General features: G+C 35.9%; 5 protein-coding genes across 11 annotated transcripts in view; 4 read left to right on the top strand and 1 right to left on the bottom strand.

The window, feature by feature from the left end:
- Nucleotides 1–6,010: 6,010 nt before the first annotated feature.
- On the bottom strand, nt 6,011–13,820 carry LOC115994332 (lysosomal Pro-X carboxypeptidase). Of its 2 annotated transcripts, XR_004093193.1 has the most exons (11): nt 13,158–13,820; nt 12,798–12,984; nt 12,431–12,564; nt 12,217–12,329; nt 11,973–12,096; nt 11,365–11,517; nt 11,075–11,230; nt 10,669–10,748; nt 10,532–10,581; nt 7,218–7,339; nt 6,424–6,508 (listed from the first exon to the last, which is right to left on the bottom strand). XR_004093193.1 is itself a non-coding variant. In XM_031118424.1 (10 exons), the coding sequence occupies exons 1-10, from the start codon at nt 13,578–13,580 to the stop codon at nt 6,369–6,371; spliced, it is 1,560 nt and encodes a 519-aa protein (XP_030974284.1). In that variant the 5' UTR covers nt 13,581–13,820; the 3' UTR covers nt 6,011–6,368. The 2 variants fall into 2 exon arrangements, 1 of the variants encoding a protein (XP_030974284.1); XM_031118424.1 differs by lacking the exon at nt 7,218–7,339 and having other exon boundaries at nt 6,011–6,508.
- Nucleotides 7,376–8,766, top strand: LOC115994333 (Werner Syndrome-like exonuclease). Its single transcript, XM_031118425.1, has one exon. It carries the CDS (start codon nt 8,096–8,098, stop codon nt 8,549–8,551), a length of 456 nt encoding a protein of 151 aa, XP_030974285.1. The 5' UTR covers nt 7,376–8,095; the 3' UTR covers nt 8,552–8,766.
- An 18,956-nt stretch (nt 13,821–32,776) lies between the features above and the next one.
- LOC115950987 (homeobox-leucine zipper protein HAT22) lies at nt 32,777–34,475 on the top strand. 2 transcript variants are annotated; one of them, XM_031068280.1, is made up of 3 exons: nt 32,777–33,510; nt 33,620–33,699; nt 33,946–34,475. In XM_031068280.1, the coding sequence occupies exons 1-3, from the start codon at nt 33,049–33,051 to the stop codon at nt 34,223–34,225; spliced, it is 822 nt and encodes a 273-aa protein (XP_030924140.1). In that variant the 5' UTR covers nt 32,777–33,048; the 3' UTR covers nt 34,226–34,475. The 2 variants fall into 2 exon arrangements, with proteins under 2 accessions (XP_030924140.1, XP_030924139.1); XM_031068279.1 differs by having other exon boundaries at nt 32,793–33,510; nt 33,617–33,699.
- Nucleotides 34,476–51,647: 17,172 nt separating this feature from the next.
- Nucleotides 51,648–52,454, top strand: LOC115950246. Its single transcript, XM_031067476.1, has 2 exons — nt 51,648–51,800; nt 51,921–52,454. The coding sequence occupies exons 1-2, from the start codon at nt 51,648–51,650 to the stop codon at nt 52,452–52,454; spliced, it is 687 nt and encodes a 228-aa protein (XP_030923336.1).
- Nucleotides 52,455–61,146: 8,692 nt separating this feature from the next.
- The window catches only part of LOC115951016 (E3 ubiquitin-protein ligase FANCL), a 6,432-nt gene continuing 2,801 nt past the window's right edge, over nt 61,147–64,777 (top strand). For 4 of the 5 annotated variants that reach the window (XM_031068328.1, XM_031068326.1, XM_031068327.1 and 1 more), the window contains exons 1-6: nt 61,147–61,423; nt 62,154–62,225; nt 63,336–63,406; nt 64,439–64,517; nt 64,595–64,669; nt 64,752–64,777. The exon at nt 64,752–64,777 is cut by the window's right edge and continues 89 nt beyond it. In XM_031068328.1, the coding sequence (XP_030924188.1) occupies nt 61,172–61,423; nt 62,154–62,225; nt 63,336–63,406; nt 64,439–64,517; nt 64,595–64,669; nt 64,752–64,777 (575 nt within the window). In that variant the 5' untranslated portion in view covers nt 61,147–61,171. The other variant, XM_031068329.1, reaches the window with a different exon arrangement.

Raw genomic sequence — 64,777 nt, 5'->3', positions numbered from 1 at the left:
TGGGGCATCTTTTTCTTCTTTTGATCCCACCCCCTCTTCTGTTCAGTTCTGTGATGAGCAAGCCCGAAAGGACTTCTCAGAGAACTTTTCTAGACGAGGTGTTCATTCGGAATGCCAAGTCATTTTGTCGGACTTCTCTGACATTGACCTACCCACTGTCATTCATAGTCGGGGTTAGGAGTCACTGTGTGACATCCCGGTCACCTGTCCATCCGTGCTGATCCAGGAGTTTTACTTCAACATACATGGATATGATTATTCAGTATCTCTTTTTGTTACTTGCGTTCGAGATATGCGCATAGTTGTCACACCGGATATTGTATTCGATGTGCTCCATGTTTCGAGGGTAGAGTATCCTTACTACCCCAATTGTGAGCATCTAAGGACTGTGTTCAAAGACGAGCTTATTTCTGCTTTCTATGAGCGCCCTTCTAATTGGGGTGAACGTCAGTTCACTTACTGTTTGGCCTTTACTAAAGGCCCTCGGTTTTTTAACATAGTTATGACTTTTGTTCTTCATCCCCTTTCTCATTATAACTCTATTACCGAGTCTCGTACTCAATTTTTGCTTTCTTTGTTAGAGCATTTTACTATAGATTTTCCTTCTCATTTCATTCTTTCTATCATAGATGTCTATAGGGATTCGGCGTCCTATGATAAGCTCATCTTCGCTTCGGCTATCACGAGGATCTTACGCCATTTTTAAGTTCCCTTTCCCGTTTCCGACCACTTTCACGTTATGTGTGCCATTGATGTTGCTACCGTTAAACAAAGCAAGGCACAGTTTCGTTTGAGGCGGTTCGGTACGGCAGCTCCTCCCACTCCTTTTGCTCCATCCACTTTCGCTCCCTCTACTTCAGCAGGAGGTGTGACTCTGGATGCAATCATGGCATAGCTTCAGAGCATGGATGCTCGCCTTGATACACTCTCTACTGAGTTGTATTAAGTGAACACCCGTGTCGGCTGTATTGCTAGACAGCAGGCTCACCTTGTGGCTTTGTGGAGTCTCCTGCTCCTCCTCCCGAGGCATCTGAGACATTCGAGGACAACTCTGACTCTGACGACGATGATGATAATGAGGATGGAGATGCTAGCTCTTCCAGCACTAACGAGATGTCTACTTGACACTCTTACCCTTTGTCATTCGTGACAAAAAAGAGTAGTAGTTTTGGATATGAAAGTAGTCATAGTTAGGGGGGAGAGTTAGTATAGGAGATTTTAGTTAGGGGGAGAGTGCACATTAAGGGATGTAGTGAGGACTTGATGTATCTTTTTTCTTTCTATTTGAGATACATTATTCTTGTACATGGGTCTTGTGACCATTATTGACATACATTGTTCTTATATTCCTTATATGGTGATGTATGTTTTTCTTTTCACCTATCTCTTCATGTGTTATTTCTTTTATTTCTTTATATACATGTTTCTTATATTATGTAAGCAATTTATTATTTCTGTTTCACACTAAGATGCCGTGATGAGTTTTGTTTAAAGTGTTTCAGAAATACAGGTTGTCAAAGTCTTTATTGCCATAGACTCTCTTCTTGCAAAATTTTTCAAGATTTTGTGTTAGGGTAGATTTTATTGTATTCAACAAGTGAATATGAGTTGAGTGATTTATGACTTCTCTCATATCTCATTTGTTAGTTGTGGTTTTGTCACAGATTGCCAAAGGGGGAGATTGTTAGGACATATGTGATTCACTTGTTAGGAACATATGTGATTATTTTATGTAATTGGCTAATCTTTTAACAAAATGCATTTTACTTGTATTTTGGTAGATTTATGATGTGTTAAGTTCAAGTATTAAAACCATGCAAATCTGTTCAAGATTCAAGTGTGAAAAGTGTTATTCATTAAAGTAAGACAGCTAGCTCAACAGCTAGCATCTATCGAGACTTGAAGAGCTGTTCCAGCCCGTGGCTCGACAACTGCTCGATAGACAGGTATTTGTTAAGGTTTATGAAACTCAGAATTTCTAGTCTGTTTTTCATCTAGTTCGTGATTGTATATTTGGGCTTTCTTTTCTCACAACCCTAAACATATAAAATGATTATTTTAAGGGCCATCAAAGGTGATATAAGTTGCATAAGAATCGAGCAAAATTTGTTTAAGCAAATTGTGACCGGAGATAGAATTTGTCCTAGTTCATCTTTCTTGTGCAAAAGCTGCTGTGTTTGTGCACCGTAGGGTTTTGTAACTAAGGAGCTTCTTGATCTTCATCATGTGATGAACTAAAGAACTTTGCAGCCAACAACCTTCTCTAGTTGGTGATTGAAGTCGCATACTGGGATTCGTGCAATTGGTTAGTCACGTACTGGTAGCCATGCATTGAAAATGAGAAATTGTCACTACAGAATAAGTCCAATAGGGTATTGGGGTAAGGGTTTAATTATAAGTTGGTATAAAGTATTGAGATTCTTTTTTATTTGTAACCGCTTGTTATGATAATAGTGGATTCTCGGGAATGGTGATTTTAAAATCACCGGGTGGGGTTTTTGCCGTGTAGGTTTTCTCCATTCGTAAACAAATCACCGTGTCAATTTAATTTCCGTTGCATACTTAGTTTAATTGGTGATTTGTTTGTGCTATCACGTACATTGCATGTTAATTTGATTAATTAATAAATTTGGCTAATTAATCAATTAATTTATCACAAGGGTTTAATATGTTTTTGGCCTATCAATATATAATTATTTTTTTATAGAAAACTTTAGGATTAAGGGCGTATAATTTGAGGTTTGTAGCAAATCACAAAATTGTTCCGTAGTGAGTTGGGACACGTAATATTTGATCTTGAGTAATGATTATCACACGTTGGCTATTGCATACTCATCGTACACATACTGCCACATGAGCCATGTTTTCAAAACATGATTTTACAGGGAGTGTGTACCGAGTGTATAGCAAGATTTAGCCTTTGATCTTTTAGTCTACATTAGTCATAGATAGTGCTGGCCCAAGTGATTCGGAGGCCTAAGGTGAAATTTTCAAATGGGGCATTTATGTTATCACTTAAATAATATTTAATTAGTATTTTATATAATAATTTTTTTTAAATTCATTCTTTTTACTCTTTAATATGATTTTTTTTTTTTTAGAAAATGTTAAAGTTATAACAAATTTTACTATAAATTGGTGTTGTAATGAATGTGATCAATGATATGAGGCTTACAAAAATACTAGAAATATTATAAAATTTACAACATGAGAATTACAAAAATATATCACCAATCACAAATATTCATTCAAAAATGCATTCAATAGTTTGTTGAAATTTACCTATCATATTCATTGTCATATCAAATTATAAAAGTTATGGAGACCACCACGCACCCTTGGTGCAATTATCACTCCACAAGTATAAGTTCTTGTGGGATGTGGGGGGCAATGGCCAAGATTTAAGTCTCTAGAAGAGAGTTTCGCATACATATACACTTAGATTAGGTTAGAGTATAATTTTTATATTTTATAAAAATAATTAAATAAATAAAAATTATGTAGTAAAATTTATAGTATTTTTAATATTTTCCTATTTGAATTACTTGTGATTAGTAACACGTCTATTTGTAAGACCTATTTATTTAAATTGGTCTTATCTGTATCTCTAGTATTACTTAATTCTTTGAGCCTTCTTGATAGTAAAAAAAATATTAAACTAAAATGTTTTAATATCTCCCAAAAATATTTATATAAAAAAAAAAAATTGCCCCCAAATCTGGGGCCTTCTCTAGTAAGGGGGCCCTAGGCAATGTCCTAATTGGCCTAAGCCTAGGGCCGGCCTTGGTCATAGATCTGCACAATATGCAGAAAAATTTTAACGATTTTTTTTTTTTTTTGTCAAGTGAAAAAATAAAATATTAAATTATGCTTTTAAGTGTTAATTCTAAACTCTTTTTAAAATGATGTGATTATTTTCTAATAAAATATAGTTGATACAATTATTAAGAAAGTGTTTTAAATTTTGTAATTTTTTGTAAAAAGGAAATATAATGTATTTTACCTTTGATTATTATGTGAGGCAAGATATTTTATGAATAATGTAAAGTATGTTTGAAATTTATTTTTACTTTTATGTCTCACAATTATGCTAGTTTAGAAACTAAGGAGAAGGTTGGGCTCGCTAGGAGGCAAGATATTTTATGAATAATGTAAAGTATGTTTGAAATTTATTTTTCCTTTTATGTCTCACAATTATGCTAGTTTAGAAACTAAGGAGGAGGTTGGGCTCGCTAGGTCAAACAAGTGATAACCAAAAAATATCCTACCTGGTAGGATATTTTGTGATAGATGTAGATTGTGAAGTCAAATCACATTAATTACTTCTGTGTTTTCTCTTTCTTCTAATCCTAACTTTCAACAAAGTATATGAGCCATGTCTCTCATTTTCTAACATGTTTCTAGAGCCACCACCTTCGGTATACACCAGCTAGTTATTTTTGTTTTGTTGTACATCGAGGTGCATCACCTTATCATTCCCATGTAATCTAATGCATCCTAAAGCATCACCTTCTCTACAACTCTGGAGACGCATTCCATGTGTCTCATCCACAACTACAAGCTTTTACATGTAGGTTTTATCTCGGTACTCGATAGTGTGCATCCACATCAGTAGAACTAAAAATTTTAGCATTCAATATTTCAAATAATAACTTTATTTATTTTAATACACAATTTCACAATGCACCTGTATCAATACTCTTATTCTTGCCATTAGTTAACACAATATTCATTTTTTTAAATTAATTTCTTTATTTCTTCCGCTCTGCCACAAAACCCAATAAGTCATAAAATAATAAATTTTTATGCCTTCCTTGTTACAATGAACAGCTAGTCTTGGTAGTTCATGGCAGCAAAAAGGCAAAAGATTTGCCTTTGGCTCTACCAATATTGAGCACTAATTGGAGTTTGAGGTGGTAAAATAGCTTTTTAGCTATTTTACCACCACCAATAGTGATGCTCTTACTCATCTACCTTGTGTTTTTATGCAACTCATTTTGTCACATGTTGGGGACACACTGGCATGTTTTATGCTCTTTTCCTTTCTTGGTCGTACACCTTCACTCAATTTAGTGTTGGTCAGCTCATTATGCATTTCCACACACCTCATGAGATTTCCCAATTATCTTGCCATTTGGAAGAATTTCCTTTCAAACTCAACTTGTCATCCAGCTTCCGTCTTGAGTTTAAGAGGGATGTTAGAGAATTAAAGTTGGACCAACCCTTCGTAAATCTAAGGTTAGCCAGATGATGATTAGCTACAATTAATCTATTATATAGACCCATCATTATAAACATAGATTTTTTTTTTTTTGGATGTAAACATAGATGTTATTGAGCAAAGATACATGTCTCGGTTTTTTTTTTTTTTTTGGATGTAAGCCGATCAAGGCCATTAATTGATCTTATGCGTGCTCTCCCAACAACAATTTCAAGTTTTCAACATGGCAAAAAGGAGCCGCATGTGCAAAACCAAATCAGATGCACGTAAGTTTTAAACAGTGAAAGAAAAATTTAGAAATAGCCATAAAGGCCACCATTTGAGCCATCTTCATTATTCTCTTTAAATTGTCAACAATATTATAGTTCATCAACGTAGGAAAAGTAATTGAGATGACACTGCTGGGCAGGAAGCCGGAAACTTCATGAACCATGATCCACATTTCAAATCTTTGCATGCTTCCCATTTGCCAACCCAATACGCAACTTTTTAAACCAATATTTCAAGGTACTGCTATCCATTGCGATCTCCAATCATCAGCTCTCCCTGAGCTTGCTTTCTGACGAGGAAAAGACAGTTAACGGACAGGAAAATCACGAAGTACTAATTGGCATCTCTTTCGAGTTTGGTGCACTAAAAATTCAGTTTCAATTTAACTGCCATCTCGTAATGAGCATTTATTTACAACATTTTGTTTTTTACATTGTTGAAATGAATAGTTGAAATAAATAAAAAAAATATATATATTGTAGGAGATGCGGAGACAACAAAAGAAAGAAAGAAATATAAAACACAAAGGGAATTACATGATTTGTTCACAGGATAAAGTCCTTATTGGCTACATCTTTGATATTAACAATATATTAAATTACAATGACCCTACTAGGTTTATATAATAACTGTAGGGTCTAGGGTTAGGTTTGTATGGACTGAGTAATACATTTAGGCCTCTTGGGCCAATTCATAACCTTTTACATACATAATTATTGCAGACAAGGTTTATAAGTGGTAAGGATGAACATGATGGCCTTGACATTAGAAAAAGATAAGTCTTACACTGTTCATCTGGTGATGGCTGCAGGGTTAACACAGACAACAAGATTAAAGAAGTATCTAGCAGAAAGATCTGCATCCACCAAGCTTTCCTCTACATATTGAAAATCACTTTCCTTTCCTGATGGTAGTTATTTATCCAGCCTTCAATCAACTTGATTTCAGTTGCCCTCTGCTCTACCAACCAATCAGGATCCTCTGCAGTTGCAGCACGTAAATCTACGTGATGGGCACCTGACATAGAGATAGTAAAAGGAACCGATTACATTTAGCCAAATAACATGTAGCTATGTTTCAGCTATTCCCCTTACTCTCCTCTTCTTTCCCTTCCCTCCCTCCAACCAACCATAGAGTTAATGGCTCCATATAATAAAATAGATCAATCAAATTATTTGGATGTAGTGTCTTTTAGCTGATAGTAGCATCACATAGCAGGTTAAATAGTCCTCTCTCCCCCTCATACACACACAAACAGAGAGAGATATAATGAATTTGCCAGATAGCAACAGCATATAGCAAGGGATGTCATGAAACAAGGTTTAACATTATAGAGATCACTTCTTTAAAATTTCTAGACATTGAAGCATGGAGATTCTATCGAATTTCAAAAAAGAACTAACAGGCGTTGAGATTATATGATGTCCACCCACATCAAATTGTTTAGCCCACTTGCTAGGCCATAACAATGCATAGAATCATAATTTTAAATCTAATACAACAATGCAGTTGGAAAGCTGGTTTAACACTAAACTGCTACTGTTTTCTAGGATTTGGATTCATGTCATACAGTTATGGCAGCTATAATTTAGCACCATACCAAAACTTTGGTGTAGTAAAACAATAAAAGTAATCTCTGGAGGGTCAAAACCAATATTCTTAATCAAGGATGAGTTCACAAAATGCAATATATAATAATACAAAGGGATAATTACAGCAAACCCACCTGAGGTTTGGCCCGTTTGCGCTTTACCTACCCGTGGTTCAAAACTTATCACTTTACCCACCTGTACTTCAATTCGTTACCCATCCGTTACCCACCTCACCCTCAGACGTTAGAAAAACACCCTTTTATTAAAAATAGAACATAACACAGATCAAACACGAACCATCAAATCTTTTCCTCGCAAACACAAGAACACAACATTTGTAAATATAGTTCAAAATTTTCAGTTACACACATCCAAAACCAATTAAATCCTCTGAATCCATACCAAAATCCCTCACATTTTTCAAACCCAAACTGTAATAAAAAAAGTTTTAGAACCCAATCATAGATTAAACAGAAAATAGAAACAAACCAAAGAGAGAAAAACAGCACCATTGTTCATCTCTCCTCTAAAAACAAAAAATAACAGAGAAAACTCAAACAAACAAGATCAAAGAGGGGGTTTTGTAGCTTGGGTTCAAGAACACACTTGCTCTTGGTATGAACAGTCTTGAGCCAATCAATCCGAATAAAATTTTCATATTCGCACAAATCTTAAAAAATATTTACAAAAATCCTACACTTGAAAGTGTTGTACTCTAATTTCACAAAAATCCTTTCAGTCATTCACAAAAATCATACACAACTTCGTTCTCTCTCAAATCTCAAACCAAAACCAAAGCAAACCCCTCTTCAAAACCCAGACCCACTACACCCACAGCAAAGAAAATAAGATAGCAGAGAGAGAGAGGCGGATCGAAGTCACAGTCGCTGGAGAGGGAACCGTCTGAGCCGATGCAGTCGTTGGAGATGAAGTGAACCAAGACACCCATGACCTCTTCGAAGTCACTCTCAAGTCCAACCATATCTAGACCCTCGTCACCCATACTCCCCAAATGGTCGACTCCTGGCTCTTCGACATCTACCGCATCCACCACCGCCGTCTCCACCGCCTCATCGTCGGCCTCGACGTCGAGTGGCGACCCAGTTTCAACCACAACATCGAAAACCCAGTTGCCACTCTCCAACTTTGCGTGGGTCGACGCTGCCTCATCTTCCAACTCATCTACGCCACTCACTTCCCCAACTCGCTCATCGAGTTTCTCAGCGATGAGGATTTCACTTTTGTTAGAGTTGGGGTTGAGGGTGATGTGGAGAAACTGTTGGATGATTATGATTTGAAAGTTGGGAATGTGGTTGACCTTCGCGGACTCGCTGTGGACTGGTTGGGGAACAGGGATTTGAAGAACGCTGGGTTGAACGGTTTGGCTCGAGCTGTGCTGGGACTCAAGGTACATAAGTCGAGGCATGTAACTTTGAGTAGTTGGAGGTCCACGGAGGTTGAGAGATGAGAGAGAGAGAGATGACACGGTTGTTGTTGCATAGAGACACAAAACCCCATATTCCAAGCTCTTTAGAAAAAATTCAAACCCTAACTCTTTGATTCATGTTATGTTGTGTTTTGGTTGTAAAAGTTGTTTTCTAACGGAAAAGCCAAAGGTGGGTAACGGATGGGTAACGAATTGAAGTACAGGTGGGTAAAGTGATAAGTTTTGAACCACGGGTAGGTAAAGCGCAAACAGGCCAAACCTCAAGTGGGTTTGCTGTAATTATCCCTAATACAAATGATAAGTTAATGTGTAAAAGAACACAGTCCAACCAATCTGAACAAACCTTCATTATCACTATGGTTCATTAGGAGGGCTGATTGGCTCAATTAATCAAGGACAATAGGCTGCAGATAATTTACAAACTGATGTGTAAAACAATGGTGGCCAACTAAAGCTGAACAAGCGTACGAAATGAGGTAGGTATGATTTGATATTTTATTTGATTTTATGTATCAAGGGCAATTATGTAAGTTCTTAATATTCTAGAATGGGCTGTGCTTATAGTCCATTGGGTTTTACTTTAGTCTTATTTCAAGTTTGGTTATTTAGTTGGGCTTAGTAGTAAAAGCCTAAGGAGTCCAAATCCAAGTCTTATTAGGGTATTAAGAAATCCTAGTTCAACTAGGATTAGGTATTAGTCTTCTATTTAAAGAGTTGTAGTACTTTCTATTAAGTTGGCTATTGATTAATGTTTTCAAAATTTAAGAGCTATGAAGCTTTCTTTTATGGTTTGTGTGATGCAACCTTCTCCGAGGTGTGATGCTAAGGAACTTTAGGTGTGATACTCACACCTTAGGAAGTCTAGGTGTGATTCTTAGAATTTATCTATTTTCTTTTATTTTACTATTCACAGTTACTATTTACATCACTGTTCACAGCAACCCAAATCATGATTTTCACCTTTGTTTTCATTCCCAAACTCTATTAATCCTTGTACCCTTTGGAAACCCTATAACCCCTATTATTTTCTATCCTTTCCCCACCAAAACCTAACCCTAATTCTTCAAAACCCAAGCTACACCAGATCTGCCCTGGTGTTCTAAATCATATTTTGTTGTTCCCTGGCCTACATCAGTATGATTTTTCAGTAAGGGTAGCAGGTTCCATTGGATTAGCGGGCTGACTTTTGAAGATAGCAACCAAGTATTAGCTGAATATGTTCAGCAATCTCTCTTACAAAGTTCTATAATGTGTACTTAAGATGAATTTCCTTGAAATGAGAATATTAAAACAGAAATAAAAAACAAATATAAATTTAGAATCAATTATATGAAATATATAAGGAAACAATGCATGGGGAACAATTGAGAGAAGTCTTTAAAAAATTTTCATAACATGACACCATTTATATAACTCAGATTGAAGGGGCTACAAGAAAAAGAAAAATTTGAGCCAAAAAGACATGATGTATCCTACAAAAACAAAAATGACCAATTTAGTTAAATACAATTAGTGGGAAAAGTGGCTTTGTTGGTTGATTTGAGAATCCACAATATTTTTAAATGCAACAGAACAAGCCAATTGAATTAAATTGTTGCTATTGAGACTGAGCCACATGCCAGAACTCATAAACATTAGGATTGCCAGTACATTGTTCTTAAATTATCTTAACAATCAAAAAAATTGTTCTTAAATTATCTATATTGTCATATCTTTCGTCATTTGACACCCACAAGTTGAATGGGAGCAACTAACGATAATATTTTTCTAAAATGTGACCAGATTGGTTTTCAGAAAAATTCTTATCAATCCAAAATTTGTAGATTTAAAGTAATAAGATGGGTGGCTAAAGGCTCTCATGCTCTGAAAACAATTATTATGCTGGATATTATTAAAAATAAAAAGTCAATGTCAACCCACCAAATAGTCCCTCTCATAGATGCAAGTGAAGCCTATCATGGTTGATTTAAGAACAGAAGATGCGATCAGTCAAAGCATTACCTTCTTCAGTATTAAGAGCAACAATAGTTTCAGATATATTCTGCAGAACACTGCAACAGATGTCACATACAAAGATCAAATTCAGATAGTGAATCTTTAACAACACTAGCCATAATACAAGCCGAATGAGAGGTCACCTGCTACCACTCCATGGATCTAATAAGCCATTTGCGAAAATGATGTTGCTTCCAAAGTCTTTCAGGGTGGCCTTGATGTCCTTCAAAATAAAATCCCAAAGACCAGAAATCATAATGTAGCATTTGAGAAGCAAGCATTCTTCATATTATGTATGTGATGACTCAAAGGAATCAATCAGTAGCATAGACCATGCTTTTACAAAAATGTTAATGGTTTCTGAAAATTTCTACATTTGATTTTAATATATGAAAACTCTCATAAGATCCACTTAGAAAAATAGGTTATTTAACTCCCCAAGCAAATACATACTGCCAACCAAAAGAAACAGTAGTAGGCAAGAGCAAAGATTACTATACAATTTGAGTTAAATGGAAGTTATAAATTTGAAAAGCACCATTCACTTACATGTCCACCAAATTCTGTTGTTATCCATCTAGGCCTGGGTTTCACCCTGAAGTCCCTCCAGCATTCCTCTTGAAAGGAAGAGTAATTATAATCAAATGTTGGAAACATGCTCACATCCCGGCTACTAGACATTGGCATAACCATCTCAGTGCAAGCCTATATTTTGAAAAGGAAGCAGAAAAGGCACTTGCATTAATAATAAATATTTTGATGAAGTTATTTGTGAGAATTCTTATCCAACCAGTATTTTTTATTGTTTTTTTTTTTTTAAATACAACAGAACTCTAGACCTGCCAGTTCCAACCATCCAAGCCATGAGGATCCTCAGCATCCACTTCAAAGCAGTCAACTCCTCCAGTATAATTGTAATAGATGCTTACTCCTTCAAATATGCGCTTTAGAATACTAGTACCGTCAGGAAGACTGTCAATCTTTCTACAAACCTGCAAGAAACAATTAAATGATATTTTAATTCATAACAAAATGCAAAGCTTTTGAAGCATACCCTGACAGTACAGAATTCAAATGACTTTTCAATAAGCAGTGATAAGGCCATAGACAAATAGACTTAGAGCTACATCAAAATTAGAACGCTTAAAAGCATACAGGTTCAAATTTATACAGAAAGAAGTATGATAGAAATTCTATATTCATCGAAACTTGAAAGAATGATGGACAGGAAGAGATTCTCACTTAGAAAATAGCTGGTCCTAGAGAAATTTAAACAATATTACAGAACAGTGACATACTATGTATTGCAGAGTGGCGTCTAGCCTTTTAGCATAGGGTGTGGCAAATAATAGGTATGGAAGGACTTTAAGTAGAGTATGAAAACCTCCATATATGTGTGTACAGCCCATTAGATATTTTACAAATTGTATCATAACTCCCAACTAACCTCCCTTATGGGATGACCAGGCAAAGGCATCATAAAATTGGCGCTATAAGGGTAGTTCACCATTGCCAAATAACTATAAGCAGAATCTAACCAGTCTGCCAGATCTTGTGTCTTGTTTAATTTCCTGTCAACTGCCTCTGATCAGTTAAGACACAACATACCAAAAAAAAAAAAAATGTATATATTCTATCATCATTAGCTAATAAACCAATAGGGCATACATTTGTTTCCTTCTTTTCCTTACCGACACAAGTGGAAAGTTTCTGTCAATTTCAGGAGTCCATCATTTTTTTGACCCTCGGATACTAACGCATCCCAGGACTCCTTTATTGTGTTAAAACAGCTTGTACTTTCACGCTGTTGAAATAAAGCAAGTAACATAGTTATAATGCAGCACATATATATAAACAAAAATAGTATAACAAAGATGAAAACAAATGGTGAAGAGTAACACAAACCTTGAAAGAATTGGAAACAATGTCGTAAAATGTTTCTGGCGGCACAATATCTTCAAACTGAAGAATTGGTGCCGAAGAAGCAAGTGCACCAATTGCAACATGAGGATACTTGAGCCTCATCCATGAGGCCAACACTGTTTCGATTCAAAAAGAGATCATATAAGAACATTTCTAGATGACACTCACACCCAATACATATTCCTTTATTCAATTGACCAATACTACTACACATAGTAACAAACATTTGTAGAAAAGAATGCAATTGCAAACATCATTTCTTCCTTTCCAAGCAAAAAGACTATCAATGTACATAACTATTTCATCAAAAACCAAAAATTTGTGCCACAAATAACAACATTTCACTTACTTCCACCATAGGATCCACCAAATAACACCACAGGACAAGCCTCGGCTGACAAATTTCGCTTCAGCTCCCTAATCAACACGGCGAAATCTGCGAGGGCTTGGCCAGCCGTAAGATAGGATAAGGTAGTGGCATTCTTATATGCCACATCTATACTTCCATACGGCATCGATTCACCATAGTACCGGTGCTGCCCATCAAAATTGTTTCAACCTCAATCACACATTTTACATTCTAATCAAACAGCCTCTTACGACCAAGTAATTACACTTCCAATGTTAATAACATAAACTAAATTTTCACTCCAAAAGCCTTATATCTTATCTGACACTTCGTATCTAACAGAGACGCTAAGTTCTTTACCTCGGGAAAAACGACCATGGCACCGAAACGAGGAGCGATTTCCCAGACGAAGCCGGAGTTTTCGGCGAACCATTCGATGTCTCCCTCATTGCCGCAGTAGAAGAAGATTGGCCCAAGGCGCTCCGGGCCCACCCAGCTCTCGGTGTTGATGAGGTACCGCTGTGGAAAATTTGGGAGCTCGGAGAAGCTGAAGTGGTCGAGCCGTTGCGAAAAGTACTTGGTTTCGTATCGGTACTGTTGTTGTTGTTGTTGTTGATTCGGTGGTTGTGAGAATCTGCCGAGGAAGCGTGGGGCCCATTTGGAGGAGGGACGGTTGGATTTGGAAGGCTGTGATGCGAGGGACGGCTGAGATGATAAGGTAATGGTTACGAGAAAACATAATAGGATGACGAGAATGGTTGGTTTGACTTTTGTTGCTGCCATTTTCTGATTTCTCTGTGAGCTCTGTCCTCTGTTGTGAATTTTTGAGGTTGTTGGGGGGTGGTTGTACAGTGAAGGGTGGGACTCAGGTGGTTGAGAGTGCAGCGAACTAAGGTGGTCCCATAGTAATGGGATTCGGAAAGTGTGTGATTGATGAGATTTTCGGAAAGAATGTTGATTGGGTCAAAGATTAGAGGGAGTGCTAGTGGTCTTGGATTCATCCGATTTTCACTTGCAAGTCTTATCCGTTTCAACTGAGAGAGACATTTAAGGTTTAGAGTTTTTTTTTTTTCATCTTATCTAAAATTTAACTATGATAAAATTAAACTAGAGTTAATAAGAGGGTAGAATTTTTTTATTTTTAGGAAAATGAGTTGGTAAAATCTAAATTGGATTCATTTCAGTTTGAATCATGATCTTTAAATAGATGCTCTTTTGTAAGTGACATTACTCTACCCTTATCCTTATGTCAAAGTTATGCTCAAAGTAGTTTTAAGGTTTTCAAAAACAAAACAAAAAAGCGGTTTAATAACATTGGTCCTCATTCAATATCATAGATAGACTATACTTCAAGCATTAAGGAAACAATCATTTCTAAGTCAGGTGTTCGGTGCTGATTTGCCTATTGACACTCTAACAACAAATTAGAGTGTCGATTAATTGGGATTTCAAGCTTTTGTCTTGATATTTTAGCCTTTAACTTGATTATATATATATATATATATATAAACCTTTTCTTTTATCCAATCATCTTGGAGGATAAATATGAATTATATACATAACAATGAAATGGAAGAGTTTAGATCAAATTCTAAGTCTTTGAATCTCTCACTGTATAAATCAAACAAGAATTAAGCATTCAAGGGAGGAGAATCTTTAGAAAATTTGATTTTATAGAGTGACATTAGGTTGCAAGCAGAAAATTTGTAAGCAACACTACTCTACGCAAAATTCACAATCCTAGACTGGGAAAACACCATTTCTCATCTCCATAACATCCTTTTCTCATCATTCAAACGCCCACATTTATCAAGCTCAAACCTTAAACACCATGAATTGAAACACTTTGTAGTTCATCTCCAAACCCTACAACCATAAAACATTTCCATAAACGTCTCATTCAAACCATTATCATTCCCTTAAAAAAAAAAAAAAAAAAAAAAAAAAAATCTCTCATAAACATTACAAGATCACACACAACCGAAAAAACCTGAAGGCGTCAAGTCGACTATTTCACTAAAATCGATATTTGAGGCGGTAAAGGCACAACTACCTTTCTTGGAGTGGATGAAAAGCTCGTGGATTGGCTAATTAGGGAGGGAGAAGCAGCAGTATTTCCAGCAATAAATTGTTGACCATTGAAGGCAATTCACCACCAAGTCCTTTTACGTGAGATAGTGCATGCAAGTATAAGTTTCTAATCTGTTAAATTTTCTACTCTATTAAAATCCTGCACATAACATGTTTTTATTGAATTATGAGTGAATATGCTTTGAAATTGTTGATTGTAACATGCTAGAATATGATGTGATTAGAAGAAAAATGACAAACGCATGATAAGACCCAATTATAGCATCATGAAACATGCTCACTACACAACAATAACAGTCAAGATGAACATGATAATGTGATGAATATGATTTTGTTTTTGAACATTGGAATTTTCATTGATAACACGGTTCCTGTTTGTTCACGTGATGATGATATGATTGAATGTATTATATGCATAATATGATATGGCCTTTAAATCTTACAAGATTGATATTGGAGTCAGGTAAAATTAGTGTCTAACATCTTGTTTTGTAACCTTTCATTAGAACATATATTTTGGGTTCAATACTAATCAATTATCCTTGTAATTTTATGTTTCTTAGATTATAACTAAAAAGCAAAACAACGTAACATTTCTAGAAATAGGACCAAAAACCATGTAATTTTTTGTTTTAATTTATTACATGAAAGATGTAATTTCAAATTGTAAAAAGTATTCTTGAGGTTTTATTAAGTTTCACTTCCAATTAAATTAAATAGCAACTCTTTATGTAAAACCCACAATTTAGGGGGGAGGGATATTTGAGGACTCATTTATGGCTCCAATTGTAGGTTGTGATTCTCATCCACCTATGGCCAACCCTTTTTAGGATATAGTAAAAATTGGGTTGGGCATCAACACACACCCTATATACTTCTACTAATTATTGAAACATCATAAGTATAAATGTTTGTGAGGTATGAGGGGTAAGGGCTAGGGTTCAAGTCTCTAGAAGGGAGTTTTATACACATATACACTTAGATTAGGTTAGAGTAGAAATTCTATCTTGTATAAAAAGAAAAAAAGAAATAAAAAAAAGAAACATCATATTAATCTTTGGAAGGATCACAAATCTAGACTTTTAAGACGTTCCTGACAACTCATCTTTGGTGGGTTTTACCGTTTTAACCTATTGGTTTTTTTTACTTGGGATTTAAAATGAATAAGATTTTAATGAGATTGTGATTATGTTTGTACGTCTCCACTATTTTATTTAAAAATAAAAATGTGATATTATTTTATTGGATGATGTGAAATGGAAGTTCTACACAAAATAGATATTAATTTAAACTCAATGAATACATATTATTTATTTATTGAGAGAGAGAGAGAGAGAGAGAGAGGAACATTTGCAAAGCAAATGATTGAAGCTTAGTGTACCCCATATGAGAGGCAACTTGTATTAAGGATATTCATCCCACAAGATTTAGGAGAATATATAAATAAAAAAGGAGCATTTGGAACTCCATAAGGTGAGCTAGATAATATTCTCTATTCCCTCTGAATGTACACATCCACGAATTAGTATTAATCCATTTGAAATTTCGAAGGTATATAAGCATATATTGTCCGGTTCCCTCCTAATAAGCTTCGACCAGCAAAGCCAGGGCATGATTGTGGTTTGACCATATATGCCTCATATATGCTCGTAGTGATAATTAATGATCATTGATTTTTGACGAGAAGGAAATGAAATTGGTCCCTACAATCTTGATTCCGGGCTCCTTTGATTATCAAGTTGCGATAAGATATGATACGATGCTTACATGGTTACATTTGTTGGTATCTTAATATTTTATTTATACAATTAATAGTTAGAGGCAAAGATTTAAACCCTAAAACAATAGAATGTGCCAACTGAACTATAAGCATATAAGGCATCTTCATAATTTGATGGGTAAAGATGTCACAATAACTCCATTTTCATTCTTTTTCTTTTTACAAGAGAAAAAGGGGAAAGTATTTATTTTATTGCATTCATTATCCTAGGTGTATGTTTGCCTATTCCAGAAAATCCTCAGTGGTATTGCCCCACCCAGCAGTCACAAAAACAGTGTTTGGTTGCTAACCAACGTGTCTTTTCTTGCTTGTGGGTACTAGCCTAAATCCTGTTATATTAATTGATTTTTATTGGTTCCACGGTCCATCTAACATGAACACAAGGGTGATTGATGTTTATTAGGGATTAGGGATAATCATGACTACAGATTGTCAATGTCATTTTATTTTCTAACAAAATCATTATGATTTGTTTTGACTAGAAAACAATTCTCGATAATGATTTGTTTTGACTAATGATTTTCCTTGAAAATCAATTGAAAAGCCAATGGTTATGATTTTGTTCAACAATATGCCTAAAGTCTAGGTAATTTAAATTATTTAATTCAACAAGCGGTGGAGCTATCATTCTTCAAGATTTTCAAACACAATCATTCACGATATATTCATACTTAGTCGCATTAGGCAACTTTTTTTTTTTTTAGTTTTAATTTGTGGCATTTGCTTTTAATAATAACTCTTTTATTATTAAATCAAGATACTAATTAATTTTTGATGTAGACAGGGATTAAATCCTAAATCTCTTATTCAACTATCAGAGACTTTACCAGTTGAACTAACTAGAATCCATAGTCGCATTAGACAACTTGATCTAGTGACTAACTACTCTTAATTTGTTGTTGGCATGGTTAAATTGAATATATCAATATAATCTATAATAATGAGGTTATTAATTGATGGAAACTTGTCAATGCAATTTTATTTAAAGAAAAATTAACCATGATTTGTTGACTAAAAAAAAAAAAAACTTGACGGTGATTTGTTTTGACTAATGATTTTTTCTTAATAATCAATTGAAAACCCAATGGTTATGATTTTGCTCAAAAATATGCCTGAACTGTAGGTAATTTAATTCAACAAGCCGTGGAGTTATCATTGTTCAAGATTTTCAATCACAATCATTCAATATATATTCATACTTAGATGCATTAGACAATTTGGCCTAGTGACTAGCATCTATTAAATTGTTGGCAAGGTTAAATTGAATTTATTCGTATCTTCATTATTATTATTATTATTATTATTTTTTAAGGGCATAGTTTTTGTTCCAGTGCCTCTAGTGTCACAGGACATTGGACAAAAACCATACTCTTTTTTAAATCACTTTTAATTGGGAGTATTTGAAAACATGAAAAATGGACACCGACGTCTTATTTTTAGGTGATCTTAAATTATTCAATTTGTTTTCTTTTTATTCCTTCTATAAATTTGTATTTGTGAAGTAATAGTCATGATAAGGATACACGGTGCTTTGAATAATTAAATATGCTACAATTTCTGTGCTAAGTCCATGTGAAACTGTGTTTGAATAAATTTATTTTTAATGAATTATTTTGTTTAAAAATGTTACAGTACGTAGTTAATTAGGTTTGTGTTTGGCGAGTTTCTTTATGAAAAGATGTGTTAATGAGGATTTTAATTATTGTAGATTTGTTAGGTATGGTCCTGAATGAGAAGTTGCTTGAAGATCTCAAATAAATTGACCTTTTAAATTAAAAATAAACAGACCCTAAAAGTATTTCCAATTTCGCATCATACATACCGGTTAATACGTTTTCGAAGGAGATGATAATGTCAGTGACATAACAAAAATAGTAACTGGTCGGGCTTGTTAGTCTTCGAGTCACTTATATTAATTATTACTACTAGGGGAATGAGATTGACATTGGATTGATGAAGCGTGTTACACAATTTTTCTTTTTCACATTACTATCATTTTTCCAAGATAAGCAGAATGGGATATGCCGACAACTATGAAAAAAAGATATACATTTTTGAAATAAAAATCATCTCTCCTACTATTTTGAGTATTAATTCCACTTTATACTGCACCAATTAGGGCTCATTTGGTAGCAGTATTTAAGTATTGATGTTTAAAATAATGTGAAAATTGTGGTTTAAAAAGTGTTATGAAAACATGTTTTAAAGTATTTATGTTGCAAATTATGTATTTAGCGTGCGTTTGGATTGGGCGTTTTGCCCAATCTGTGCGTTCGGCTTTTTTTAGTATGTCCCATGGGTATTATTCACGTACTACCAAACTCAGCAAAATACAAATTTCTAGGTAAATTTGGGTCCCACAGTACTATTCACACTTTTAAAAATTATTTTGCTACAGTATTTTCAACAATAAGTTTTCAGTTTTCAGTAAATAAACAGTATCCAAACACACCCTTTGTACCATATTTCAAATAAAATATTTTAAAATGTGAAAAAACATAACTATATATTTGGTATGTGTATGTATATATATATATATATATATTTAAAGTCATGATTGTATAGTAAAAGAATACTATTTTATTCATAAGAAGAAAGAAAGAAAAAAAAAAAAAAAAAAAAAAAAAAAACAGAGTTTGGTCTTGTCAATCGCTTCATAATTTTCAACTTATTTATAAAAAGACCATTCAACAATGTTACTAAAAAACTAAAAACTGGTATAAATGAGTTTTCAAAATATATGTTTTAAACATCCTAATTTGAGAATTGTACAAAGTGGAGCATTAAAGCTAAAAAATAAGATAAATGATTTTTATTTACATTTTTTGCCTCCCAAATGTCCAAAGACTAAAAATTGGAAGTTGTCCGTAGATTTACTCTTTTTACTTTTGAGTAAATGAATTAGAATAAGATAATAATTGTTCAAATTGGCCTCACTTGTGAATAGTTGATGACATTAATTTGAAAGTTACCAAGTTAAAGGACTCATGTTTATCCCAAAAAAAAAAAAATAAAAAAAATAAAGGACGTACTCATGGAAGATAATAATATGTTGACATCTGCTTTCATGTTTAAATGTAAATATTTCTTTTCGCCTTTTGAAATATGTATATTAGTGCATCAATTATAAATATGGTATAAAATAATAGATATAAAATGAGTGTAAGAAAACATATTTCCTTTCTTGGACAAATCAACTTACACAATTGAGATAGGTAATTAGGAGTGCTCAAGAACCCAAAAGGCCGATTCATTCAACCAATTTGGCCTAACCCCAGGGATTTTGGACAATTTTGATCATAATTAAGATTTGGGCGACACCGGATCTCTCGTATCTTCATAAACCAAGTGTCAAGCAGGTGTGAGGTTATGAATTTCATCCAATTAATTTGACCCAATCAAGTCTTTAATACATCCTTCTCAACAAAAAATAAAGTCTTTAATACATGTGTGAGTTCTGTTGGTGATGTGATTGTGTATACTTTGTTGGAAATCTAGGTCATCCATGCACCATATTCCCCATTTGATCTTCTTTCTTTCTTTTCTTTTTTTTACTTTTTCCTTCAAATTTTCAATTCCCATTTCCCATAATCTCTCTCTCTCTCTCTCTCTCATCTTTGCCCACTCACCGTTCATCACGTTGTTGTCGTTGTCACCTGTCCATAAGAACTATGTTGAAATTAAGGTACAAAATTTCGAAGTCATGACTTTATTTTCTTTTCTTCTTTCACTTGAGTTTTGTTGGCAACCAAGTGATTTTGTATCTTTTCCTTTTGTCGAATTTCAGGTGACGTTGATTTATGAAATTGTGGCAGACATTTTGTGTAATTTCTAGAGTAGATGTAGGAATTTTCATGTGAGGTTGTTGGGGACATTTCGTGCAATTCATGTTTGTTATATTTTGTACTCTTCGTTGAGCTTTCTTTTTGTTTGGTACTCAAGAAAATGGAAGAAATTTAATATATATATATATATATATATATAATATTTTGTTATTTTGTTCTCAACTTAAAATTGTTATTCTTGATGACCCATCTAAGGTTTGACTGCTCACCCAAAAGTGGCGTGTGGATATATGGTTTCGTCTGGTTCTAAGGTTGAGAATGGATGGGAGCATTCATCATCTGAAATGATCGAGTTGATTAGCAATTTGACCTCCAACCTAGTCCAACTGACTCGTGGGCACAGCTATGTATAACATCGGAGTAATATTATGGGTCTGTTTGAGATCTTCTTCTTTTGTAGGAATTAAAAACTTTTTGCTAAAGTACGGTAAATAAATGTAAAAGTTAGTTAAAATAATACAGTAGGACCCATGAATAGTACCAAAAAGTACAGTGAGACTTATAAATAGTAACAAAAATAAGCTAAATAGTAAAATAAGTTGGCAAAATTAATCATGCCAAACAGACACTAATAAGGGTCATATTAACTGGTGCCCTTAAGGTAATTGTTAACAAATTATTTAAAAAAAAATTTGACACCACTTTTATGGGAACCTTAGGGCAATTGTTAACAAATCATTTAAAAAAAGTTTTGACACCATTTTTATGAGAAATAGAAAAAACTATCAAAATATTTATTTTTTTTCCCATAAAAACATTACTAAAATGGTTCATTGACAATGCCCTTAAGGCATTCGTTAACATTTTCCTATAATAATAATAGAGTAATGTTATAGAGACAAACTATTTTACAACATTTTTATAAACTACTGATGTGACAATATGGGCCTATCATTAACATCATATTTTTACTTGCAATAACTATTTGAAAAATATTAAAACTACATCAGCAATTTGTAAAAATATTATAAAATAATTTGTGTACGTAGCATTAATCATAATAATAATAATATGAAAAAGCTCTCATAAATAAATCTCATTTATTGTTATAGAAAGTTGCTCTCCCTTTATTTTCTCTATCATTTAAGTAAAATTTTCGAGTGTCACTGTCCAGGTCCTAGTGCTACTATTTTTTTTTTGAAATAGGTCCTAGTGCTACTATTGAGTGTCATCAATAATAATATCAATATAACAATATCCCTTTTTCTAGAGTGGCTGTGAGCCGCTTTACTAGGCAACAATAACCAATTATAGCTCGTGAGTTGGGTAAGATAATCGAAGCCGTAGTTCATACTCCATAGTCCACACTTTATTATCTCTACCTCGAGCCAGAGGTGAAAGCTATAATCTAGCCCAAACTATGGGTAATTGGGTACACATTCTTCTTCTCTATCATGATCAGCAACTCTTTAAGGAGTGTTTGGATACCGTTTATTTTGCTGAAAATAATAAAAAAATAATTTTTGAGTTATTGTTTACACCCCAAACACGGTACATCTGCTTTAATGCATTGTTCATATTTTATGAACAGTATAAGAGGCACTGATAAAAAAAAAAAAAAAAAAAAAAAAAAGAAAAGAAAAGAAGTAGACGCAAGGAGAATAATTTCTATCCAAATGCATACTTTGTCGTGGCTTCTAACTTTTGCTGGTCAAAGCCTACCATAGTAGGGTACCCGTAAGTTATCCACTGTATCTAAGTGAATGCATGTAATATCAATTTTCAGCTTTAATGAATACTTAGACCAAAATGAAAAGGTCCATACGTCCCACTATACAAATTGCTAATTATATTCTGTTTGAGTTAACACTCTACTCAATTTGAAGTTTTGAACTAACTAGATCTTCCTTTCTAATTTAGTTATGATTTGCTCTTTAATATTAGTCCTTAATTTACAAATTATAATTATAGTTAGAAGAGAACAATAATCCATGAATGGGATTAGACAACTTCTAGGTCTTAAAATCGATGATGGAGCTATGTAGTGTTGCCTTAATTGCATCTTATACGGCCGGACGTCTACTCAAAATGATGGAGGTTTTCCTCAAACAGTAGTGTCAAATACCGGACCCCACTATGCTAAAGGATACAATAATGATAACTTTCACTGAGCAGATATTCTATTTAATGGACATTCAAGCAATGATTCATCTTGGATGGTCATTATTAGGTGCAAGCCCATGATTATGTTGTCGAGTATTTGTATTTGATGCCTCTATTCATGCCAAAATTGAGAGTAATTTGATTAAATTTGATGGTCAATAAAATTTTGTCGAGAGGTGGAAATTATTGTATAATTTGACCCGTGATTCTTATCCTTATCATTTAGATTAAGGTGAAATTTCTATAAAGTAATGAAGATCAATAGAATTTAAGTTAAAACAGTGGAAACTTGTTAAATATTGTCTCAAAATTTTAATTTGGCTTGATTTAGAGTTTTTCCATGTAAATGAAAAGTCTATTCTTTGTCCACTAAGAAAAAATATTCTTTACCCACCAAAGAAAAGACATTAAATTCTCATATAAAACAATATTATAAAGAGTTTTGTAACTTTCGCCTTAGGTCCTCCTCCCACGTGGAGAGACTTTAAATTAGTTTTAAAAATTCCTAAATAAATTTTTTTATTTGTTAATTCTCATTTAAGTGAGTAAAGTGTAAACACTTTGTAATCTTTCTTTAATATAATGAATTCATCATCTACTACCCGTGAACACAAGTTTTTGTCATAATATTTTCACGATCAATCTTATCAATCTTGTGTGAGAATGCATTCTCTTTTGCTTGCAGCACATGTGCCTGGGACGTCCATGTTCCTGCGGCAACAACCCATATGTAGTATAATGAGACTCCAGCAAGCCCCATTAATTTGAACACAGGAAGGCTTTATAATTATATCGGTGCTCGGCTCCATATATATAATGTATATGCTGGGGCCCTATTGCCTTAACTTTGTGCCACAATATAGCCGGCAAAGCCTTGACTGTGCTTGCTCCTTACACCCGACCACCAAGTCAATTTTAGAAATGTTTACAAACCCCACTCCCCAAGTGAACCAAATAGTGGGACCTCTCTCTCTCTCTCGTTGTGATGGGAGGGCAGTCACCATAGTGGGGGTGATATGGGTCTGTGCCTTCACAACTTTTAAACGCAAACATGATGATTCTATATGAAAGCTTCACCCAGCAAGTCTTGTAAAAGAGAGTTCAAGTGGGGCAAGCTAAAGCTTCTGCTTTATGCAAAGTCGGTGAGTTCGCTGATTTTATCCTCTCATCAAAATCAGACCAGATTATATATAATTTATATATGTGTATAACTCTGACTAGGATCATGTTGTCCAATGCCGAATGATTCTGTCTTCTATTATTTAAATGTCTCACTCTCTTTCTTTCTCTCTCAGCAGATGAACTTTACGAATTATTCCTTCAAATATAAGAGCCACTTGTATTTCACTTTCCTAGGTAAAATTCTTAGTACACGTTTTAGAGAACTGGGGCGCATACGATGTACCTCCCAAGCACAAAGACGGAAAAACCTCTTTCCTAGGGGGGTACTTTCTACTTTTTGGAGACTTCTGAGATAAAAAGAGGATGAGTAGGATGCCTCACGGGCTTGTTATGAGCTCTCTTTCTCATTTCTTCTTTTAGGGTTAGTTTGGTTGGAAGGTGAAAAAATGGGAGAATAAAAAATATTTTAATTTTTCTTATTTTTGTTTGGTTGTAAGTGAAAAAGCGGAGGGATAAAAAAAGTAAGTTTGTGTAAATTCACTCATATATCTTTGTTAAAAAATGATACCCAATTAAAATAAAAAAAATGCAATCACCCAAATTTATCAAAAAACAAAAATCACGTCTAAAAAAAAAAGGGAGAAGAAGAGCAATGTTGGACAAAGCTTGCCCCCAAGAAAAAAAGAAGGCAATGTCGAAGAAAAAAGAAAAGAAGGAAGAAGCCAACGTCCAGGCCCCCCCCACCCCCGTGCCCCCCCAAAAAAAAGGCAATGTATTGGACTAAGCTCATGTGCAAATGTAAATGGATATTTTTGTTATATATCTATCAAACTACCCCCACTCAGTTTTCTCTCCATTTTGGAGAGAAAACTTTTTTATGGACCCGGAGAGAAAACACATGAACCCCACCATTATTTTCCTCTCTCCCTCTCCTCACCAAACACTCTCTAAAAAGTTTTCTCTCCTCATTTTTTTTTTTTATCCTCCCTAAAATCCACTCTACCAAACACACCCTTAAATAGGTAGATAGTGGACAAGTAAGACATAAAACACCATAAAGATGTTATAATTAAGTTATAACTTGAACCTTTAACCCCATTTATTTAAGGCTAAAATACAAAAACACATCTTGAAGTTTGGGTTAGTTGCCTTAGGGTTCTAATTTTTCCTTGTAACTCCATGAAATTTTCATATATGCCAAATTGATCCTTGAGACTAACTTTCATTAACTCTTATAAATAAATAAAAAATCATGTGACCATCAAGTGACTACATTAAGAAGACTCACCTTTCATCTATAAGAGTTAACAAAAGTTAGTCATATAGGTCAATTTGGCATATAAGGAAATCTCAAGGAGTTAGAAGAAAGAATTGAAACTCTAGGGGATTTTTTTTTTTTTGCATTTAGGCCTTTATTTGATTTATAAACAACTTTTTAAAATTTTACTCCTTTTTTTTTTGTTTTTTTGGCATAGTTTATTAATAAAAAAAAGATCTCCCAAACAAGCATAAGAGGGAATTTTGAAATAACTACTTCAGCTTCATGTAAAATAAAAAATACACAGAAGGATAAAATCTTTAGACTAGTTCTAGACATGATATAGGATTGAAATTCTAGTTGTAAGAGTCCTACAATAAAGAGTAGGGGAGAAGGTTTGTAAACAAGTCAAGCTGAGTGGAACGGAGTATTAAAATTTAATAATTAATTCATTTAATTTTATTTCGAACAAGTGCCAAACACAACTCATTACTAAACTAAATAATGTGTTCAAACTTAGTTCATTTTCTTATTGAAGAAGCTCGAATTTGTCCACGAGTTACTTGACTAATTTATTCTTTTTTCGTATATGATAAAGCACCACTACTAAAATTTTTACCTTTGAACAAATTGATGCTAATAATTAATAACTAAATCATAGTTGAAATTATATTATTTGAGTTAATAAGATAGTTTTTTTTTTTTTTTTTTAGTTTAAGAATTTGTAAAAATTAGATAGTTTTATTTTAGTTTAAGAATTTGTAAAAATTAGACTTACAAACCTCGTTTATTACAAATTTTATATAACTTTTACTACAAAATGGACTATTTATATTATTAAAATATTACAGATAATAATTTGATATCTTATGAACTCATTTTTCAAATTTACATATGCTAGTCTTTAGCTTATATAAATACACTTTTATATATGTATAACATAAGCATATAATATTATTTATACTCATATCAAGCCTCATACTCATGAAATTATTCACAGACATATATATTAGAATTAGACTTTTTTAAGAGTCAAACCTAAATCTATATTTGGTTGATTTACAACCCTAAAAGAAAGAGTATATGGTGCAATTGAGTTATAAATCTGTTTGTTAGAAGTATACAATTGTCCAATGTATATGGTGCCAATGGGCTGCAAACTTGTCATAAGTATGAAAATTATTGTAGGGTCCAATTTTTCTGATCTAGCCCAAGATGCGTAGGACCTTAGACCAGTGAGTCCAGTACAATAAATTTGTAGAGAGTGGGCCAAAGAGCTAGATTTTGGTGTATGGATAACAGTTATCATGGTATCTTACTCGATAGGATGAGATGGATTGAGTTCATCTGGGAGAATTGGTCCTTGGTACAATTCCAGAAGCCCTTTCTGGTCCCTTTTGTGTGTTGGGGGGATCTTCGTCCCGCCCCTGTCTGCTTCTCTTTACTCCCCTTTTATAGTCATTTTCTTCCTCCCGAATAGGGTCCCTAGGGTAGGTACTTGTCCCATCATCCCTTCCTTCCAGTTCTTGGGAGTGGTTGTAAGGAAAAGAAGTATAGCCGTGTCAGGCGCAAGGTACTGAATGTAATAATGGCAGCCTTTCCTTTAAACACTTTTGTTGTCCTTTTTTACTTTAGTACTTTTCCTGCTCCGTGAGATGATAGGAAGTGTCACCACCAGTGGCAGGTTGCCTCCTCTTTCCTCGGCTACACTGTGCCGAGGAGAGCTCTCCCCGTGGCTGAGGAAGGGCTTTTCCTCCCCACGATCGAGGAGGGATTTTTCCCTTGGGCTGGGCCTTTGGCCCAATATAGACATTGACATGGGTCTACTGGTCTTTTACCCCCCACAATTATAATTTCACACATTTTGATGTACACTTCGTACATATAATTTTTACCATTTTACATAAAATGTTTACATTTTTTTTAACAATGTCCATATTTAACAATGATGTTGAACAGTATGTGAAAGTAGTGTGAGACAATGAAAATCCATGATATCATGATTACATGTACATGGGTAGTATAGCTGCCAGTGACAGCCTATCATAGGGCTGCCCCCCTCAATATGTGAAAAAATACATATTAGTACAGGGGTAGTACAGTTGCCAGTGACAGACCTATCATGGGGCTGCCTGGGGGGGGGGGGTGTGGGGGGCATGGCCCCCCTCAATTTGTGAAAAAAAAAAAAATATATATATATATATATATTTATTAGTATATAAATTTACACAAAATTTTAGATCTTGACCCTTAATATTTATTCTTGGCCCCCCTCCCACAAAAGTTTTACAAATTGACAAATGAAAACCAAAAAAAAAATTATTTGACTGTTCCTTTTGCCTAGTTGTTCCAAGAACACCAAGATAAACCTTTAGGTAAACCAAAACACCAACAAACAATTCACAAATCTAGATAATAATGAAAACCTTTAGACAAACCCAAATTACCAACAAACAAATAACATATTTGGTCTATAACAACAACAAAATACTAATAAACAATTACAAATTACAAATCCCTAACCGAAAAAATTACAAACGCTCCAGCCTTCTTCCTTGGGTTCATTGGTGACTCCACAATTGGCTGAGGTATGGTTTCTTGATCACTGTCTTCTCTGATCTGATCTTTCCCCCTTTCTTCTCTCACTCTCTCTCTCACTCTCTCTCTCTCTCTCTGATTATTGTGTCTACTTTGATGAGTTCTCTAAACTTCTCTCTATTTTATTACTGTAGTAGTATTTTTTTTAAGTTGTCGTGGGCTTTGTGACGTTTAGATTTGTATTTATTTGAATATGTGATAAGCACTTAAAAAGGAAAATAAAATGATGCAAAAAGGTTTATTTGTGGCTGATACTAATTGATGGAAAACGATTCTCAAAAAAAAAAAAAAAAAAAATGATGAAAAACATTTATTATGTATTTATTTAGTACAAGTGTATAACTTGCCCCTTATCGTTTCTTTTTTTTTTTGAAAGAAAAGATAGACTTACCCCTTATCATTTGATTGCTTCATTGCTTAGCTGTCGTCATTATCATTAGATTTTTGGATATGCAACTTTTGAAATATCTCTCCTCTTATGCTATTAATTAGCCAGTATTTTAGCAGATATATTGATTTAGTAGTTGATATGGGTTTAAACTTTGAACTATAGTTATTAATATGTAGCATTATAAAAGGTTGGGTATAGAATAATATGAAAAGAATAAAGCCAAATTTTTATGTATTTATAATGTTAAATACATAATTATAATAATTATGATGTCACCATTTTGACTAAAAAACCAAGAACTACTCGTTTTCGATTCTTTGTCCAATCTAGTTTTTAAAACTATAATAAATTCCTATAGTTACTATGACTTTAATGATTTGTAGATTATGGGAACATATAGTTTTTTTCAACCAAAAAAAAAATTGAAAAACCCAATAATGATATTGTCACCTTGCCTTCTTTAGTATTGATATTCCAATTTCTAAAATCCTCAAACAAAAGACTTTGCCCGCCAAGTTCAAGTCCTAGTTCCGTCTTTGACAACTGCTCAATGAAGTATTTAATTTGATCAAGTTGCTTTTACTCGTGAGAGGACCAAAGCCATAGGGAAGATGAGGCATATAGCTAGGGCTAAGTTTTGGTAGCAAAACCCATTTGTATTGGATGACAAATGATAGAGTTTAAACCTTTTTGTCACAACAGTTTGCAATATTAGGTAATAGTATTAATTATTAGATACTAGGATCTAGGTTTAACCTACTTGGGCACAAAGGGAGTGGCATAACAGATGTTGAATGGCCTAAAGTTCCAATTTAATTACTATAGGCCGCAATTCCCGTGAAAGGGTTTCACATTATCTTAATAATTATTGTCAAATAGTTGTTCGAATAACCCCACTCTACTATACAAGTTATAGTTAATAATTGTCAATCAAACTTAAATGGCTGAGCTAAAAAAATAATAAAAGACAAAGGCTGTTAATTTAGTGATATAGGGTTCGCAAGTTTATAGTCGAGTTTCAAATTATCTATTAATTTAGTAATGTGAATGAAAAACATTGGAATCCCCTCCTTAAATTCAAAGTAGCCAGCAATAGAGGAGGGCTTTAAATTCCTATTTTTTCCCACAAGAAAAACTCCTAAAGTCTTCGTTATTTACTTGCGGGATGAGTTACCCAATCATATCCTCAAAACCTGAATGCACATTCACAAACCACGATACAGATCAAATCAATCGCTGAAATCAATGAACTGACTAATCAAACATATGGGAATTATAGCTTAAGTAGTAAAGTCCAATGCAGAAATTTACTTGTGACTGAAGCATGTAGTGGTGAGCCCCCAATCACAGCACGTATAATGACACAATGTCACGCTATGATAGGTCGTATGAATCACAGCACTTAGAGGAATGTGGGAATATATATATAAATATCTATCACAGTGAAGTAAACAGTATAGACATGCATAAGAGTAGTAGCAAAATAATTAGTAAAGCATTAGCTTCCTTGATTTGGACGGATAGTATAATAGACAGAGGGAGAGGAGCAAGAAAAATCAGAGACGCAAAAAAAGAAAAAAAAAAAGCAGTAGCCTATGATATACTCCTATAATTTTGTAACTAACAAACAAAAAAAGCAAGACGGTCGGCTGGCCTTAAAAGGAAGGAAGAAACATCACAAAACCTTATCCCATATTCTTCTCCTCCATCATTGCCAACTTCTACGCTCCACAATCATCAGATCCCCACGGAATCGAATGCCCATCATACCAAATCATTGGTGGGGGCCATATGTCTAACATATACAAAACTCTCTTACTCTTCCACGTGTCATCCCTTCACATGACACACATGTGCCCTATAGAGAGATAGAGAGAGAGAGAGAGAGAAGGATGGCTATAGTGATATATGATATATGACATGAGATGAGAACCACCACTAACTTAGTTGGTTTTATGTCACTCTATTGTATGGATGAGAATTGGAGTTTACTTAATTGTTTAAATGAGAAAGAAGATTGGCTTAATGAATTTTCTCGATTATACCCAATCATTCCTTAAAGTGAAAGTTGGGGATGAGAGACAAATATATTTTTTGATATTAATTTCTCAAACTGTGTCAAAGTCAATATCTATCTACTGGGGTCCAAAAATATATTATAGCAATTGCAATCTTCTTACTTTTTGGTATTCAGCCACTCGCAGACAAAAAATTTGGATAATATTTTTAAAATATTCATTGGCCGCCTCTCATGCTCAATAATAACCATATTATTATTAATTTCAACGATGGCTTTCTGTATTTTTAAATTAAAGCAGTATTCATTCCTCAACTCTCACTTAATTGAATAATGATAATAATTTTAAATGGTACTTTATAAAGTTTTTTAGGTATATAGTACCCCCTATTGATCAGACTATGTATTTATTTTAATTTTTATAATCTTACTTGAAATTGTTTAATGAATCATAAACATGCATGAAATGCAACACCATTGTTGCCATTGGGTATTTTTTTTTTCTTAAGAAAGTTTAATCATGTTATGACTCTTGGAATAGAAAAGGGCTAGATGTATATTCTTTCTAAAATTAGAATTCTTGCTATAACCATCAAAATACAATTAAAAATATTTTTCAATATTTTTATTAATTTAATAAATTATTTTCTAGAGCGAATTGTTATATGTTTAAATCTTGTCATATCTAAAGAACTTGAACAAATAGAGTACATTTTATTACATTATTATATATTTACATGAATGAAACCTGGGCTATATATAGATTGATATGTAATTTCTTATTCTTTCATTTTTTATGATTATACATAAATTGAGATTTAAAGAAGAAAAAAAAGTTGATCTTTAATCTCAAAGCTCAATCCCCCTTAACTTTCTAATATTAGTAATATGAAAAGCCGATATCTTTTCATTTCAAATGAAATAGAGATATATAGGGTTTGTTTGAAATCTGCTTATTTTGTTAAAACCGAGAATTTTTTACTGAAAGTACTGTAGATAAAGGTAAAAATTAGCTGAAATAATACCATAGGAGTATGGGACCCATAAATAATACAAAAAAGTGTAGTGGAGCTCATAAATAATTGCAAAAATAAGCTGAATAGTAAAATAAACAGATTTTTTAATTTTTGCCAAACATACATATAGTATATATTTTTTATGGTTGAGATTGAATTTTCTAAATCCAAGACTCAAACACATGGTCGATTTCAAGCAATATGATACATACCTTTCAACAAAAATCCGATATATAAAAGACCAAACGCATATGTTAATAGGATAAATTATTATTCTCATCATTAAAAACTTTATAATTTTGGCTAAAAGTGTTTTCAGCTACCTTAGAATTTTCAGGTAGGTTTGAGACTAGATATCGCTTATAAATGCTTCATGTGGAAACAAATATGCACAGTATATATATATACACACTTTTCTAATCCCTACGGTACGATTCCTTGCTAAATAATTACTTTCCTACAAATGCTAACAGTTAAACCTAATAAGCAATAGAGAGAGGTTGTGTTATTTTCTCTTCCATTATTTTAGCTTTATCATGTTTTATGGGTGACCTAACCTCTCATCAGCATCGCCGACAAAGCATTATTGGGAGTGCTAAATTGTTCATGTACAGAGCAGTAGGACCCAAACACACCACATCTACTTTCTAGTTAAGCAAAGATCCGGATTCTTGTTGATGAATCATATTCTGGCACCATTATAACTCTTTGAAACTCAAATGGTGTTATCTACCTACTTTCCTTTTTTATTCCCCTTGTGCTTTCTTTGCTTTTCACACACCACACATAGGAAGCAAAAACCACCAATATTTACAATTAGCTAGTGACAGTGCACATCTCTTTCTAATCTCAGCATTCATAATTAGCAAGAAAAAACGGCCCACCGTCCTAATTAATAAAACAATGCAATCTTGGTAAGCAAGGTGACATGGTACCCATCTCTAGCTAGCTAGTTGATGAATGAATTACGCACATGAGTGGGAGACAGTTCATGTGGTCTGTTATAAAAGGAACTCATGAATATCCAATCATGGCTTTTATATATCTTTTCTTTTTTTTTATATCTTTTTTGGCAATTTCTTAAGCAATCTTTGAATGAGTGCAAAAACATGGGCAATTATTTGTAATATTAAGAAAGAGTGAAATAAAAAAAATTAAAAAAAAAAAAGAAAAAAGAAAAGAAAGGAGAGAGAAAAAGAAAAGGATAATATCTATCAATGCTGCTTGGACATGAGTAAAACAAGGCAAAAGTGGACTAATAATTGATACATGTAAAGTGTAACTTTATACGCAAGGAAGCATAGGAAAAGAAAGTGGTAATAATAGTTGAATTTGGTATGCTAATGGGTGGCGAAAGGGGCGGGCGAATCATACTCTTGATGTGTTTCCCACTGCCATTTGAACTGTACGATTCTAGCATATGAGAGAGAAAATAAGCAATGAGAGCAATTAATTCTAGCATATTAGGACCCTACCATTTGCCATTATTTTTGTTATAATTTATTAAAGTGGTTGACTGTAAGTAACGAACAATTAATTTTACACAAACGCACTATTAATTCTATACAATTGCTCATTAATTTTACACAAACATACTATTAATTCTCTATTATTCACAGTCTATCATGTCTAAGTTGTAACAAAAGTCATGACAACATGTGATTGGACTGGACTTTCCCAGGAGAGAGAAGAATTTTCTATGTTTTTATTTTGATTGTTATTATATGTAGTGGTGGTAACAGTAGTGGGGTTCAAATGGTCAACCTATGCAGGAGAGATGGGGGGACTTTCATTATTTTCCCAGTGCCAGATTCGTTTCTCTACTCATTCTCACCTTTGATTAATAATCATAGCCACCCACCCACCCACCAAACGTCCCCACAAAAGTCTCATTCATTCTCTTCCCCTCCTTATAACCCTTTGCTCCATAACTTCCAACCATATTATCTCCTCCATTCCCATTTCACAATAACACAGATTATTGTCTTCTATTCTATCTCTCTAAAGCCCATTCATTCTTTGGCACTCAGATGGATTTTAATGATGTTTGTAATACAGGCCTTGTACTAGGGTTAGGTCTCACAGCTTCAGCTCAAGAAAGTACTTCTCCATCAAAGGCACCAAAGAATAAAGCCTGTTCCAATTTCACTCCCACAGGTTTTGAGCCATCTTTGACGTTGGGTCTTTCTGGTGAGAGTTATCACCAAGTAATCCCCAGAAAGATTATTGATGTGAACAAAGGTTATGAGGAATCCATTGATTTGTATCGTCAAGCTTCGCCGCCTCACAGCGCTGTTTCATCCTTCTCTAGTGGCAGGGTCAAGAGGGAGAGAGACCTCAGCAGTGAAGAGGTTGAGGCTGCAGACAGAGTCTCTTCAAGAATCAGTGATGAAGATGAAGATGGTCCTAATGCAAGAAAGAAGCTTAGGCTCACCAAGGAACAGTCTGCTCTTTTGGAGGAAAGCTTCAAACAACATAGCACTCTCAACCCTGTAATTATTCATCAAACCCTCTCCCTTTTTCTTCTCTATTTTGAGAGCTATTGTTTGATTCGTTCTAGGTATATATTAGGATCAATATATTTTGTTCTTGAATTAGCAGAAGCAGAAGCAAGCTTTAGCAAGGCAGTTAAATCTACGGCCTCGACAGGTTGAAGTTTGGTTCCAGAACAGGAGGGCCAGGTACTAGCTATATATCATTTTCTCTCTTTCTAAATTTCGATGGTTACAATAAAAACATAGAGAGATCTCAGTTAAAAATATTATCAGTTCAGCTACAAAACTTCTGTCAAAACCATAACCATATGATTATCTCTATCAAAAAGTACCATAACACCCATATACAAAAAACTTTTCTGTCACGAATAAACCCTACTAAAACCTATTTCTATGTTACAATAACTTAATGGGTTCTTGTTCATTTGGCAGGACCAAACTCAAGCAAACTGAGGTGGACTGTGAGTTCCTGAAGAAGTGCTGTGAAACACTGACCGATGAAAATAGAAGGCTACAAAAAGAGCTTCAAGAACTGAAAGCATTGAAACTAGCCCAACCCTTGTATATGCATATGCCAGCGGCCACTCTTACCATGTGTCCCTCATGTGAAAGAATTGGCGGTGTCGGTGAAAACGCTTCAAAGAGCCCCTTTTCAATGGCTCCTAAGCCTCACTTTTACAATCCCTTCACAAATCCTTCTGCAGCTTGTTAGTGCATGAGCTAGGATTTGGGGGAGAAATTAAACAAAACAAAGTTCCCCATAACCGGTATATTTTTGTTGGTTGAGGACTTGTAGTGAAAGGTTAATGTAATTAAATTGTAGAAAAAAAAATAGTAGTTACAAGTTACTGATCAATTACCTTCTTTTTTTTTTCTTTTTCTTTTTTTTTTTTAATTTTATATATATGCTTGTAAATCGTTAAAACATTATATCTATGAAGGTATAACTATTATTTATTGAATTATTGTTGATTTTTGTTTCAAAGTTCAGATAATTTTTCCCCCTTGAAGAATTTGATTAGTTTGGATATAGTTGGATCATAGGATGGATATTGGAATATAGTACTACATCTTGCAAGAAAACAATACCGTTGATTATATATGGGATATCCTTATTCTGCTTCCAGAACTTTGAGAATTATTAACTTGAAATCAAAGAGATGATTAACTATCAGCAAATGACTTGATTTAACAATAAAGAGAATAATTTTACATTGATCTTTGGTAAGACTATTCAAAATAAAAATATTCTGTACTATTTTTTGTATTACACTTTTTATTATGTTTTAAGTAAATAAAAAAATGAAGTTATTTTATCTATTAAATTCCTTTGGATTTTCTTGGAAAAATCTAATAAATCATTATGGTATACAAATGGGCTTGCGTGGCATTATTATTAATTAGTCATACCATTACGGAAAAAGGGCGGGGCATGCATGTCACTTGGCTGGGAAACTCTTAGCAAATTCATGCATTTTTTAAGTGCCTTAGCAACAAAGAAATAAATGGATAACGATCATAATGATCAGTTGGAAGTTATGTTTAAGTAAAATATAATGAAGGGAATAGGTGTGGGAAAGGAGGTTAGCTCACGTGTATTGTCTCTATAATTCAGTTGTTTAGCTAGAGAGAGAGAGAGAGAGAGTTTTTGGTCTAAGAAAAATGTGTGGTCATAGGCGTGTAGAGAAAGAAAGGAATGGATGATTCAGTTGCATGACTAGAAAAAACTAGAGAGAGAGAGAGAGAGAGAGAGAGAGAGGATTAAGTCATGGTCTCGTGAGATGCTCACCCTTTAAGGGGACTGGTGGGTCACACCCCACGTGATGTCCCCATGGCCTCCTTAATTTATTTATTTATTTATTTATTATTATTTTAAAAAAAATTTCTTCACACAAAATCTTATTATGGGATTTCTTGATGAAAGTCAGACCATACTATTTTTTTTGTCATGGGCCCCAAAAATCCCACCCCCATAGCTTTTGATTAAAATTCCAAATCTCCATCCTAAAAAGCCAGATATTCCATCACACAATAATGGAAGAAATGAAAATCTTAGGTTTGAGAGCTACTCAAAAAGTCAAAATCAACGGTCCAGATTATACCGGGACCAAGAAAAGTAGCCTCTTCTCTCTCTCTTCCCCTTGTATACGTTAGAGGCACGCTATCATGATTAGTGCGGACAAATACATGAATGATGATGAGATGGGAACTCCCTGTATTATTAGTCCACACATCATTCATAATGGCGTGGACCAACAATATTATGAGAGGGACTTTCCTGGAAAAGAGGCCCTTTCCTGGAAAACTCTTTACTCATCATCACTTTCATCATCATTTTTCCATCACCATCATCATGATATGAACTCTTCAACCCCCCTTTGAATTCCCAATTGGATTAATTATTTTATTTTTGAACCTTATAAAGTGCGAAAGCTATGTAATTTACTAATTTTCCTATTTCTTTTTTCCTTACCTCTTTTTAGCTAATCAAAAAAAATAATTGTTTCTTCGCTTTCTTGGGTGATGTTTATACAACATGTGTACATAGAATAAGTAGCAAAGTTGCTTTGAAATAAAATTGATGATCATATATTCGCTTTACGTGTGTGCACACGTAATGATTTTTAATAAACTAAAGGAAAAAAAGAGACACATGTCTTCTGTTGGATATTTTGTCGGCCTGTCGAGTTTCATGCAATTTGGATATGAATAATTCCAATTGATTTTGCACAAGTGACAGTTAGTTTAATATTTTGTTATGTCATTCATGGTCGAAATGAAAGGAACTGAGTTGGTTTTTGGTACCACATAATACCATTTTAATCAAAACTGTGTATGACTTTACGCGTATGATAGTCGCCTCTGCAGTTGCACTAATAATTGTCCGATACATCTATCTTACTTTTCGTGTCTTAATTTTTTTGTGTTTCACTTTCTTTTTCTTTTTCTTTTTTCTTTTTTTAAAGAAAGTTTCAATTTATGAAGTCTGTTCTTAATAATAGTTTTTTATCATCAGACTAAGACACTAATCAGTTTTTGGTGTAGACGGGAGGATTGAACCTCATATCTCTTATACAACCATAAAAAACTTTACCAGTTGAGTTAACTGGAACCCACTTTCACTTTCTTTTCCATTAATCATTTTTTTTTGAAAGCATAAATTGTAATGTATTTAGCAATTAATTTTTTCGACACATTTTTATATTGTTCATAAAAGTAGTATTAAAATTTTTCTAAAATATTTTTTTACCAAATGTCTTAAGGATACTCATTAATATAATCCTCTTATAAAATAACCATTGTTTAAAATGGAAAAAAAAAAAAAATTAAACACATCAAATTGTAATTAATGAAATATAAAATAAAACTCTATATTATTGTTTATGTAATATATTATAAGCCTATTTAAAAAACTCTATATACTACTTTCGTGTTTGTGTGTTCTAATAAGTATTATTATTATTTCCTAAAAAAAATAAAACAAAAAATGTGATAAAGAGAGATGATTAAAAAAAAGAGAAAAAAAGGAGAGAGAAATTATTTATATATTCCTAATTATAGAAGGCTTGTAGCCAGCTTGTTTGTAGGACCAATTAGAACATGCATATATGCCAATAATGGCATTATTGCGGGGAAAATTATTAAGTACTTCGAGAGTACTATAAATGCGTAGTCACTTTTCTCACATGAATAGTAGGTCCCACCATGAATTTAATTAGTGGGACCTACTATTTATACAAGAGGAAGGAGTATGCATTTATGGTATTCCGGAAGTATACAATAATTTCCTTTATTGCAGCCTTTGTTAGGCTTTTACAACGAACTGGAAATAAATAATGGCTAGTGATTTGGACTCATAAGTAGTGTGCTTTGAAGATGATTTGGTTGAAAAATGTCAAACCTATATGTGGGAATTATTTATAGTTTTATTAGATTCTCATTCTATTAAAGTTAATTCAGCTTCATTTATGGATAAAATTAAGGGCTATGATGGTTTCACATTCAGCTATATATATATTCACCAAAAGTCTTGTAACTTAATTAATAATTTTTTGTGTTTTCAACAGATATGTTAAGGATTTAAATTTCTTTTATTTCATTGTAATTATCAAATTATCAAGAAAAAAAAAATTAATGTTCAAATTTTCACATTATGTGTATATTCTTTTATATTATTTGTAAAAAAAAATTGATATTTGAAATAAAAGTGTAAATATTACGTGAAACATTTTTTTTCTTTTTTCTTTATTAGAACATTTTTTTTTTTTTTTTTAGAATCTATGTGAAACATTTTAGGTGTGAAAAGTATGAATTAATAATTAGCCAAAATTAATTAGAATAAGACTATTCCGAACGGGGAAGCCGACCTAGAGTGCTATCAAATGTCAAATAATTGAGGTTAAAGCGACCCGGTGCCCAACATAGCATGGTTCTTGTTTTTAATGATTTTTTTTTTCTCGACACAGCATGGTTCATATGTCATATAATTGTACAACATTGTATAAAGTCAAAATCGACTCAAAAAGGTCAATTTGGCTTTAATTGATGTTTGAGATTGAAAGCAAATATGTAGATGCTATGCAAAAGATGTCGCAACCATGTGATTGGTAGCCTTCTTCTAAGACATGTGGATCCAAAATTTAATGTATAGATAGATGTATTTGAAGAGCAATTCACTTTGAATCAACTATTTCTATAGAATCACATGTCGTGAGAATTAGTCTTGCCGTCTTCATTTAATTACCAATTCACCATGGAAAATGCCCCGAATTCATGATGGGCCAACAACATTCCCATCCGAAGTATATATTTTATAGTTGTGGTCTATAAATAGCTTAGGAGTTAGGACTATTTATGAATTTTTACATTCTAGCTTTTGTTGCGCTAAGGACAAGTCAAAGTAACCACTTTTGACAATGAACTTGCAAGACTTGTGGTTTCAAAAAAGTGATAGCCCACTAATTTCTAAATAAAATAGAGAATAAAAAAAAAAAAAGTGATAGTCTAATAAAATTCTTTATGGTTTCTCTAATAAGACTCATGGTTTCAAAAAAGTGATAGCCCACTAATTTCTAAATAAAATAAATAAAAAATAAAAAAGAGTGATAGCCTAATAAAATTCTTTATGGTTTCTCTAGTAAGACTTGTGGTTTCAAAAAAGTGATAGCCCACTAATTTCTAAATAAAATAAAAAAGAGTGATAACCTAATAAAATTCTTTATAGTTTCTCTGGTTTATGATTCGAATCTCACTTCTCCCTCTCCTACTATTACCAGTTTATTTATTTATTTATTTATTTTTTATAATATAATTTTTAAAAGCACAATTTGTGCTTAAATAGTATTTTGTTTTTTCTAGTAAACAACTAGTAGGTGCGAGGTAAACATAATTTTATTTTATTCGACTCTAATGCACCTTTGGTCCAAATATCTTGAAGGCATTGCACCACTAATGGTAATGGTGTAAAATGACAATCAATCTTGGAACTAATCTAAGAATATCTTTTGTAGTTGAATGAAGTTCATGGAATAATTGTATCACCATCATACATCTTTAGGAATGTATTAGGAACTCATGGATAGAATTCAGCCTTGAAAACCGACTTGCAAGGGAGAGGGTGTCCAAAAGTTTATAAAGACATGGGAAAGCTTACACCTAATCCATATGGAACATTAGAATCATAACATACTACCACGCTCTGCAGCCAACGTCCACGACATCACACTTTAGTAACACTAACCTGATGGTTGCCCTTTCTCTTTTTTGGCAACTCCATTCACCTATTAGTTATTTTAATCTAGTCTCTAGGTCGCCCCCTTCAAGATCCAATCATAAAACCGCAACTCATTTGATCCCATACTCAATGAGTTATGATCGATTACTCGATGCAATAGTTAGTATTGATACCAAATGTTAGGAACCCATGGGTAGAACTCACATTTGAAAATCAACTTGCAAAGGAAGGGTGCCCAAGAGTTTATTAAAACACATGGTTAATCTTACACTTAATCCATGTGAGATATTAGCATCATAACAGAATGGTTTGAAGAAGAAGCTAAAGAGAGGAGTAATTATTAGGTATTTTAGAAGTACAATGGTGTGATACTTTCCCCTATCATATTCATGATGAATCCCACTAATCAAATTCGTGGTGGGATCTACCATGAATGTGAGAGGAGAGAGTTGTATTCCAAAAAGTACCCATGGGTAGAACTCACATTTGAAAGCTAGATTGCAAAGGAAGGGTGCCCAAGAACTTCTTAAAACATATGGTTAAGCTTACACTTAATCCATGTGGGATATTAGAATCATAACAGAATGGTTTGAAGAAGAAGCTAAAGAGAGGAGTAATTATTAGGTATTCTAGAAGTACAATGACATGATATTTTCCCCTATCATATTCATGATGGATCCCACTAATCAAATTCATGGTGGGATCTACCATGAATGTGAGAGAAGAGAGTTGTATTCCAGAAGTACCTAATAATTTTCTTAAAAAGAGATTGCGAGAAATATTGGTAAAGATAAGATAGAGATTTTAGAATATTCAAATCTTAAATAATTGGAGACATGTTAGAAACCAACTGTGATTGATCCTCACAATTCTACTTCATTCCACTTGGCTACCCTTGCTTATTTGGCTCAATAAATGACCTATTTATAGGCAAGGGTTCAAGTAAATTAAGTGGATGATCATATTGATAAAATAATATGACACATACCACCCAGTGAAGACATTGCCAAACATCCTCACATGCAAGACCAAATTAAGGTGCGAATTAAGACATCAGTCCATTAAAAGTCATTCATCAATGGAACCCTTAACTTAATTTCTCCAAACCAACTTCTGTATTCCCTGAATATCAAATCATGCTTTACAGTATCTCGATTCTTGTTGAAGATCATGCAAACATGACATGTTTATGCCAAAGTAAATCCAAAGAGTTGATTTTCTCCAGGTTGCCCGAATTCAATTTGTTTTGACCAAGAGCCTAACTTCTCAAACTTTGGATGAGAGCAAATGGTATATTTCATTGTCAAAGTACTTATTCCAAGCAAAGTCTAGAACATCATAGCTTTATAATAGGGCAGCCGCCCTAGTTGCATACATAGATTATTCATTAACATTTGGTCCATGCACATCAGTAATCATTGCGGTATAAGTTGTATGGTTGAATATCTTGAAATCCATAACTCATAAGCTTTAGTTGAGTAATCAAGATACTATACAAAATTAGTTGGCAAATTTTCTAGATCAGATCAAGAATCGTCAAATTCAAATATTGATTCAACTTTAAAGAAACCCTCTACATTCCAAATTCAAAGGTCTTTTTTTGCATCCCCAAAAGAAAAGAATGATAATCTAAAATAAACTAAATAAATATTAAATATGATTAAAATACAAAACCATCATTGAAATTTGAACTAACACCCAGTACTATAAAGACTGTTCAAAAATATTCAATTCTACACCTAAACCCAACTGCACAAGTGATACTTGACATCCTTTGAAAGTTTGCTCCCTGTCAACAACTTGATTTGAGTGCACAGTGATAGATATATAGAAATTAATTATATGCACAAATGCCTTTTTGATTGATCAATGATAGATATATGAACTACTAATACATATATGTATATTGTACCAAAAGTACAGATACTCACTGTTGGGCTTTGTGGAGCCTAATTCCTTTTTGATTGATCAATGATAGATATATGAACTACTAATACATATATGTATATTGTACCAAAAGTACAGACACTCACTGTTGGGCTTTGTGGAGCCTAATTTTGTTTGATCCAATTCGACGATCTGACCCGACTCGAATAATATTGCGTGGTTTTTAATAGGAGATTTACTGAGGCTTAGTCCATGGAGCGGAGGCTTGGGCCGATAGACCCAAGTGGAAATTTTTTTTGGCCTGTTTTTATATAGAAACCGACTTTGGTGATTAGGGTTTTATTGTGGGTGGTGTTGCCATGTTTTTGTGAGAGAAAAATATTGTAGCTGCACTTTGTACTTTTCCTTGATAATAGTAAAATCCCTGCAACTCCGTGGACGTAGGCAAATTGCCGAACCATGTAAATACTGTCTTGTGCGTGTGATTGTTTTCTCTTTGGCGTGTGTTTTCTCTATTTTTTGTTTCTCACAGGTTGGGATTTAGGTTAAATTCCCTACACTCACAATCAATGGTCATTAACCATTTTTGAAAGTCCTCAGTTTTTATATACACCCTCGTACCCTGTCGTGATCAGAACACTATATATATATACACAACTCACAAGGTCGTGAATCACGACTAGTGATAAGTCTCATCCAACTCCAAGCTCACTTATAAAATTTTCTCCATCTTAAAAAGGTGCAAATAATTGACTATAAACATATGCAAATTTAGGATCATGAGGGAATGTGATACGATCTCAAACTCTCAATCCCACCAACTTCATGATTTCAATCTAAACTCAACCGCAATTCTACTAATAAAAGATTATAATGCGATTTAGATCATTTAGCAATTCTAGAATAGTAAGTTCCTACTATTCGAAATTTTAACAACCACATAAGTAATGAGACCCTAATTAAAATTTTTGTGAGAGAAAAAAATTGGATTTTACAATTGATGGGGGGAAAATTGTTCATAGACGCTAGCAAAACTTACCAAAAAGTTGTGATAAGAACTGTTTTGGACAGTCATTTCGAATCACCTAGGATAATTTCTTGGGAAAGCCTCTGTTGTTAATAGGAGTCAAAAGATGGCTACCGATAACTTGGCCCAGTGAGCCCACTCTTGTAGTACATTTGGGCCTATAACTATCTTGGATTTTATCATACGATGGGCTCTAGAGAAGTGGATACTAACCGTTTGGGGAACCGTAAGATGGTCTAATTATTTTCATATTTTGATGATTGAAAATTAAATTTCATGGAACTCCTTTTTTTTTTTTTTAGCAAACTAATACCCCTAAACTTGAAGAAGGTATACCATATTAGCAGTATCAAAATCTAATAAGTGTGAGATATGTTAGCAAAAATTAACTAACCCACTAACAATTGAAAGACATGTGTTAGTGGGTAGTTATTTTTGCATATATATCTCTCGTTTATTGGATTTTGATACAAATGACATAATATCATTTGATACAAAATACTTTTTCCTAAGCTTGTGGACCATGTAGCTTAACTGGTTAACACTAGGATTGTGCAAACTAGTACCAGAGACGACAAGACTGACCGACGCTGATGTAGTCGCACCGCTAGTGGGATCGACTGACTGAGCCGAGGCCGGCTAGTGGAGGGCGAGAGGCAATCTGACACCGGAGCGATGAAGCCAACGGAATTGAAACCTGAAACCAAAATCTCCTGAACCGACCGATATATATATAACGGTGTGTTTACTGTAGGAAGTAAAAAAAAAAAAAAACTAAATGTTGTCGTTTTGTGCTAGGTCAAGTGAGCCTACAATATATTCTTTCTTTTCCTCCTCTCACCTAACTTTTTTCTCTTGCCTCACAGTTCTCAATTCTCACTCTCATTGTCTCACCGCTCACTAGACAACAAACACCACATCAGGAAGTGATTATAATAATAATTCTTTTTATGGGTAACATAGAAATGGTTTGTGGCTTTGTGTTAGTCTGTAGAGAAATCCAAAGCATAAAGTTTGATTGCTTTGACTTTTTGATTGTGTACTGTTAGTGAATTTATGGTTCATTTGGATTGAGGGGGAGGGAGGGAGAATAGGGTAGATTTAACACAAAATTAGCTTATTTTTAGCCAACTCTACTCTACTCCCTCCACTCCCCCTCCTCCATCCAAACAGGCCATTAGTGTGTTTAGGTACTTTGGTTGCTGAGGATATAACGTAGAAAAGGGGATGGTTTTGGGATTTGCTTCTATCTTTGTACTGAAGAAGAAAACAATGCAATAATATGTTTCACAGGGTGCTATTGAAAAGTTTTTTTTTTTTTTTTAGGGTACTGTTTCTCTCTCACCTCTCGCTCTTAACTTAAGTTCTTGAGCTATCTGACAATATGAATATTTTTCTAAGACTCTAAGTCCACCTCAACTTCAATTGTTACTCTGTTGGACATTTTGTTTAGATGAACTATTGGACATTGAACAGGTTAATTGCTAAAAAAATTAGAGTTTGACTTTGTCAGCCTACTTTAACAGCTTAATAAATAAATAAAAGTTCATATTTGCTTGAAGTTTTGAACAGGTTGGTGTATTGATATTTGGCTTGAACATTTTGCATTTTCTTAAAGTCTTGAATAATTTTAAACCGATCAAACCGACCGCAAAAAAAGGCACTGCAATAGGTCGGAAAACCGACCTTAGGTGGTGTGCATCAGTTCTAATTATGAGAAAACCGATTTCTATCGGCTCGGTAATAAATTTGGAAAAAAATCGAATCGATCGAACGTGCACACCCCTGGTTGACACTTTTTGATATTTCCTAGACATCATTTTTTTTTTTTTTTAAAAGAAAAAAAGAAAAAAAGAAGAAACTCGTGGCCCCAAATTCATAATATAAACTAGCCGTATCACACGTACTCTGCATGTGCAATGAGGCTTTTTTTGTTTTTTTATTTTGAGTTTAATGTAATTTTTTAATTTGAATTTATCTATTGTTAGTAAGTTTACACAAGAAAGAATTTTTAAGAAATTAAAATTTAGGATTTGAAATAGAGTAAATTGTTGGTTTAGTATGTGCTAGTTTATAGGGAAAAAAATGTATTAAATGTACATGAAATATATTTAAATAAAAAGTGTTAATTTTTAGGAAAAAAGTTTTTTTTTTTTTTTTTAATTTTGTTGAATTAAAATTTTAACCCTATTTTTTATTTTTTAAGAATAAGAATTATGGCATTTTTGAAATTTTCTAATGTCATAACTAACTTTTTAAATTCTCTTAATAGAGATAAAAATAACACTACAATGATAAGTAGAGCACTTCACTATTTTTGTAATGTGTCACTTATTAACATGGGGGCCCATGGAAAAAAGAGAGTTGATACGATAGAGCCCAAGCCAGTATCGTGACAGCCCATTTAATGGTGGACATTGTTAAGTTCAAAATGTTGTAGCCGAAGGATAACATATGGACGGCCCAAGATTAATGTCTGGACGTCCACTGGCCCACCAATTTTCCAAAAACCATATAACTCAACCAAAGCCTATATGTGTCTCATTCAATGTTTGAAATTTTGGATTAGGGAAATTGGGTTGAGAGAGGAGGCGAATGGTGGCATGATATGCTACAGTACAACGAGGACATTTGTAGTTTGGCAACGCTAGATGGGGACTTTTTGTACAGTCCACATAGTTGGGCCTATTCCTAAAATTAAATTGGGCCATTCACATTATCTGTAAATCCTAAATGGTGCATAATGATGCAAAGAAAATCAGTAGGGCAAATGCTTTGAGCTTCAATGGGCTAGTGATTGCTTGGGAGGCTTGAAAAGAAAAAGACACAAGATCAAAGGTGACCGGGATGAATCGGCCAAGAACCCTCTGATGCTTAAGTTAGGTTTTTTTTTTTTTTTTTTTTTTTTTTTTTTTTTTTTTTTTTTTGGGAACGTTAGAATTCCAACTTTGGGTGTAGTGAGAACTTACTTCCATTTGATGCGAATGAGTCCTTATATAGTGAGTTTTGAAGTGGTTACTTGTTTTGTAACTTCCCCAATATTTGTAGAAGTTAGAAGGTTCAAACTTAATTTTCACAACTGCTATAGAAGTTAGAATGTTCAATCTTATCTTCTCCAATTGCCATTGGAAGTTAAGTACTTAGTAGGAAATTATAGCGATGAACAAGGATCTTGCTCATGTTTCAAAATAGTAGCATGTGGTCTGATTCACAAGCTTTTGTAAATAAATCCATTTTTGGAAATTTCCCAAGTGTTGGGGGTTGTCTAAGTGCTTTCTTGATGGACGACCCTCATGCCCATGGACGACTTTCCTACGAGGGACAACCTTCTTATGTTAGGATAACCTTTCTAATCTAGACGACTCTTATGGACGAATTGGAGTTAGTCAATTTTTTAGTTCACCATCAGTGCCTTTGTGCTTTGGTTGCCAAAATTGTAGGATCGTAAATGGGTAGGAAGGATTTATATCAAACTATTAAAAATTATACATTTAAGCTATAAAAGAAGAAGGGAAGGCATAATAAGCCGACTAAGGTGCTAACCATGACTAATAAGCTAGCATTGCCTTTGAATTGATCCAAATCACATCTCATATCATCTTTCTCATCCTTATAAGTTCACTTAGTCCTAACACATCATGCCTTGCCTAACTTGAGTTTTATCTATCTTGAATGGTGGATGAATAGGATTCTCTCAAGTTCAAGTGAAATTTGAGAGAATATATTTCACATTTAAGATTTTCTTTTTCTTTTAAAAAAAGATTTTATTTATTATATCTTACAGTATATATGGATCTATATTAATAGAAATTTTAAATGATGTTGCACGTATACACCTTTATGATGAGTTTGGTTGGGGTGAGAATGTAGATGATAAAAAATGGGGAAAGGAAAAGGAGAGGAAAGAAAATTAGGGGTGAATGAAGTTTTCCATCTAAACCCACCATTTTATTCCTTCGAAATTGAAAAGAAAAGAGGAAAGAAAATGGCATTGGAAAAAAGTACAAGATTATATGCACATTTCCATTTTTCTACTTTTAATAGTAAAGCCATAATAGTAATTTACTCTATATTCTTCAACTTTTCCATCATTTCAACCAAATACATATGGTGTAAAACAAATTATTTTTCATCTCCAATTTTTCAACCAAACAGAGTCTTAGATTTGTAACATTTAATGTAATCCATAAAATAAATCCATTTTAAATTGAGATGATCCTTTTTTGAGATAGATAAAAAATGGGACACCTATGTTCCTATTTTGTCATACCCCATTGTACCCCCTTCTCACCGCATGCACACACTTAACTTAGATATAATACTTTAGATCGATGTAGTACATTAAGTTCTCCAATTGAATTCAAATATTTGTTTATATTAACCAATAAGACATAAATAATGTTATATTTTTTAAGTACAATTAAATTTAAAACAACTTAATAATTGAATTTAATTGAAGAATCTAATGTAGTAGACTTAAGGATCTGTATTTAAATTTTATCATTTTGTATTATCTGCAGAGTGGGGTGTCAAGTAGGTATCTTCCCTTGTTACATGCACAAAATCCTAGTACAGTGTTCTTATTATAAAGGAATAGTCCTTTGCAACTTCCAAGACTGCTAAGATCCAGAGATTGGTGATACCATTGAAGGCTCAATTGAGTGTGAACTTCTTAGCCTGAGAAGTTCCAAAGATAGGTATATAATCCACGCTAGCTTTCCACACATGGTCAATGTGTTCCCAGGTTCAAAGCATGTTATTTCTGAACTTGTTGACATAATAATTAGATTCCCAGAAGCCGATCAACCTCCAAAGATATCACAGGTTTCTTCTGAGATCTTGAATTTCTAATACCCATTCTTTCAAAACTCAAAATTCTACACTGCTTCATATACTTCCATTCAAGCAACTCCTTTGGCTTATTGCAGTTTGCCAATATGTTGGATATGCTAATGCAATTCTTTGTTCTTATTGTCTCACTGGACACCTCACTTCTCCAATGTGATGCTTGATAAGCTACTAGCTGCCTAACCTAGCTATTATTTGACTAGTTTCTGGTTTGGTTCTGAATTAAATCTGTTCCAAATTAGCAAGCTTGATTCAAAAGCACCGGCTGTACGTGATTATGGGTTTGCATGCTGTACTCGTGTTTCTGCTGATTTTTGCAAATTGTGGATTTCCTGCAGTTGCGCGACGGATTTCAAATTTCACTACTGATCTTGATTTTTCTTCTTCCAAGGTTTCTTACAATTTCACTTCAGAAGATAAGAGAGGTGTGCCGACAGGAGCTAATCCTCTGCATAACAAGTAGAGAGAGAAAGACTAGAGAGATGTTGAGCTTTCCTCACAGTTAGGGTTAAGGGAATCTTTGATTTCTATTGTTTGTTTTTGGATGTTGCTTGTGAACATGTATTCAAGATACAAGAAATGGAAAAATAATTGATTCTTTTGTGGGGTCTGACATATTCTTGCATGAGTTGTCTCTTGGTTTGTTAACCTAAATTAAATGTTTGGCATGCCTATATGGCTATGATAAGTTTGTTTTGTTAGTTTTATATAATTAAGGCTTAATGATCAATAAAGAAATTGTATGCCAGTGCCATTATGCACTGCTTCATGACTCACTAGCATTTAGTGAACTTACGAACATATACATAGCATAGCATCTAACAATAATAGTTCTAAATATTATTACCTACTGTACCTCTAGATGACTTATCAGAGTCATCAGACCACCACCACAACTCCTTCATGTTATGCTACTCGATTTTCTTGTTTGGTTTTTAAGGGGAAATAAAATTCACTTAATTATCCTCTTACAATCTATAATTCTCCATGACTTTAATACTTTCATATATTCAATAAGAATGTATATATAGAATGTGAACCTGGTAATTAATTACTTACGCTCTAATATAATCTTGGTTTCTCCTAATCACAATCTTGGCTAAAATATATGTTCTCGATGCTCTTAATTGCTTTTGTAATACGCCAAATAGATGGGGCAACTTCAAATTTTATCACCATGCATGCTTGCATTTTCAATTTTATTTTATTTTTAAAAAATGCTCATCACATGTTTTTCATTTTTTTAATAAGAGAAAGAAACAAGTCTTGACAATTGACATAACGTTACGTAGATGACACTTCCCAAATTTTTTTTTTTGGAGAACGCAGGAAAAGAGCATGTGATGTACAAAACTATAGTATACTTAATCCTGATATTGTTTAAACCTATTTCGAGATTTCAACTATTGGATAAGAAATAATAATTAATTCCTTTTGTACCACGCGTGAGACATTTATATATAATTCTGCTTTTGATAAGTTTTTGAATAATTTTTTTTTTTTTGTTGCATGAGAGCAGGCGAGCTGCTTTGTTGCTTCCATTTCCATACGTGTCAAATTGGGTTTGGGGATGGTCTATATGTTCTCTTTTGTTGTCTCATTTGCTTGTTAGGCCTGGTTATCTTTTCTTGTCTGGTCTCCTAAACGGCAAAACCACCAACACCCCCTTCTTCCCTTCTTAAAAAACGTTTGATGGCCTCACACTTCCTTTATAAACTTAGCTACACACTATGTGTACTAAATATGAATATTTTTCAAAATTTTGGACACTTTATACGAAAGTGTTTACATTATTTATATAAAGTATACACACTATATATATTAAGTGTGAAACAATACACTATGTATATTGAAACTACTTGAGGTGGTAAGTTGTTTTTGTTAAATAATAAAGTAGTGTTAGTGGTGAGCTCATATGAAAATCAATAATAACCAATTAACTAAGCATATGTGAAGCTTTTTGTGAAAACTATTGTGTCTATAGCCTTGCTCGTTTTATACCATTGCAAAAGGCAAATGTTTTGCAGCCATCCGCTGTGACTAGCTATGGTGGGCGAGGAATCAATTGGTTTCGGAGGAGAAGTCTCTAGCTTCAATCTAACTTTGTAGAGGCTAATGTTTGATCAACTGGGCTGAAGCTAAAGCTGCAAGGTTTGTAGTCTCTGACTCTCCAAAGCCCATAAGCTTGGTTTTTATGGCTTTTCCCCTCGGGTTGGAAATGGTCTGGGCCCATCCAGGCCATTGTAGCCCTTTTGTTTTCCTTTTAATGAGAGTTTATGCAGCAGTTTCTCATTAAAAAGTAACAAATTCATCTCTTACATTTTAGCACAATGACCCTTTCTATTAATTAACTCCCTTTCATATCCTTCTCCTCAAATAACTCTATTAGTTTGTGTGGGTTTTAGTTAGCTTAATTGGTAAAGTCTCTTGTGGTTTAATAAGAGATCTAAAATTCACTTCCCGCTTACACAAAAAATAATTGGTGTCTTGGTTTGATGATAAATAGCAACTATTAGGAGCAGATGCTATAGATTGAAACTCTCTCTCAAAAAAAAAAAAAAAAAAACTTTATTAGTTTGCTGATTTCCCACTAAATCAAAAAGGAATTAAAAAAAAAAAAAAAAAATCTTCCCTCTTATTCCAATTTCCTCTACCATACAGTTTTGTTGTGCATTTTTCACTTTTAGTGCTTCTTGTGTGTTTGAGATTAGCTTATAAATTAGCTTTTTGTTTTTGTTTATCTTTTATGTACAAATTTTTAAAACTTCATTTTTTTTCTTACTTTTTCTCACTTTTTCAAAGTATAATATATTTTAGCACACTTTCAAAAAAAAAAAAAAAAAAACTAAACTAAATTAGTTGTTCCCAACTCCTTTAGGATAAGATCTTGCTTAAATTTTTCATAAAGAATCTTGAATTAGTAGGGTCATTCAATTCAAATTTTTACCTTAGATATGGGGACTGACTTTTATTTTTGTGGCTAAGGTGTTAACAATATATCATCTTCATTTCGTCTTTTTCTTAGTTTTATTAGAGTTGTAGGGGCAAAGGCCCAATATCATACAATGGGCCTTGGGTCCCGTATGCAAAATTCGACCACGTTCGAGGAGAAGGAGTGAGTGCCAAAAGGGCCCTTTTGGCCCAATTCTTGTGAGCCTGAAGATGTTTAAAAGGCGGTCCGAGGAGAAATACCTCCTCGGACGTACCAAATATGGCTCAAACATGCACTCTGCCTGTTAGAAGGATCCACTCCAACGAGCATTAGTAACAAGGATGAGTCCCACAAACCCGTAAGAAGGAAGAAAGCGTAGGATGCCAAGGGTGAAGCTACAGCTGCCACATTAAATGCATGACAGCTACTTTTCTAGCCGCATTAATGTGGAGAGAACTTGTGAACAGTGTTGCCTTGACTACCACAACTCACAGAAAGATGAGGGGGGTGTCCGATGGGACAGACACTCAAGTGAAGGTCTAGATGATCAACAAATGTAAGACCCTGATGACTTCAAGAGGGCTATATAAGAGAGGGGAGTCCCCATGAAGAAAGGGACGGAGAAAAAAGGAACTTAGAACAGAAGAACAGTGTTAGAACCATAGCCTTTGAGCAGGGACCGATATACATCCTCCACGTCTCCTCAGACTGAATATCTAATGGACATGAAGGGGATTTTCTTACTTTCAATTGTTGCATGGCCCAATTTTAACTAGTATATACTTCGTTAAGGCCTAATTCGAGGTCCTTGGGCCAGAAACTTATACCTGTTAGGCCTGGGCCCTGAATTGTGACCTTATAATTGGCGCCGTCCGTGGGGAGAACTTGTGCCTCAATAAGTGAGACCGTTAGAGATGGAAGGATCAGATCCGTGCCAAACGGGACACGCAGACTCCCAACAAGAGGACAAGTTTTTGAACCTCGAACGAGAAAGAGATCAGGACAAGCGATGACAGGGTTGCGTAAATACCTCCCACATGAGCAGAAGTCGCGTGAAAGGAAAAGGTCACGCAACCCAAAAGCGGGATGATAATAGGGCTCTACAGCAAGAAATCGACAACTTGAAGAAGAAGTTGCGCCGAGCGCAGCCAAGGCGTCCTTCCCCCAGTCCAGACACCAGCAATGAGGAGGACAATGAGTACAGGCGAAGATCGAGAACCCCGCCAAGTGAAACCTTCTCCTATGAGGAAGAGCAACCTCACAAACGCGACCGCAAAAGCCCGTCTTACAAGGGCCTAGCAAATGACGCCATACGCAAGGCCTTGGACCGCATCTCTCAGTCACCCTTCACGCGTAGGATAGAGGGGGTTGAGCTTCCTCGGCTGTTCCACCAACCCGTTTTTGCCATATATAATGGTCGGACGGACCCCGTAGAACACGTAAGCCAGTTTAACCAGAGGATGGCCATCCATTCCAGGGACGAGGTATTGATGTGCAAAGTGTTTCCGTCCAGTTTGGGACCTATGGCGATGAGATGGTTTGACAGCCTCAAGCCAAACTCTATCAATTCTTTTAAGCAGCTAACACAGTCTTTCGGTGCTTTCTTCATAACGAGTAGCAGGGTTCCTCAGCCCTTAGATTCCCTCCTGTCCTTGTCCATGTGAGAAGGAGAGACCCTGAAGGCCTACTCGGATAGGTATTGGGAGATGTATAACGAGATAGAGGGAAATTACGATGACGTCGCCATCAGCACATTCAAGAGAGGCCTACTGATAGAGCACGGTTTAAGAAAGTCCCTGACTGGGAAACCGGTCACCAGCGTGCGCCAACTCATGGATCGAATCGACAAGTACAAGAGGGTCAAAGAGGACCAATAGACGGGAAAGGGTAAGGCGAAGGTTGTCCCTCTGGAGAGGAGGGACTTCAGGTCGGATCGATTTAACAACAGTAACCGGCTGAGAAGGGATTACTCGGAACAGTCTGGATCTACCGGGGCACAGGCAGTCCATGCTGTGTTCTGGGAACCATTACATAAGATCTTAGAGAAGGTCAAGAATGAATCGTTCTTTCAATGGCCAAGTAGGATGGCAGGCGACCCTGCAAAGCGTAACCAGAACCTATATTGTGAGTATCACCAGGAACCTGGCCACATCATCGATGACTGCAGAAATCTGAAAAACCACTTGGACTGGCTGATCCGAGAGGGAAAGCTGAGACACCTCTTGCATCATCCTGTTGGACGGCAGGAGCAGCCGAGCATCGAGGTAAGGCAAAGCACATTGAGACCGCCCACTGGCTCCCATCCTTTCAGAGTGATGTCGGTGGCCCGACTCTCCATGGAAGCTGACGACCGGGAGTCTAAGAGGGTCAAAGGGATGGTCTTGCCCATACTCGGATTCTCAGATGAGGATAAAGTTGGAACCACCCAGCCCCACGACGATACTCTAGTTGTCACACTCAGGATTGGGGGATATGACATGAGGAGGGTGACCAGGGCAGTGCCGTGGAGGTAATGTACCTTGACTTGTATAAGGGGCTGAAGCTGCGACCAGAAGACCTAATGGCATATGACTCCCCTTTGGTGAGTTTCGAAGGGAAAACTGTTACTCTGAAAGGCCAAATTAGGCTGCCTATACAAATAGGCTCGGATATAGTGGAGGTGGACTTCATAATGGTGGATGCATATTCGCCCTACACCGCCATTGTAGCCAAACCGTGGCTTCACACCCTAGGAGTTGTATCATCAATCCTACACCAAAAGGTGAAGTACTCGTCGGAGGGTCAGGTCAAAGAAGTGATAGGGGACCAAGCCATGGCTCGGCAATGCATAGTGTTCGCCATCTTGCTACGACCGAGTACTGAGCCTTCTACCACTACCGAGAATGGCTTATAACAATTAACAACCCCAGCCCTGGCCTCCGATAGTGGGGGACCCGCCGAGGAGGCGAGTTGTGAGGATTTGGAAAAAGTTCTTGTGGGCTCCGATCCAGAAAGATTTTTTCAGGTCGGCTCGGAACTGCCGCCCCAAGAAAAGGAAAAGCTGATTGATTTTCTCAGAAAAAATGTGGACGTGTTTGCATGGGATGCCTACGAGGCTCCAGGGGTCGATCCGAATTTCATCTGCCACAATCTTAACGTTAGTCCGGCCGTGACACTTAAGAAACAACCTTCTCGAAAACCGTCGAAAGAGCATACGGACACGGTGAGGGAGGAGGTGATGAAATTAAAGAAAGTAGGGGCTATCAAAGAAGTTTTTTACCCCGAGTGGCTGGCCAATATAGTTGTGGTGAAGAAGAAGAGTGGGAAGTGGCGAGTCTGCGTGGACTTCATAGACCTGAATAGGGCCTGCCTGAAGGATCCTTTCCCTATGCCTCGGATAGATCGATTGATGGATTCGACCGTGGGACACCCTCGAATGAACTTTTTAGACGCCTTTCAAGGATACCATCAAATACCCCTGGTCGTCAATGACCAAGAAAAAATGGCTTTTGTCACCCCCGTTGGAAACTACCACTATAAGGTAATGCCCTTTGGCTTGAAGAACGCCGAGTCGACCTACTAGAGGATGATGACCAGGATGTTTGAACTACAAATGGGCAAGAGCATCGAAGTCTATATAGACGACATGGTGGTGAAGAGCAAGTTAGTGTACGATCACGTGAGAGACCTCGACGATATCTTTGAAATTCTGAGAAAATGCAGGCTGCGCCTAAAAGCATCGAAATGTTCGTTCGGAGTTGGATCAGGGAAATTCTTGGGTTATATGATGACCCATAGAGGTATTGAAGTCAGCCCCAACCAGATTAGAGCTATTAACAATATGCAGCCTCCTTGGAACCCCAAAGAAGTCCAAAAGCTCACCGGCATGATTGCCGCCTTGAACCGTTTTATCTCTTGCTCGGCGGACAGGTGCAAGCCTTTCTTCCTCTTATTAAACAAGTGAAAAGGGTTCAAGTGGACTGAAGAATGCGTCTTAGCCTTCCAACAGCTTAAGGAGTATCTGTCTCGGCCGCCAATCATGTCCAGTCCTGAAGCCGACAAGGTTCTATTCGCCTACATTGCTGTGGCCCCTCACGCGGTGAGCCTAGTGCTGATCCAAGAGGACAATGACACACAACGGCCTGTCTACTATGTGAGCAAGTTGTTGCATGAAGCAGAGATCTGTTACCTCCCTTTGGAAAAGGCTGTCCTAGCAATCGTACAAGCCACGCGAAAGCTCCCCCACTATTTCCAGGCACACACCGTTGTTGTATTAACCCAACTCCCGCTCAGATCCATACTCCGGAGTGCCGATTACACAGGGAGAATAGCTAAGTGGGGGAACATTCTTGGCGCCTTCGATATTAGGTATATGCCCCGCACCGCTGTGAAGGGCCAAGTTCTCGCAGATCTGGTAGCTGAGTTTGCGGAACCCTCACCAAAAGAAGGGGGAGGGGCACTAAGCACAGACGAAAAACTAGTCGGCACAGTCTCTCAATAAGAGCCCACTTATTGGAAAGCATACATTGACGGCGCGGCCAATCAAAGGGGCTCCGGGGTGGGGCTTGTCCTGATTTCCCTCGAGGGGATTACCATCGAAAAATCGCTAAGACTGGGTTTCTCGGCCACGGATAACGAGTCAGAATATGAGGCCCTGTTGGAAGGAATGTCTATGGTCGAGAAACTGGGTGGGAAATCTATAAACGTATTCTCGGACTCAAGACTTGTTGTAGGACAAGTAAATGGGGAACTGAAGGCAAGGGATGAAAGAATGCAAGAGTACTTAGTCCAAGCTAAGCACTTGCGGGCGCGTTTTAACTTTTTCAGCCTAATGCATGTATCCAGGAGTGGAAACACCCATGCTTATTCTCTTTCCACGTTAGCCACCTCCTCAACGCAATGCCTACCTCGGGTTATACTCGTGGAAGATCTACACAGACCCTTGGTGGTGAAAGCCAGGATGATGCATGTTCACAGCGTCAGGGCAGGGCCTAACTGGATGGATCCTTTAATACTATTTTTAAAGGAAGATGCCTTACCCGAAGAGAAGAGCGAGGCCGACAAGATTAGAAGAAAGGCTTCTCGATTCTGGCTGTCCGAGGACTGTATAAACGTTCATTTTCAAGACCGTACTTGCTATGCGTACACCCAAATGCCACGGAGCTTATCCTAGAGGAATTGCACGAAGGACTTTGTGGGAGCCATACCGGGGGTAGATCCCTGTCCTATAGAGCCATAACCCAAGGTTATTGGTGGCCAAGCATGCAGAAAGAGGCGCACGAATACGTGAAGAAGTGCGACTAATGCCAGAAGTTCGCCCCAAATATACATTAACCAGGCGGGACCCTCAATTCGCTGTCCAGCCTTTGGCCGTTTGCACAATGGGGCCTGGATATCCTAGGACCATTTCCCAAAGCATCGGGGAACAAAAGGTTCCTTCTTGTCGGCACTGATTATTTCATGAAATGGGTCGAAGCCAAGCCATTGGCAAACATTAGAGACGTAGATGCCAAGAAATTTATTTGGAAGAACATCGTCACCAGGTTCGGAGTCCTTCACACCCTAATCTCGGACAACGGTCTCTAATTCGATAGTAAGGCTTTTAGAAGGTATTGCGCCGAGTTGGGAATTGCGAATAGGCTTACCCACAGGGGAATGGGCAGGCCGAAACTGTCAACAAAGTCATAGTAAATGGGTTGAAGAAGAGGTTAGATGACGCGAAAGGGAGATGGGTAGAAGAATTGCCCCATGTCCTGTGGACATACCGCACCACGTCGCGTAGATCCACAGGGGAGACCCCCTTTTCGATGACCTATGGAGCCGAGGCTGTCATCCCTCTAGAAACAAACTTTCCAACGCTGAAGACCAGCACATTCTATCCTAATGTTAACAACGGGCTGTTGGAAAAAAGCTTAGACCTCATTGAGGAAAGAAGGGAAAGAGCAATGGTCCAACTCGCCTACTACCAATATAAACTTAAACAAGGTTATGATGCCAAGGTGAAGTTGAGACCACTAGCACCTAGGGACCTGGTATTAAGAAAAGTCCTGGGCACTACAAGAAATCCCGTGTGGGGAAAGCTCGGACGAAATTGGGAAGGGTCATATCGTATCACCTCGGTGGCTGGCATAGGGGCCTACTTTTTAGAAGATTTGGATGAACATTTAGTGTCACGTCCTTGGAATGTAAATAACCTGAAAAGGTACTATTATTAATGAAAGTTCATATTCATGGTGCCACCCACTGTTCGTTTTTATCTAAGAGTTAAACAGAACCCTAGTCCTGTGTGGCTCCTTAGACCACAGGTTTGGAGGAAATTAACCACGATGCTGTTTTTATCTAAGTGTTAAATAGAACCCTAGTCTTGCATGGCTCCTCGGACCACAGGCTTGGGGGAAATTAACCACGACACAGTTTTTATCTAAGTGTTAAATAGAACCCAAGGTCTGCGTGGCTCCTCGGGCCATGGGTTTGGGGAAAATTAACTATCATTCTTTCATTCATACTTAGCTGTATTGCTTAAACTATGAGTAACGGTTTGTCCTCAGAAATTTAGTAACATAGTCGAGGTTTATTCTTAATAAAGGCAAAAATGGAAGCAGTAAAACAAAATTCAAAAAAGAAATTATATCATTCATTTAGTTCCAAGAGGTGTCATCTTACAAGCGTCAACAAAAGCTAAGGAAATGAAAGACAGAACAAAACAACTACAAGAAAAGCCCTACACTAATGTCCTAAGCTTTATCTTGAGCTGAGCTCTTAGCAGGGACCTCTGTCTCGGGGTGATCACCTTCTGCCATGGGCTTGGGTCCGACCTCCTTGGCTTGTGTGACAACGTCCCTTATAGTGAGGGCGTCCTCATGTGACTTGTCCTTAGCTGGTGGCTGCACCTCCCCGTTCCCTCTTTTTTCTTCAGGTATGAGGGAATCTAGAGCAGTGGTCGGAACAGAAGGGGGCTCCTTAGGAGGAACCGAACCCGGAATCTTGCGAATATCTTCAGGAAATAAGATATTCTCAATCTTCCTAAGGTCGGAGTCCATAGGAACTGCCGCCCAATCCAAGGCTACCCCCCAGGACATGGTGATGTAGTCCCTGTAGACCGTAGCCACCTCCTTGATTAGCCTGGCCTCAATATCCACCACTCTGCGCTCATAGGAGGTTGCCACCGCAGCCTTAGCCGCCTCCTTGGCCAGGCGAGCTGCCTCTTTTGTCTGTAGTAGCTGTGCCTTAAAGTCTGAGACCATCTACTTCTCGGTTGCAAGGTTTATTTCGGATAGATGAAACTGTTGGCGCATGTCCTCGGCCTGCTTTGTTGTAGTCTTAAGGCCTGCCTCAGCACTGTCTCGAGCCTTAAGTGCCTCTTTTATCTCCTTGCCCAGACGCTCTTTTTCCAGCTTGAGAGCACCTGCAGCCTTCTCCGCAGCAAGACAAGACCGAACCTTAGTATTCAGATCTTCCCGAGATTTCTTCGCCCATTCCTCAGCCATGAAGATTTGTTGAGTAACCTGCACAGGAGTAATGGAAGAATCATTAGAAGGAAAATGATGAATAGATAAGCATGGAATAAAGGAACTGAACAAGGAAGAGTTTTCGTTTTACCATGACTAGATCTCTCTTCAACGACATGAAAAGATCCAGTTGCCGGGTAGCTCAGAGCCCTTCCATGTCACGAGGCAGAAGGAGGGGCTGCTGTAGGGCCTCGGCGAGATAAGACACCTGCCCTCGTTGGGACTCCCAAAGAGTTGCGTCCCATGAAATAGGGGCGCGTTCCAGCTCTAAGCAGGGAGACCAGGTGCGTTGTTCCCTCTTAATAGTCGCCTCCTCTCGGCTATTAACGGACCTTGTCCTCTTTTCCTTGGGCTCTTTACCTTTCTTTTGTTGTTTGGCCTTTTCAGGGTTGACCTCACCCTTTTCCAATTCTTCCACTGGCCTCTTCCGCCTCAAATTAGGAAGGGGTTATAACGCGGGATCAGTGGAGGGAGGAAGAAGAGGGGGAAGCTTGGCTGGAACCTGCTCCTTGGGGGCATCCTTGGAAGACTGCCCCTTGTTTCTATTGGATAAAAGGCCCCTTAGATCGGACCTCGGCTTCAAGTCCATATCCTCCTCTTTAACCTCTTGGCTCGTGTCAATCTGAGCAATTACCAGGCTAAGAGTATGAGCCGCTAAGAAACGATCAATGTTCGAGCCGGAATCTGAGAGCTCTAAAGGCCTGGTTAACACCTCTCCCTCCTCGGCGAAGCGGAATTGGTCGATTTCAGCCTCAAGAGATGAATGCGAGGAGTCAACTCCTTCTCCTGGGGCGGCTACCTTTTGGAGAACACGTTGAATGGGCAGTTGGGCTGGTGGTAGGTCTCTCCGAGAAAGAAAGCCTGGTTTAGAAACGTTGATACGAGCTAACCGGAGACTTCCAGCCCTTATGGCTTGACCCGCATCCACAAAAGCGTGAGAAAGGGGCTCATAGTCCAGATAAGGGGAGAGGTACGTAATTGCCCGTCCTCACTCACAAAGATCTCGGATCTTAGAAGGAAGTTGAGGGCTTGGACGTTGACCAAACTTATCCTCAGAGTTGTTTATTCTTTGTCTGTAAAATACCCAAAGGGAGGGTTATGTCAGTCCAAGAAGGAAAATAATCAAAACCAAAACAGAAATAAGTGAGAGGAAAGCTCAAAACTAAGATCCCCGCCGAGGGATTTGACCCTACAGTGCCCCACCTAGTGTTCCCGTCCTAATTGGGCAGTGCAGACCGTCGTGCCATGCTCCGGAGACGATTAAATGGTCGTCCTTTAAGCCTTTGTTGGACTTGGGAAGGTAGGATATCAGCCTCACCTTGTCGGACTTGGATTTCAGGTAATATGACTCTTTGAGGCAATGGCATTCATACAAGTGAACTACATCGTGTCATGAGAGGCCGAGGTTCATCTGTTCATTCTGAGTGTCTACGCACCCTAGGATTCGGAATATGTTCGCGACGCACTGGTGGGGGGCCAACCTATGACCGCGTAAATAATCCCTAGTTATCCTCCCCATGGGGATCGTCATTCCTCCTTCTATGAAAGCTATCATTGGAATGGCGACCTGCCCCGTCCCTTTCTTGGTTAAGATCTGGTCCGAGGAGCAATATTCTAGACCTACTCCCAGCGGGATACGGTATTTGGCCTTGAAACCTTCCATACCGGCTGGAGAATCTACCAATTTCTCAAACTTACCCATCCTACTAACCCTAGGTGATACGAAGAAGGTTTACTTAGGAAAGGAAGCCGGGAAAGACAACAGAGAGGAAAAGTTAAGGAATACGGAAATGAACACTTACGGGAGCGAAGATCTTAAACCTCTTGAGCTAGCGAAGAACTCGCCGGAAATCCTCACGGGAGTGGCTATGGAGTTTTGTATGTTTTGCAAAAGGAAGTACTGGAGTGCTCTGGGACGTTTGAGTGCTTTTTCTAAAAAAAGGAAGTAATTCCCCTCAGAAGCCTTATATAGCAAGGAGAAACTGAACGGCCTTACTCTTGCCCAAAGGATTGGGGAAATATCAATCGTTGATTAGGCGCCCCACCGTTGGATGCGGGGGATATAAAGCCGCCTGGCGCAATTAATAGCGCCTCGTGGGTTACGAAACGCCAGTAGTAGTAATGAGGCACGTGAGGCTGTACTTCCACACGCGTGAGTCAAGAAATTATAATAAGTAATCTCATAAGTATCAAAATCCCACCTTTTCTCCTCAGATAAGAGGGAAAACCCGGAATTTTGAGGAGCTATTGTAGGGGCAAAGGTCCAAGATCATACAATGAGCCTTGGGTCCCGTATGGAAAATTCGACCACATCCGAGGAGATGGCGTGAGTGCCAAAAGGGCTCCCGGCCCAATTCTTGTGGGCTTGAAGATGTTTAAAAGGCGGTTCGAAGAGAAATGCCTCCTCGGACGTACCAAATGTGGCTCAAACATACACTTTGCCTGCTAGAAGGATCCACCCCAACGAGCATTAGTAACAAGGATGAGTCCCACAAGCCTGTAAGAAGGAAGAAAGCGTAGGATGCCAAGGGTGAGGCTGCAGCTGCCACATTAAATGCATGACAGCTACTTTTCTGGCTGCATTAATGTGGAGAGGATTTGTGAACTGTGTTGTCTTAGCTACCACAATTCACAGAAAGATGAGGGGGTGTCCGATGAGACAGGCACTCAAGTGAAGGTCCAGATGATCAACAAATGTAAGGCCCTGATGACTTCAAGAGGGCTATATAAGAGAGGGGAGTCCCCATGAAGAAAGGGACGGAGAAAAAAGGAACTTAGAACAGAAGAATAGTGTTAGAACCATAACCTTTGAGCGGGGACCGATATACATCCTCCACGTCTCCTCAGACTAAATATCTAATGGATATGAAAGAGATTTTCTTACTTTCAATTGTTGCATGGCCCAATTTTAGCTAGTATACACTTCGTTAAGGCCTAGTTCTGTAGTTCACTCTCTATAAATTCATTGTTTCGGGGTCCTTGGGCCAGAAACCCATACCTGTTGGGCCTGGGCCCTGAATTGTGACCCTACAAGAGTGATGTTGGTAAATTACTTTATTACTAAGAGATAGAACCAGAATTTCAATTAAGGGACCAAGCCGATATATTTTCTAAATTCCAGACTAAACAATATACTAAAATTTAAAACTAAATGAATATAGGAAAAAATAAAACTAGCATTTATTCATAGTTAACAACGAAAGAAAAGACACTAAATAATGTTTTCTTAATACATTTCTAATTAAATAATCTATCAAAATAGAATTTGTCATTCTTTTGAAAAACATATATGATTGTTTGCGTTTTAAATTTCACAAAATTTTCATTTCAATGTACAAAATGAAAGAGACTTTTTGAAATTCATCTTCAATTTGTTGTGAAGACAAATTTTGTCAATATTTATGATTGAAAATACTTGTTGTATAGTTGTGGTAGACAATGTTCATCCAAATTCTCACTAAATGGGTAAAATCGATTATCATTGTGATTTATTGCTAAAAAAATAATGTTCATCCAAGAAGAAACTTGCTATCATTGTGATTTGTTGATAAAAAAATAATCATTATAAAATAGACACCATCAATTTTAAATGCTATTGCATTACTTGCGTATCCATCGGGATGAAAAAAAAAAAAAAAAAAAAAAAAAAAAAAAACCCTTTTGTTTGCCGTGTATAAGGTGAAAGTGGTCTCTCAATAAAGATAGTCCCTCACAATAATCCAAGCCTTAGCAAAATTTTTTTGATGAACTCAAGCCTTAGCAAAATAAATGTTCTTGAAATGTCACATGTTATAAATGTCAAACTCTTATCAATTTTAATTTTTTACGAGCTCATTAACGGACTATTGCAAGAAACGACAGTCGTTAAGACAGTTGCTGTCATTTATTTGATACACGGAGGTCGGTGGGTTCTCTTAATTCTAAAAATCGTAAGCGGTACTGTTCCCTCATTCTATCAGCGAAGGCAGTCATATTTGCTTGCTAAATCAAAAATGGTACCTTTTCTTGTTCCTTAGTCTCTATCACCAACGATTCATGTATCTGAATTCTATGTTTGTATATTTATATATTTGAGTCGTACTTATCAGTTACTAGATCATGGATGAGTATTTTTGAAAGAACGAATGCAAGCGCACCAATTGTTTGCTGAAATTCCTGAATGAGTTAGAAGTTTTTGAAGCGAAATCAGGACTATGTTGTTTCTGCTATACCAACTACTACGCAATGTTCTTAAGCTGAAAATTGTTATTCTTGCTGTAATGTTTTATATCTAACAACTTTTCGATTGTGGGTATTTATGTTGAAATAGAATTAATATGTTGGATGCATAAAATCAGTGTCCCATCACATGTATATGCACTGCATTGTAGCTTTGTTATCACTGCCTCCACCTCTTGTTTTTAGTTACAATCATTCTCATTATATATCAGCTCTACCTCTAGGTATTCATGTATGAAATTTCAACAAGTAAGTGAAAAACAATAAAATTTACACAATTGAGATTTCAAACCTTCCCTTTGTTAGTAGTCATAAGACTTCACAATTCATGAGATTTTAAATTTCAAATAAAAGAGAAAAGGCCTAATTGTATGGCTCTATGCTTCTTGAAAAATCGATAGACCTAGAGATTCAAAAGTTCTAAGTGGAAGAAAGATAGTGGGGCTGACATGCAGATGCAGAGACATTATTTACATTTTTTTTTTCCCCACTTCTTCTTATCCGCAGGACCATACTGAACAGGCTAGATGCAGAGAGCTGGCCAAATCATCTACATTTTACCGCTCGGTGTACTCAGAGGTGACTTGATCAATCATATGATATTACTACTGCCACTCATTGATTCTGTGTAATCAGTTTTATTTCACCATCCAGGACCAAAGTATCATAGCATAACAGTACTTGCATCCAGTCTAGCATATTGAAATTATGCACTTTATCTTCTTGAGTCTTGTTTCATACATTGGCTACATGTTGCCATGATTTATCAAGTCAAGGCATAAAAAAAAAAAACTATGTCAGAAGGAATTAAAAATAAAACCTAATTTTTGTTGTTTCCTCAGCTCCTTTATCATTAGAAAACCTTTTGTTTTTGTTTTTACTTTTGATTTGGTTTGGTTTTGTCTTTTGCAGATTCTATTGTGTTTTACTGTATTGTTTTACTTCAATACCATCCCTTAAGTCTGTTGTGAAGCATGATGGGCTCATCTCAAATCAAGTTACTTTCAAATATATGGAAAACTACATATGTGAACCTAGAAAACTACCTTTGCTTATATTTTAATTTCTAAGAAAAGTATGTAAAAGTTGGACTCAAATTCTATATTCCAAAAGTGAATTATCCAATTCCTCCCCCCACCCCCACAAACCAGTCTTCTATTTCAGAGCAAAGGGCTTGTGGGGAAGAGGACAGCCACACACTTTAGTTCACCTCTTATCTTTTATTGCATCAACCTTCAACAACCATTCTCCTTCATAAGCTATTTCGTGTGGTTTCATTCCCTTTAAACTAACAAAGCCCTAGAGTTATGAGAGCCTTTACCTTCTTTTGAAATGGAACGCTCAGGTAGTCAGTAATGAAATGTGTATTTTTCAGAATTACTTAATACTAATTACTTTTTGTCTACACTCCACACACTCACACACGTATATACTTCAAGTAATTTAGTTTTGGATTCCTTTTGTTTTTGTGAAAGTGTATCTTGATGTTCCAATACTGAACAACTACTATGGAGGATCTTAAGTCCTTACACCATACCAATACAAATTTATGTAATTGTCGTTCAATTATGAATGTGTACGCTCCACATTGAGTAGTATGTATGGAACTTTGTTTGCTTCAGTTGAGTGCATTGATTTTGTTATTGCAAAAAAGGTCTTTTAGGTTCCTTTTGATCATTGTATATACAGATAGAAGAGGTTGGATGGGAGCATCTGGTGAGATTGGGTGGAGATCTGACATTTCTTAGCTTTCGTATCTTGTAAGATGTTCTTTCTTGCCTTCATATTCCAAACTATTTTCCCTTTAAGAAGGAGGATCCAGGTTTTTGTTTGCCTTCTCTTTAATGTTCACGTGCTTGTGTTTTTGCCCCCCTATTCCCATGTAGTTTGCAGTTACAACAGAAATTAGGAAAGCTTTGGTGCTTAAAGTTTAATTTGTGGTTTTATATGTTGAGAGAATGTTTTAATTGGCCAAAGACATCTGGTGCTATGAAGGCCAAATAAGTGACACCGGAACAGGCAAACAGATTTAGAAACAACATTTTTAATCTCTGTTATTGAGATATGAAAAGATTGCTGTAAAACATTATTGCCTTAGAATCTCAAAGCCGTAAAGCATGCTGTGAATGTTTTCAGAGTGTGTTACTTATTAAAAGTTGAACTTATCTTCTGAGAGTATGAAAAACTGAAATATATGCAATGAATCGGAAATCAGGTGATTGTGAAGTAAGTTAAGCATACTTTGTTTGTAGGCAAGTGCTGGATAACGTTTCCCGGTTACTCTTCTGAGATCAAAACATTGCTTTTCTTCTTCCGGAATCATATGTTCCTCTTCCACAAACCTATGCCACTTCATTGCCTCTGACTTTTAATCTTTCTACAATCTTTTACTGGCAAGGGACATTAATAATGTTCCTCAAAGCCTGATATACACTGGTAGCATGTGAATCAAGTAGGTAAATCTGTATTTCCTCTCTTACCTTTCCCTGTAGCATATTGAAGTCCACGCTGAAATACAGTGAGAAACATGAACACCTTTTGGAGGCAGATGGAAGATCTGGATTAAATTTCATTAGATTTAACTTAACATGAGTCCACAGTAATGTCTAACACTTTTTGAGGTATAATCTTTAATATATCATAGCTGTGAAGTTAATTAGAGGTTTCTGTCAATTGGTTGTGAATGTATAATCTTATATGCTTATTACCACATGTCACAGTTTCCTGAATTTTTTCATTTGTTTATGCTTATTCATGTCGTGGACTGAGCCTTTGATAAATTTGATTGATAGAGATGAGAAGGGGAGACTGCACTTTATGGAAATTCAATTGGATAAAACCTATCCCAAAAGTCCACCTTCAATATCAGCGGTCGGTTTTCTTTCATCTCTTCTGAAATTGAAGTTTTGCATTATAGGCTTAAATTATCTTTGAGTTTCCTTCCTCAGGATGTACCATATAATTTTGACTTGCAATGGTCAATAAACTCAAGATTAAAGGATGTGGTGCAGCAGTTCCACGAGGTATTTGTTGCAAGCTTTTTAAAAAGGTTATGAGCTTTTCCAACTTTTACTAAAGTATGCAATTACTATATTTTGTACACAGTATCTGGAGAAGCTTCAGGAATTTTG

This window comes from Quercus lobata, chromosome 6 (assembly GCF_001633185.2).
Source record: "Quercus lobata isolate SW786 chromosome 6, ValleyOak3.0 Primary Assembly, whole genome shotgun sequence".
Taxonomy (NCBI): Eukaryota; Viridiplantae; Streptophyta; class Magnoliopsida; order Fagales; family Fagaceae; genus Quercus; species Quercus lobata.
This window is presented reverse-complemented; position numbering and strand designations above follow the sequence as displayed.

Coding starts and splice junctions, on each gene's coding strand:
- LOC115994333 (XM_031118425.1), top strand. CDS start 8,096: ATGGTCGACTCCTGGCTCTTCGACATCTACCGCATCCACCACCGCCGT.
- LOC115994332 (XM_031118424.1), bottom strand. CDS start 13,580: ATGGCAGCAACAAAAGTCAAACCAACCATTCTCGTCATCCTATTATGT. Junction 10,749..11,074: donor CAACAGAATTTGGTGGACAT/GTAAGTGAATGG, acceptor TTTATTTTGAAG/GACATCAAGGCCACCCTGAA. Junction 10,582..10,668: donor GATCCATGGAGTGGTAGCAG/GTGACCTCTCAT, acceptor CATCTGTTGCAG/TGTTCTGCAGAATATATCTG.
- LOC115950987 (XM_031068279.1), top strand. CDS start 33,049: ATGGATTTTAATGATGTTTGTAATACAGGCCTTGTACTAGGGTTAGGT. Junction 33,511..33,616: donor AACATAGCACTCTCAACCCT/GTAATTATTCAT, acceptor TTCTTGAATTAG/CAGAAGCAGAAGCAAGCTTT. Junction 33,700..33,945: donor TTCCAGAACAGGAGGGCCAG/GTACTAGCTATA, acceptor TTCATTTGGCAG/GACCAAACTCAAGCAAACTG.
- LOC115950246 (XM_031067476.1), top strand. CDS start 51,648: ATGTATAACGAGATAGAGGGAAATTACGATGACGTCGCCATCAGCACA. Junction 51,801..51,920: donor GAATCGACAAGTACAAGAGG/GTCAAAGAGGAC, acceptor TACTCGGAACAG/TCTGGATCTACCGGGGCACA.